The sequence below is a fragment of the Jaculus jaculus genome, chromosome 2 (assembly GCF_020740685.1).
Source record: "Jaculus jaculus isolate mJacJac1 chromosome 2, mJacJac1.mat.Y.cur, whole genome shotgun sequence".
Taxonomy (NCBI): Eukaryota; Metazoa; Chordata; class Mammalia; order Rodentia; family Dipodidae; genus Jaculus; species Jaculus jaculus.
Window position 1 is genome coordinate 165,418,837 of NC_059103.1, and position 66,137 is coordinate 165,484,973.

At 42.7% G+C, this 66,137-nt stretch overlaps 1 protein-coding gene and 1 pseudogene across 3 annotated transcripts; one reads left to right on the forward strand and one right to left on the reverse strand.

Moving 5' to 3' along the window:
• Positions 1–10,488: 10,488 nt before the first annotated feature.
• Tp53inp1 (tumor protein p53 inducible nuclear protein 1) lies at positions 10,489–36,355 on the reverse strand. 3 transcript variants are annotated; one of them, XM_045143188.1, is made up of 5 exons: positions 36,254–36,355; positions 24,859–25,112; positions 23,417–23,777; positions 17,540–17,577; positions 15,259–15,390 (listed from the first exon to the last, which is right to left on the reverse strand). In XM_045143188.1, the coding sequence occupies exons 2-4, from the start codon at positions 24,968–24,970 to the stop codon at positions 17,556–17,558; spliced, it is 495 nt and encodes a 164-aa protein (XP_044999123.1). In that variant the 5' UTR covers positions 24,971–25,112; positions 36,254–36,355; the 3' UTR covers positions 15,259–15,390; positions 17,540–17,555. The 3 variants fall into 3 exon arrangements, with proteins under 3 accessions (XP_044999121.1, XP_044999122.1, XP_044999123.1); XM_045143186.1 differs by lacking the exon at positions 17,540–17,577 and having other exon boundaries at positions 10,489–15,390; XM_045143187.1 differs by lacking the exons at positions 17,540–17,577; positions 36,254–36,355 and adding an exon at positions 26,405–26,465 and having other exon boundaries at positions 10,489–15,390.
• On the forward strand, positions 28,509–29,979 carry LOC101600041 (annotated as a pseudogene).
• Positions 36,356–66,137: the final 29,782 nt, after the last annotated feature.

Here is a 66,137-nt window from a genome sequence, read left to right on the forward strand (position 1 = left end):
TGAAAGAACAAGAAAAGCAACAGGACATCAGCCCACAGGAGATACGTTGGACAGAATGTTGTGACCACTGAGTCTTAGGTCAGTTTAAGTCAGGTTTGTTTTTTTCTGGCAAATAAGTTTTGATGCCAAGTTCAGGGAGTATCTTTTAGCTTTAAAAGCTTTTCACACTCTAGAATTGTAAGTAAAGAATTATGGAATTAAGTTTTTGAAAGCAAGTTTTTATGTAGTAAAAGAAACATCAATTCCTAGAAACTTTTTAAACATTTGTTTTTATTTTTACACATCTATTTATTAAACAAGAACTTCTTCATGACAATTTAATACAATATTTATTAGCAATTAGTGCTGAGAAAATTATTACCCTCTACACACAAAAATACAGATTTGAATAGTATGAAATCAAGGCAAGTACCATAAAAAATTGATTCTTCAAAAGAAAGAAAGGGGATTGAGGGCAGTGAGGCTTTGTCTGCTATTGGGGACACATCAGCAAAGCAAATGCTTTGAGGCCCCCAAACCACTCCACATGCACAGGGTCAAACCTGAGAGCCAGTGGGAGCTGAGGGAGGCCTAACCTGTGGTGGGGCACATCAGTCTGAGAGACCAAGATGGGAATTCTGCCCTTAGAAAACAGAATGAACTAAGGTGTGCCCCCTGGTTTTCATCCTGGAATGCTCCCACACATCTATATCCCAGCACTTTGGAGGAAGAGACTGGAGGATTGTCACAAGGTCAAGGCTGACCAGGGCTATGTACCAAGACCCTGTCTAAGAGAAACAGAAGAGAGAGAGAGAAAGAGGAAACATCTGAGACTACCCAAGTGTGAAACTATGAACATTGTCTCCAAATGTACCTCTAGGTGAACAAAGTGCCAATGGCTGATCCTAACACACTTGTCAGCTACCTGACTGGCCTGCCTTTATTAACACAGTATTACATGCTCTGACTCTTCAGAACAAAAATAATGAGCTACAATTTCCTACCTTCACTCAACAGTGGCTCAGCTAGTTTGACCAAACACAACTCAGTGCTGAAGGACGGGGAAAACCAAAGGGTCTACTAGGCCACCCTGTGCCTTGCTGTCATCTTGTGCCTCACAGCAGGGCACCTATGGCATTCTGGCCACCCACAAGCCCATCAAGGGCCTCCTTATCCTACCTGAAGTGGAAGTTGAGGTCCCAGCTGGGCTGAGGAACACCGGGCCCACACCCTCGCCAGCAGCAGGCCACAGGGCAGGTGCACTCCACCATGTAAGTAGGGAGTCAGAGCACAGCTTATCCTCTTATAAAACATGGGACCACTTGCTGGGTGTGGTAGCTCACGCTTTTAATCCCATCACTTGGGAGGCAGAAGTAGGAGGATCTAGAGTGAGACCCTACCTTGAAAACACACACACACACACACACACACACACACACACACACACACTTTCTTCTGTTTGAGGTAGGGTCTTACTAGTCCAGGCTGATCTGGAATTCACTATATAGTCTCAGGGTGGCCTTGAACTCATGGCAATACTCTTACCTCTGCCTCCCAAGTGCTGGGATTAAAGGTGTGTGCCACCATGCCTGTCCTAGATACATTTGTTAAATGCTCTTGAGGAATTAGGTAGTGACTCCCAAGATTTTTCAATCAGAATTCCATCTATCCTTGGAGTGATTTATGCCCTCCTATCGAGTAAAGGTTCTCATCAGTATGGAAACTAGCTTAGCCATAGCGAAATGATATCATTTATAAAGATTTTGTCCTGTCAGGCATGGTGGTGTACACCTTTAATCCCAGCACCACGGAGGCAGAGGTGGGAGAACTGCAGTGAGTTCGAGACCACCCTGAAAGAACACAGTGAATTCCAGGTCAGCTGGAAATCAAAAAATTAAGAAAAAAAAAAAAAACCAAGATTTTGTCCTATGTATCAACTGAGGTTATTCATAACACGGCTTTGATATATTATAGTTTGTGTATATATATGCATTTGCATATGCATATACACACAAAAAAAGCACAGGTGCCATATATTATGCACATATTATACATATATAATATATGCCAATATGTTAATATATTTTGACGTGTGAATGTAATATATACTTTATATGTTAAATGGTAACATATGTATTATAGATCTCACTGGTTTTACTGGAAGCCAAAGGGTCTTAGGCTGTAGACCAACATATATGTCCCAAGCTTTGCACACAAAAATGAATGCATAATGCTGACATGGACAGTGGATAATTAAGACAAAAATGACCCCAGTGTGGGCAGATGAAATGACAGGAGCCCAGCATGCATAAGCTTTGGGAATCAAAGAGTTGGGTTTCAACTTAACTATACCAGGAATTATCAAGTGCTGGAAAGCTATTCATCTTCTCCAAACCACAATTCTCTACAATTATTATCAGTAGTCAAGGGGGGGGGGGGAGAATGAATGCACAGTTAAAGGAACAAGAGTGAGCCAGGCATGGTGGCGCACACCTTTAATCCCAGCACTTGGGCGGCAGAGATAGGAGGATCACTTTAAGTTGAGGCCAGCTTGAGACTATATAGTAAATTTCAGGTCAGCCTGGGCTAGAGGGAGACACTACCCAAAGAGAGAGAGAGAGAAAGAGAGAGAGAGAGAGAGAGAGAGAGAGAGAGAGAGAGAGAGAGAGAGAGAAGGAAAATTTAAGTAAGAAACAAAAGTGAAAAACAAGAACTCAGGAGCCGTAGATTGTTGCTAGAAAATTTTCAGTGCCAGGGATGGGATACATTCCAGTGAGTTGTTGGCCAGGGATGTCCTTGATGCCCCCAAAACATTATAGGCCAGTGCCAAGGCCCTTGGTTTCCCACCAGGAATAGATGGTAAGACCCTATTGCTGAAGACTCAATATACTTGGGCTGCAAGGCCACTGAGAAATCCTGCTGGAACTGAGCTGATAACCTCCTCCATTTAGACCAGTTGACAGAAAGCTGGAAGAAGCCATTCTGCATGCAGTTCAATGGGAGAAAGAGAAAGCACCAGTGAAGATACTCAACAGTAGACACTGCAAGCCTGATATTTGGCCAGCCAGGCTAAATGAGCCAATGGATGCAATAGTGGCACGTCTGTCACAGTGGAAACCAACTGCCCTTTAATTGGACTGGAGGCCTGCTCCATGGGAAGGGAATACATCCCTGATACTGAAAACTTAGAACAGAGGTAGTCATGAGCCCTAGGGGTGTAACGTCTGCTGTTGTCTGGCTAAATGTATATACTATGCTCATCAAACTGCATATAGGAAGGGGAATCACGTGTCCACAGCTCAGGAGTGTTTAGAATGAGACTAGAACAAGTAACAGATCATGAGTTCACAAAGCCAAAGAGCGACAGTAGGACTTGAGAGCACTCAATGTCTTGGAAAAAGCTCAACAGAGATAGGAAGACTTGCGGAGAAACTGCCTCCTTTACCTGTGCCCACGGAGAGTGGGATTTCAGAAGGTGGTGGGGAGGTTGCTAGCCCTTCCCTGCCCTGACATTTGAGCTTTCCCTCCTGAGTAACAGACAGCCTACTTTAGCTAGAATAGACTGAATTTCCTCTCTTTAGCCCCCCGCTTGAAGCCAGTGAATTCATAATCTGAGCCCGTGTCGGTAGATTGTAAGCGGGCCAACATATGGAATCAGGTAGCAAGGCATTGAAGTATGGCGAGTTTGACAAATACTGAGTAGCTGAGGTAAGTAACAAGATGGCAGGGAATGGAAGCAACTAGGCATGGTTGAGCAAGTATCTCTATGGTAATGAGATGAGTCCTTAGGATATATGACTAGGAGTGCTATAGCTGGCTCATATGGTAGATCTATGTTTAGCTTCCTTGGGAACCTCCACACTGATTTCCACAATGGCTGGACCAGATTGCATTCCCACCAACAATGTAGAAGGGTTCCTCTTTTTCCACACCCTTGCCAGCATTTATGGTCATTGGTCTTTATGATGGTAGCCATTCTGACAGGAGTGAGATGGAATCTCGACGTAGTTTTAATCTGCATTTCCCTGATGACTAGGGATGTAGAACTTTTTTTTAGATGTTTATATGCCATCTGTATTTCTTTTTTGGAGAACTCTCTATTTAGTTCCATAGCCCCCCCCCCTTTTTTTTTTAACCTGGGTTGTTTGATATCTTATTATTTAGTTTTTTGAGTTCTTTGAGTTCTTGGTATATTTTGAATATTAATCCTGTGTTAGATATATAGCTGGCAATGATTTTCTCCCATTCTGTAGGTTGCCTCTTTGCTGTATAGACAGTGTCCTTTGCTGTACAAAAGCTTTGTAATTTCACGAGGCCCCAGTAGTTGATCTGTGGTTTTATTTCCTGAGCAACTGGGGTTTTATTCAGAAAGTCTTTGCCATGACCAATATGTTGAAGAGTTTCCCCTACTTTTTCCTCCAGCAGTTTGTTGCAGTCAGGTTCACATTGCTGGAAGAAATCACCCAACCAAGAGCAGCTTGGGATAAAAAGTTTATTTTGGCTTATAGGCTCAAGGGGAAGCTCCATGATGGAAGAGGAAAACAATGGCATGAGCAGAGGGTAGACATCACCCCATGGTCCACATAAAGTGGACAATAGCAACAGGAGAGTGTGCCAAACACTGGCACAGGGAAACTGGCTATAACCCCCATAAGCTTGCCCCCCCCCCAACAATATACTGCCTCCAGGAGGCATTAATTCCCAAATGTCCATCAGCTGGGAACCTAGCATTCAGAACACGTAAGTTTATAGGGGGCACCTGAAACAAGACCACAGTTTCAGCATTTATTAAGGTCTTTGATCCATTTGGACTTAATTCTTGTGCATGGAGAGAGATAAGGATCTATTTTCATCCTTTTACAGATACATATCTAGTTTTCCCAGCACCACTTGCTGAAGAGGCTCTTTTCTCCAGTGAGTATTTTTGGCATTTTTGTCGAAGATCAGGTGGCTATAGCTACCTGAACTTATGTCTGGGTCCTCCATTCAGTTCCACTGATCTACATGTCTGTTTTTGTGCCAGTACCATGCTGTTTTTGTTACTATGACTCTGTAATATAGGTTAAAATCAAGTACGGTGATAACACCAGCCTTATTTTTGTTGCTCAAAATTGTTTTAGAGCTGGGCATGGTGGCACATGCCTTTAATCCCAGCATTCAGGAGGTAGAGTTAGGAGGATCGCCGAGAGTTCAAGGCCACCCTGAGACTACATAGTGAATTCCAGGTCAGCCTGGGCCAGAGTGAGACCTTACCTCAAAAAAAAAAAAAAAATTGTTTCAGATATTTGAGGTTTTTTGTGCTTCCAAATTAATTTTATGATTGTTTTTTTCTATTCCCATGAAGAATGCCATTGGAAATTTTATTTCTGGTTTTCAAGGTAGGGTCTCACTCTAGCTCAGGCTGACCTGGAATTCACTATGTAGTCTCTGGGTGGCCTCAAATTCATGGCGATCCTCTTACCTCTGCCTCCCAAAAGTGCTGGGATCAAAGGTGTGCACCAGCATGCCTGGCTTGCTATTGGAATTTTGATGGGGATTGCATTAAATGTGCAGATTGCTTTTGGTAAGATTGCCACTTTCACAATATTGGTTCTTTCAATCCAAGAACAAGGGATGTCTTTCCATTTCCTAGTGTCTTCTGCAATTTCTGCTTGAGTGTTTTAATTTCTATTTCTATTGTAGTGATCCTTCACTTCCTTGGTTAGGTTTATTCCAAGGTATTTTATTTGTATTGAAGCAATTGTGAATGAGAGTGATTCTCTGATTTCATCCTCTTTGTGTTTGTTGTTAGCATATAGAAAGGCTACTGATTTCTGTGTGTTTATTTTGTATCCTACTACATTGCTATAAAGTGTTTTGTCGGCTCTAATAGTTTGCAGGTAGAGTCTTGAGGGTCCTTTATGTAGAGAATCATGTCATCTGCAAATAATAACTTGATCTCTTCCTTTCTAATTTGGATCTGTTTTATGAGTGTCTCTTGCCTTATTGCTATGGCTAGGACATCCAGTACTATATGAAATAAAAAGTGAGGACAGTGGACACCCTTGTCTTGTTCCTGATTTTAGTGGAAAAGCTTCAAGTTTTTCTCCATTTAGTATTAGGTTGGCTGTAGGTTTGTCATAAATAACCTGTATTATGTTCCTTCTATCCCCAGTTTCTGTAGGACTTTTATCATGAAGAGATGTTGGATTTTGTCAAATGCTTTTTCTGCATCTAGTGACATGATAATGTGATTTTCAACCTTCAGTCCATTTATTGATTTGCGCATGATGAACCATCCTTACATCTCTGGGATAAAACCTATTTGGTCAAGGTGCATGATCTTTCTGATATATTCTTGTATTCTGATGATGGCGGCTTCATAGAAGGAGTTTGGAAGGATTCCTTCCTTTTCTATTTTATGGAAAAGTTTGAGAAGCATTGGTGTCAGTTTTTCCATGAAGGTCTGGTAAAATTCACCAGTGAATCCATCTGGGTCTGGACTTTTTTTAATAACTGCTTGAATCTCCACACTTGTTATAAGTCTATTTAAGTCGATAATCTCATTTTGATTTAATTTTGGTTGGCCATATAAATCAAGGAAATCATCCATTTCTTTCAGATTTTCAAACAGTGGTGTATATGTTCTTATAGTATGTCCCTATGATTTTTGAATTTCTCTGGTATCTGTTATAATGGTGCCTTTTTCATCTCTAATTTCATTACTTTGTGTCTCTTCTCTCTTTCTTTTGGTCATATTTGCTAAGGGCTTATCAATCTTATTTATCCTTTCAAAGAACCAACTCTTTGTTTCATTGATTCCTTGGATTTTTTTGGGTTTTATTTCATTAATTTCTGCCCTAATGCTTATTTTCTTCCTGCTGATTTTTAAAAAATATTTTATTTGTTTGTTATTATTGAGAGAGAGAGGGAGAGAATGGGCACACTAGGGCCTCTAGCCACTGTAAATGAACCCCAGATGCATGTGCCACCATGTGCATCTGGCTTACATGGGGTCTAGAGAATCGAACCTGAGTCCTTAGGTTTCACAGGCATGTGCCTTAACCGCTAAGCCATCTCTCCAGCCTGTCTACTGATTTTTTTTTTTTTTTTTTTGAGGTAGGGTCTCATTCTAGCCCAAGCTGACCTGGAATTTACTATATAGTCTCAGGGTGGCCTCGAACTCACTGTGATCTTCCTACCTCTGCCTCCTGAGTGCTTGGATTAAAGGTGTGTGCCACCACGCCTGGCTAGTGTCTACTGATTTTTTTATTTATTTTTATTTTTTTATTTTTAAACATATTTTTATTTATTTGAGAGTGGCAGAGAGAGAAAGAGGCAGATAGATAGAGACAGAATGGGCGCGCCAGGGCCTCCAGCCACTGCAACGAACTCCAGACGCGTGCGCCCCCTTGTGCATCTGGCTAACGTGGGTCCTGGGGAATCGAGCCTCGAACCGGGGTCCTTAGGCTTCACAGGCAAGCGCTTAACCGCTAAGCCATCTCTCCAGCCCTGTCTACTGATTTTTAAGGTGAAGCATTAAGTTGTTTACTTTCTAATTTTTTTTTTCTACAGGTAGGGTCTCACTCTAGCTCAGGCTGACCTGGAATTCATTATGTAGTCTCAGGGTGGCCTTGAACTCATAAAGAGATCCTCCTATCTTTGCCTCCCAAGTGCTGGGATTAAAGGCATGCACCATGACATGTGGCTTCTAATTTCTTTTCTCTTTTTTTTTATTGGTTTTTCGAGGTAAAGTCTCACTCTAGCCCAGGCTGACCTGGAATTCACTCTGTAGTCTCAGGGTGACCTTGAACTCACAGTGATCCACCTACTTCTGCCTCCCAAATGCTGGGATTAAAGGTGTGAGTCATCATGTCTGGCTAATTTCTTAATATAGGCACTTATAAAGCTATGAATTTCCCTCTTAGGACTGCTTTCATTGTGTCCCAAAGGTTTTGGTATGTTGTGTTCTTATTATCATTTGATTCTATGAATTTTTTTTAAAATTTTTTTGTTCATTTTTATTTATTTATTTGAGAGTGACAGAGAGAGAAAGAGGCAGATAGAGAGAGAGAATGGGCACACCAGGGCTTCCAGCCACTGCAAAGGAACTCCAGACACGTGTGCCCCTTTGTGTATCTGGCTAACGTGGGTCCTGGAGAATCGAGCCTTGAACCAGGGTCCTTAGGCTTCACAGGCAAGCGCTTAACTGCTAAGCCATCTCTCCAGCCACTATGAATTTTTTTTTTATTTCTTTCCTCTACCAACTGAATTATATCCCCAGCCCTCCACACGCACCTTTATTTGTTTGAGACAGCGTCACGTAACCCAGGCTGGCCTTAAACTCCCTATCCTCCTGCGTCCACATTCCAAGTGCTGGGATTACAGATATGCATGCTCAGCCTGGCCTGGCAGAACTGGCATTCTTGGTAAGATCCCCAGATGATTTGTATGAGTGTTGAAGCTCCCTAAACACCAAGCTAGAGGTCTTAGTTTGTTGGTCTGTGTTTGGGTCCAAACTGGCATTGACTTGCTATGTAGCTAAAGGTGGCCTTGAACTCTGATTCTCCTGCCTCCACTACCCAAGTGCTGGGATTATAGGCATGCACCATGCTGGAAGGAGTCTTCACAGAAGACAGCAGACATACACACACAAAGACTGTCAAACAGTGGCACTTGGGATTGTGGGTCCTCTGTGTCTAAAGGCCCTGACCCCAAGTGTGTATACTTCCTGCAGCACCAGGCAGCACAAGCAGATACAGGTCCTCCTGCCTTCATCAACTCAAGGTGGAAATGGATAAGATGCACAGGTTAGAAAGACTCCTCTTTACCCTGTCCCTTTCTTTCTTAGCTAGGAGATTCAGAGATAATAAATTCCATCTTGTGATTGGCTATAGTCACTCATGTGGGAGTTTCTTGGGGCTTCTGTTAAATATTTTGAATGTTCACTGGCTACCTCAAGCCAAACTCCACAATATGAGCCATTAATGGCACCAGAGAAGACCCCATTGTCCTCAATTGTTTTTAAGATTGTGCCTCCATTTATTGAGCAGAAAATTCATTAAGAATTCATCAGATTACCTTCAAAAAGGCTGAGAAACTTTTGAATACTATATTTGTTTAAAAGATTAGAAGCTATGTATGGTGGTATACCCCTGTAGCTCCAGCAACTGAAGTCCCAGTAAGGAAGATCAGGCATTCACAACTATAGCAGCAAGTCTGAGGACAGTCTGGACCATATGAGACAGTGCCTCAAAAAAAAAAATTTTTTTTTTTAAAGCTTATGGAGCCAGGTGTGGTGGCATATGACTTTAATACCAGCAGCTGAGAGACAGAGATAGGAGGATCATGAGTATTTGGGGTCACCCTGAGACTACCTAGTAAAATTCCAGGTCATCCTGGACTACAGCAAAACCCTACCTTGAAAAAACAAACCAAAAAAAAAAAAAAAAAAAAGCTGATAGGTGGGGAGATGCTCAGTGGTTAAAGCACTTGCTTGCAAGCCTACTGACCTCAGTTTAATCCTTCCCCAGCAACTATGTAAAGTCAGATGTAAAGTGGCACATGAACCTGCGATCCCAACACACTTATGACAATGGGAGGTACAGCTGAGAGTCTGAAAGCCTCTCTCTCATAAATAAATACACAAAATATTATTTAAAAAAGGGGGGGCTAGAGAGATGGATTAGCGGTTAAGTGCTTGCCTGTGAAGCCTAAGGACCCCGGTTCGAGGCTCGGTTCCCCAGGTCCCACGTTAGCCAGATGCACAAGGGGGTGCACACGTCTGGAGTTCGTTTGCAGAGGCTGGAAGCCCTGGCGCGCCCATTCTCTCTCTCTCTCCCTCTATCTGTCTTTCTCTCTGTGTCTGTCGCTCTCAAATAAATAAATAATTAATTAAAAATTAAAAAAAAAAAAAGAACAAGAAGAAAATCCCAGCAACTAGAAGGTAGAGGCAGGAGGATGATCAGGAGTTTGTTAGCCTTGATGAGTTTAAGGTTAGTCTGAGTTATAAGCCTAGACCCTGTCTCAAAAAACTAACCATCCCCCTCAAAAAAACAAAAACAAAAACAAAATGTTGGATGGAGAAGTACTAGTTGGGGAAATCATCTTAAAATTCTTGTTCACTTACGTAATTGCTTTGTTTTGATTTTTTTTTTTTTTTAAGCTCAGGCTGGCCTTGCATTTAACAATCCCCTTCCTCAGACTCTTGTGTACACTACCATGCCTAGTTCTACAAGCTTTTAGGAAAGTATTTCAAGAGTATATCAAACATATTTTTACACAAACAAAACTATGCAACATGTATTCTAAGTAAGTTGTACCTGCTTTCAAGAAGACCATCAAAATAAAAGAACCTGGGCCTAGAAAGATTGCCAGAAGCACAAAGTGGCACATGCATCTGGAGTTTATCTGCAGTGGCTGGAGGTCCTGGCATGCCCATATTCACTCACTTACTCTCTCCCTTCTACATCTTTCTGCCTGAAAATAAATAAATATTAGAAAAAAAAAGACAAAAGAATCTGATAGATGTGAAGTTAAAGGACATTTTATTTACTGACAGATTTAAAAAACCATTAAATCCAGGCAGTGCAAAATGCACCACAGAACCCAATACAAAGAACTGGTATTAATACACAATGTTTAAGCGATGCTACACTTATTTTTGGCAAAGTGCTGTGCTGTTCACTCTGTATAAAACTGACCATGTATGAACCAATCAGTATAAAAAATTTATTAAAAAAATTTAGATAGTGGCTCAAGAAAACAAGCTGCCATTTGTGCATAGATTGATGTACAATATAAAACCTAACCAAGTGTCCCTTTTGCGTTGTCAAGTTGATGAACAAAGAAAAAAGCTGTGTCCATATAACACATTAGGAAGGCACGTAGTACAACCTACAATACTTTTTAGTCCCATTGCTCACGCCTGCCCTCAAAAGGCAAATGTGTTCACAATTACTTGAAGAGGATACAAAGCCACTTTTTAAAAAATAACACACAATTATTGACTAAAGTTTAAAACTTTTGGAGGAAAACACAATCAAAAAGAAAAGAAAAGCACTCACACTCGAGGTCCCAAAATACACACCTGTAACCTTGCCAAGCACTGGTTTGGTTTTTACACAAGCCGGCCTAGAAAACAAACAGTACTAAAACTCCAAGGGTTTAACAATTAAAAACATTTTGTTAATATCACAAGGAAACTTTTCAATGATACACAGAACATTATCCACTTAAGCTGCCATCTGAGTAGTAACTTCTCCTCCACGTAAAGGACACTGTTGCCAGTGAGAAAAGATGCCTTTGTCCCTGTGCTCTCTGGTACCTTTGTCCACCCAGACCATTCTTACTCGTGTCACATTTCAAGTGAAACTGGTCCCTGGAAAGACAGACACCACTGTTTCATAGATCTGCTAAACAGAATACTTTATGGAAAAGGTTCAGCATTAAAATAAGCAGGTAGGGTTGCCATTTATAGCACATCAACATGGCAGATGGCAGCAAGGCCACCCAGGAAAAAAGCCCAACCTTACAAAGAGTTTCAACAGTATCCATGGGCCTTACAAAATAAGAGGAAAATTTCAAAGCAACACCACAAACATGCACAAGTATATCCCAGCACAAGGAGTGGTCCCTTAGTCCTTAGCTGATGCTAACTTTCCCCACTAATCTACTTAAGTATATTTGAATGTCTATCATGCTGGAATCCTTCATTAAAAAAAAAAATTTCTAACTCAAAGAAAATGAGGATAATACATATACTTCCTTGCTATTTTATTCTGAAGAGTGTACAGACAGGAAAATTCTTCAAAAAAAAGAAAAGGAAGAGAAATAGCAAGAAAATTTTCAACAAAAGCAACAGATTACAAACCAGTGTACTATACAGATTTGAGAGCAAAAACAATAGGCAAGGGTGTACAGCCCTCTCAAGTTTTCAGTAAACTATCTTCTAGCTAGGATCAAAGAAGTGATACAACAGAGAAGGTATGTAAACAGGAACAATCTTCATGGAAATCGGGAAAATATACAGAAAGTTAATCGGAGGTGGTGGTGGTGGGGATTCCCTGCAATGAGAAGTTAATTACTTTGCATCTCTGCAAAGAATTCCCTACCTTCCCAACCATACAACCACACGCGATAAATAATAGATGGCTAATCAATTTACAGTGCAGAACATAACTCAACTCAGGAAGAAGTAATGAACAAAGAACATACATTCTAAAAAGTTTGATGAGCAAAAACAGCGCTGAGGAAGGTGGTGCATTGTAAAAGCTCAGAAACTTATTTCTGAAGCAGTGCTTGTGCGCACCATGGACTCCAGACTTCTTCCAAGTCACATTCTGTGTTTTCAGTTTAGAAATTATAGAAGCTCAGGAACTTATTTCTGAAGCAGTGTTTGTGTGCACCATGGACTCCAGACTTTTTCCAAGTCACATTCTGTGCTTTCAGTTTAGAAATTGTCAGAGGTACTAAATTCAGAGGGGTCTTATTGCTTGTTTGCTTTCTTACAGTGCTTGGGTGTGAACCCAGGACTTTGCACAAGCTAAGCATGTTCTCTACCCTGAACTCCATCTCTGGGGATTTTATTTCCTACTACTTGTATTTTCATGTAAAATACAGTAAAGTACATTGTAAACCAACCAGTAATTACAACAGCAAAAAATAGTAATCAACCCACAAAATACATTTTGGCCATGTTTTTAAAAATCCTTAGCTTGTCAACATGGTCTGTGTCATCAGACTTGTGTCTTACACATAGTAGGGGACTAACAAACATACAGAGAACTTTAGCTGAATCAGGTAACTTTTCTTCAATTAGACAGAAACCTATGATACTAACAGAAACCATAGCAAGCTATCAAAGGTGGTGTGGTAATCCTAACCTTGTAGAAATAATCCCAATGACTAAAATTTTTTTTGAACAAAGAGCTAGGCCCAGATAAGGCAAACAAAAAGTCCAATAACTGACAGAGATGTAAATGTATTTAAAGGTATCAAGAAATATAAAGAAAAAGTTTGAAAAACAAAACATTGCAGTTTAATAAACAAATCAGTTCCCACTGCCAAATTCCCATGGCTGAACTTCTAGCTTGTGAGATACAACTAATGCTATGTAACAAAAAAGGTCCCATGGATTCAGAAGCATATGTTCAGATAATATTTAAATGGTCTTTTTTTTTTTTTCAAGTTGTCAACATATGGCCCTATTACAGACAAGGTACAACAGACACACCTTCATGAAAACCTCATCTCCCAACTCTGGCAAACACAAATAGTTAACAGATAGCTTCTAACTCAAGTTTGATGAAATTTTATAGACTTGGCCCCTACTTAGAAAACAATAAATAAAAGGAGAAGTCAATATGAAAGGAGGATAAGGGAAAAATGAGAATCTATGTTCTTGTTCTAGAGAGACATCCTGGCACTTAATGTCAGCCAGCCATTAGGAGATCAGCCTGCAACATCTAACTGCATAGGTGATCTCTTCCACTTCTAAATGGCCCAGCTTAGTCCAAGGAGAACATACAGGTCTTCCTTAAAGTCTCCAGAGTTCTGAGCCTCAAGCTGCCATAGGCTTACTGAAAAAAATGTAATACTCTGCTTAACTACAGCTGCTTTGCTTTTTACTTGAAAGCGTGCCATAAGGGTGTTTATTTAATTAGGTTGCAGAGGAGACAGAAACTGTTTGATGATGCAGACAATGCTACGATTCTGTCAATGTGCTCTAAGCTATAAATATACTTAATTTCCCAGGAAGTTGGTGCAAGTGTGGATGGCTCAGCAAAATCCATCACAACTTCTAACCAAAAAAAAAAAAGAAAGAAAAGAAAGAAAGAAAAAAAAATTAAGTGGCTGGAGTTAAGAAAACAGACTTTCCTGTGTGTCAAGTTAACTGGCCTACATGAGTTAAACCCTGCACCCTGGCCTCATTAGCACCAACACTGTGAAGAATAATTATGGCAAAGAAACTGCCACAGCCTCCCCACCACTAGATTCAGTAGAAAGGCCCTTGGAAGTTCACACAAGGTTCAGTTCTAGACAGCCCCACACCCAATTAGTATACAATCCTCACAACTGTGAGGAAGGTTAATATTCCCCTGTTGTGGAGGAAATAGAGGCCAAAGTGGTTAAAGATTCTGTAACGTTAAAATATGAAAACTCAAGGAAGTCAACATATGACTCTTCACTTGTACTGTGAACAGACATCATAAGATGTCTCCTAACCCCCTTGTTTGGCCCTTGGCAGGTCAGGCTCCACGTGAGACAATTTTCCCTAGATAGAGTAGATAGTATGAAGTCACTCAAGTGTCTGGTCAAGCCCTTCTGAATTTCCAACTCAGGTGAAGAGAGAAGTAGGCAGAGCTGGCAGGAAGAAACTCTAATAATTTAAATACTGGTCTATGGATTACTTATAGACATATATTTTTCCAAATATAATCTCACAGGTCTTCATTTTTTTCCTCTGTAGGTGAGACAAATGCATTTGTCTATGACAGCTGTAATATTTGTACCATGTCATGGAGTCACATCAGAATTACTGAATGCACTGTTCACTAAAGCTTAAGGTACCTGAATTCCACAATGACCTGCATGTCTATATGGAAAGCACACAGAAATATATCAAGTTTCCTTTCAAACAAAAGTTCAGCCATTAATCCCATTATATCCATTGCAACTATCACCTGTTAATGCTAGTGTTAGTGTATAAAAATGTTCTCATTATATACAGAAAAGACTATCAAGTATTGGTCAATAAAGTGTATGGCTGACCCTGAGAATAAATTTTTGCTTACTCAAAAGATACATTAAATAATACAAAATAAATGAAATTGAAAGATGCCTATTCTTGTACTTGGGGTAAAAAAAAAGTCTTTAAGATGCTAACTCATGTGTACTTCACTAGATTTAAAGACATCCCCAAACACCAACACTGCAATTGTACTGATATGTTTCCAAAAATATTCTGAAAAAATTTACAAAAAAGTAAATGTTAGGAGCAAGGCATTATGTGATACACAGCATAGAAGTCTGGTTTTAAAGATAAGTGTCTAAACACACTGATAAACTAAGTGATTGGTCATCAACTGCCTGTAAGGAAACAGAATTTTCATTGTATGTACACACATATCCATATATATATGCATAAACCCAGAGAAACCAACCAGCAACACTTGAAATTCTTAGTAATTATACTGCCGTGGGCAGGGCTGGTGAACCACCCAGCCACTGTGCTTGACTTGCCGAGAGTGGCAATCCCTGGCAAGATTTTGGCGACGAAGATTGTTTCTGTTCAGAGACTGTCTTTCACTGTGCTCTTTTATCCACTGGGAAGGACGGAAGCTCTTGGGTTGTTCCAGGAAACTTGCATGAGCAGTAAGAGCAGCAACATAGCAGCGGACGTGCTGCCCCATTTCGCTTTGGGCTTCCACTCTGAAATGGACGAAATAATGGAGTACTGTTTATTAAGGAGCTGAAAAAATTACTGGGTAATTTGGTTTGCCACACTATTTGTTTATAGTTGGATGAACAGTGTCTTGGCTGACAGACAGGCTTACATTTTTTGTGATACACTGGTTAACAGTAGTGGAAGAAAGAAACCAACTTTTTTTGTTTTTGTTTTTGATAGGTTCTCACTAGGAGCCAGGCTGGCTGTGAATTCAAAATTCATCCTGCCTTAACCTCTTGAGTGCTGGGATTATAAGGTGTGCCACAGAATCTGGCGGAGAAGTCAACTTTTTATTTTGGTGTTCTGAGGTAAGGTCTCACTCTATTTCAGCTGACCTGGATTTCACCACATAGTCTCAGGTTGGCCTTGAACTTACAGCAATCCTCCTACCTCTGCCTCCTGAGTGCTGGGATTAAAGGTGTGTGCCACCATGCCCAGTAGAAGTCAACTTTTAATACTAATATACCATATAGTCCACAGACAGCTAAACAGACTATGTGCTGAAAATACGCTTTTACTTTAAGTAACTTTTTTGGGAGGAGAACTGACATCTATTGCTTTTGTTTTAGTTTTTCAGAGTGTCTTGTAGCCCAAGCTGCCTTTCAACTACTGATCCTCCTGCTTTAGCCTCCCAAGTGCTAGTATTATAGGAATGAGTCACCATGCCTGGCTTGTGGCCAAATATATGTGTGTGTGTGTGTATGTGTGTGTGTGTATTCTTTTTTTGCAGAGGGATGAAACTGGGTCTTATGTAGCTTAAGCTGGCCTTCAACTCACCATGTAGTCAAGGATGACCTAGGACTTCTAATCCTCCTAGTGCTCGGAGCATAAGGATGTACCATCACACCTGGTTTACGCCATGCCGAGAATCCAACCCAAGGTCTAGTGAATGCAAGGCAAGCATTCTATCAACTGAGCTACAACCCCCTCACCACAATCTTAAAAAGTGTTTTTGTTCCAAATTTTAACAATCAGAACTATTACCTACAAGTAAAATGCCCCAGGAAATGTGTTTTAAATCTATACTTCACAGATATGCACAGGCAAATTAACAACTTTTTTTAAAGGAAGAAGACACTGCTTATTACAGAAAACAATTCTAAGTTTTTAATTTAAATTGAGAAGGACATATTTTGGAATGGCATTTACCTAGCAATGTTTAAAAACCCTTAAAGAATATGTAATATTAGAATCTTAGAATATAGTTGTAGGATTATTATTTTCTATATTAAAACTAATCACTGGGGCTGGAAAGAGGGCTCATCAGTTAAAGATGCTTGCTTGCAAAGCTCACCAACAAGGGATTCAATTCCCAAGCCACCCATGTAAGCTAGATGCACAATGTGGCACATGCATCTGGTGTTGCAGAAGCAAAAGACCCCGGTGCACCTACAAACATAAACAAGCACGTGCAAATTTTTAAAAAGCTAACCAAGTGGGACTGATTTAAACTATATTAACACAGAAAGTTAATTTTTCTTTGCATTGCTGGGGATTGAACCCAGGCCTCATGCACAATTGGCAAGTGCTCAACTACTGAACTCAAGTTTAACTGGGTCTTATGTATCCAGGCTGACACTGAACTTGCTATGTAGCACAGAATGGCCTTGAACTTCTGATCCTCCTGGGTCCACCACCTAAGTGTTGGGTATACAGGGTTGTACCACAAAGCTTGATTTATGTAATACTGAGGATCAAACTCAGAGCTTTGTACATGCTGGGCAATTACTCTATTGAGTTGTATTTCCTCTACCAACAGAGCTGTATCTCCAGCCAAAGGTTTAAGATTTTTTACTAGTTAATTTATGTAGGAAGAACAGTTAATATTCTGCCTACAATTACTTAAAGATACCACTATCATCTTTATACGCATACACACACATACACCTTAAAACAGATTGTACTAAGAAAAGAGGGGCTAGGGTGCAGAGTTCAGTAATAAGCACTTGCCTAGTATACCCAGGCCCTGGGGATTGATCCCTAGCACTGAAGAGAGGATGGTGAGGAGAGGAAAGGAACACATTGAAAGTTAATGTAAAGAAAGTAGTTTTTCAAAGGTGGGCATTTGAGTTCCTAGCATCCCTGTACAGACTACTAAAACAGATAATCCAGTCTCAACGTAAATATACTTACTCTGTGCCCGTGAGTCTTATAAGCAGCTTTTCCTGGCCCTACAAATGTTAAATGGTGAACTATTAAATTACTAGTAAGATTTAAAATGCTATTTTAATTTTACTGTTAGGATGTGGTCAATTTTTCTTTATCAAAATTGATTTACTATGGGTCATTAAAGACCTGTACATATTACTTAAGCATATGGTAGCTCATAAACCTTCATAAGCAATACATATAAAGGCTAAGATGCAATAAAAGCACACTCTGAAGCCCACTATAAGTATTCAGCATCTTAACTTTTAAGTGGTTTACAGTAATATCCCCAAGGATAGAAAGAATGAAGGCAACATAATATTTGAAAGTCATAATTTATTTAGCTGGGCCATAATGGTGCACGCCTTTAGTTGCCAGCTAAGGCAGGAGGATTGCAGTGAGTTCAAGGCCACCCTAGGGCTACCAAGTGAGTTTCAATCTGGGATAGAGTGAGATCCTGCCTTGCAAAAGAAAAAAAAAAAAAAGAAAGAAAGAAAGAAAGAAAATGGGACATGCTTTGGGGCTGGAGAGAGATGGCTCAGCAGTTAAGGCACTTGACTACAAAGCCTAATAGCCTCCAAGTATCCACATAAAACGAGATGCAAAAAGAAGTGCACGCATCTGGAGTTTGTTTGCAGTGGCTGGAGGCCCTGGTGTGCCCATATTCTTATTCATTCTCTCTCTGCTTGCAAATAAATAAAATACTTTTAACAAGGAATGGGACATGCTTTATTGTTTGCTCAGAAAACATGGATACTTACTATATAAATAACCACTTAATTTTGGTAACACCTGACTTTATCTTGATTAGAGTGCTCCCAGGTGTTTTTTTTAAGGCAAGTCCAACAGACTGTCCTTTTTTTTCATGAGAGTGAGAGAGAGAAAAGAAGAAGGGGGCGGGGCCTCTAGCCACTGCAGTCGAACTCCAGACGCTTGTGCCCCCTTATGCACATGTGTGACCTTGCATTACCTTGTGTGTCTGGCTTATGTGGGGCCTGGAGAGTTGAACATAGGTCCTTAGGCTTCACAGGCAAGTGCCGTAAGCACTAACGAAGCCATCTCTCCAGCCCTTTTATATATTTATTTATTTTCGTTTTTTTGAGGTAGGGTCTCACTCTGTTCCAGGCTGACCTGGAATTCACTATGGAGTGTCAGGGTGGCCTCAAACTCACAGCAATCCTCCTACCTCTGCCTCCTGAGTGCTGGGATTAAAGGCGTGTGCCACCACGCCCAGCTTAATTTTTTTTTATTTATTCATTTATTTAGAGAGAAAAAGAGGCAGATAGACTGAGGACACCAGGGCCTTTAGCCACTACAAATGAATTCCAGATGCAAATACCACTTTGTGCATCTGGTTTTATGTAGGTACCAGGGAACTGAACCTGGATCCTCTGACTTTATTGGCTAAGGCCTCTTAACTAGAGATTATGGGCTTGTGCTACCAAAGCTGGCTCAAAGTGGGCTTTAAAAAAATATTATTTGAGAGAGAAAGAGGCAGAGAGAGAAGGAATTGGCATGCCAGGGCCTCTTGCCACTGCAAACAAACTCCAGATACATGCACCACATTGTGCATCTGGCTTTATGTGGCTACTAAGGAACCCCAAAGTGTTTTTTTGTTTAAAGACTCAGTGGTTAAGGTGCTTTCCTGTGAAGTAAAGACCCAGGTTTGATTCCCCGGAACCCATGTAAGCCAGATGCATGAGGTGATGCATGTATCTGAGGTTCATTTGCTGGCTGGAGGTCCTTGCATACCCATTCTCTCTCTACCTCTTTCTCTTTCTCAAATAAATAAATAAAAATAAAAAAATATTTTTAAAAAGAAAATTATTTATAGTACAAGGAATGAAAAACAAGGAACAAGTCCAACATTCTCATGGCATCAATCTGCAAACACTGAGTTCCTGGATTCAGTGTCCAACCCTAGATTGGATAGACTTGATGCAATATTCTGGGCTCTCATGGGGAAAAGCAGAATGTGACTCAGGGCACAGATTAAGTGAAAATTTGTGGAAGCAGCCAGGTGTGATGGTGCCCGCCTTTAGTCCCAGCACTTGGGAGGCAGAGGTAGGAGGACTGCTGTGAATTTGAGGTCACCCTGAGACTCCACAGTGAATTTCAGGTCAGCTTGGGCTACAGTGAGACTCTACCTCGAAAAACCAAAAAATAAAATAAAAAATTGCTGAAGCAAAACGGTGTACATCATTGCTTAAACAAGCAAGTTATAAAATAGTTCATTCAGGATATGCCCACTTGGGTTCAAAGTGTGGGTGGATATAGTGCAGGTATGAGCCCATATAGTAAACACAATCTGGACAGACAGCTCCTATTGTAATAGCATTTGCCTTTGGGTCAGGAGGATGATATTTCAAAGTTTAGAATTTCTACATATTTGCAATGCCCAGTCACTACTTCTGTGATAAGTTATAAACGCACATACAAACATTTACTTTAAGTACTGGCGAAAAGCAAATATTCAGTGCGGGAGTAATGGCTTAGTGGTTAAAGAAGCTTGCTTTAAAAATCTGATGGCCCTGGATTTGACTCCCCAGTACCTATGTAAAGCCAGATGCACAAAATGGTGTATGAGTCTGGAGTTCATTTGTAGTGGCAGTATGGCTCTAGTACACCCATAGTCACACTTCTGTTTTTCTCTCTCTCAAATAATAAATTTTTTTTAAGTAAATATAAAAGAAAGGACCAAACATGGTGGTGCATGCCTTTAATCCCAGTACTTGGAAGACAAAGGTAGGAGGATCAAAGCCACCCTGAGACTATTTAGTGAATTCCAGGTCAGCCTCAGCTATAGCAAGACCCTACCTAGAAAAACCAAAAAGGGTGGGGGTGCTGGAGAGATGGCTCAGCAGTTAAGGTACTTGCCTACAAAGCCTAAGGACCCAGGTTCAATTCTGCAGTATCTACATAAAGCTAGATGTACACAAGATAGCTCATGTATCTGGAGTTTGTTTGTACAGGCTAGAGGCCCACACATGCTTATTTTCTCTCTATCTGCTCCTTTTTCTCACTCTTTCTTTTTAAATATTTCTGTTTGTATTTTGTATTTCATTTATTTGAGAAACAGGGAGAGAGAGATAGAGAGAGAGAATGGTATGTGGGTCCTGGGGAATTGAACCTGGGTCCTTTGGCTTTGCAGGCAAACGTCTTCAACTGCTTTTAAGCTATCTCTGTTGCCCACCCCATCACTCTCTTTCAAATAAAGTAAATACACAAATGTCAGTTGATTTTTTTTTAAATGTCAGTTAATTTAAAATGACCAATAATCATGCTAAATTCTTGAGTGGGTTACTCAAAGGTAAAAGCAGAATCTATAGGGAGGAATTTTTTAAAAACCAAAGAAATTTATTTAAAGCAACTATTATAAGCAATCAACTCAACACTACCCCCCAAAAGAACTGTACTTTAAATCTTTGTTGGAATGCCTAAAATAATAAATTTTGACAAAGTTATGGGGCTAAACAAAATGCCATTTAAAAAAATGTGTTTTTATTTTTATTTATTCATTTGAGAGCAACAGACAGAGAAAGAAAGGCAGATAGAGACAGAGAAAGAGAATGGGCGTGCCAGGGCCTTCAGCCACTGCAAACAAACTCCAGACACATGTACCACCTTGTGCATCTGGCTGACATGGGTCGTGGGGAATCAAACCGAGGTCCTTTGGCTTTGCAGGCAAGCACCTTAACCACTAAGCCATCTCTCCAGCCCCAAAGTGCCATTTTATTTATTTATTTATTTATTTATTTATTTACTTGAAAGAGAGAGTGAAAGAGGCAGATAAGAGAATGGGCACACCAGGGCTTCTAGCCACTGCAAATAAACTCAAGATGCATGCGCTACCTTGTGCATCTGGCTTACATGGGTCCTGGGGAATCGAACCAAGGTCCTTTGGCTTTGTAGGCAAGTGCCTTAACTGCTAAGCCATCTCTCTAGCCCCAAAGTGCCATTTTATTATTTATTTACTTGAGAGAGAAAGAGGCAGATAGACAATGGGTGCACCAGGGCTTCTAGCCACTGCAAACAAACTCGAGATGCGTGTGCCACCTTGTGCATCTGGGGAATTGAACCTGGATCCTTAGGCTTTGCAGCCAAGCGCCTTAACCCTAAGGCATTTCTTCAGCCCCTAAAGTATCATTTTCTACTAAATACTTTACCCAGTTTACAGCATGATGCCATGAGACTTTATAACTGTTTTGTTGTTGTTGTTCTGGAGTAAGGGAAAGGAAATGTATTCAGCCTTACAGAAGTGTCTATAATAAAGAGACTTAGAGTGCAGCCACTGGAAAAGTTAGAGTTGCCTGTGGCTTATTTATATCTTACAAACAGGAAACAAGCTATATAGAATGATCTTGGTGAGGCCATAGCCTCAAAAAACCCTTAATAGATAAAATTGGGTAACAGTTCTGAATCAGTCCAGAGGCTCCAAGTTTATCTGAACCCTTGTCTACAAGAAGAAGTAAGTCAGTGTCAACATTCACAGTGTTTTAAGGGCATTTTCCATTGGTGTGAATGATAGACTGGATGGACTCTGAAGTGATTACAATAATGACAGGTAAGACTTTATTTTTGTGGGTGAGAATAATCTCAAGACACTTTCTCTGTACATGTTCTCTTTATGAAGGCCATGAATGTCTGAACTGTTGATGTGGAACATAGTAGTCTTCACTGACTTCTCTTTCATGAGCTCATGGATCCCCCTTCCCCAACATGCCATTCAAACACAGCCTCCAGACCAGCTGTGATGGCCATATAGCAAAACATTGTGGTATGGAATATTTCCTCTGCACACAGCTCTTTGAAAAAATATTTTGGTAAAACTGCCTTTGACTTTATACTTAAGATTTTCAAAGTTAAATACCTTTTCTGGTGATCTAGCTAGTACATGGAATGAGTTTTAAGGCACACTATTCTAGTATAAATTGATATCCCAAATAAGCAGGTCTATAATATATCAGAATTATAGTCTAATATACTCATCAAACCATTATTTCCCTTTTGTAGCAGAACTTTGTAAATGTGACAAGTCTTTATTATATAATTGAAGCCATGTCACAACTAACCTTACAAAAACTCTAGGCCTGTCATGGTGGCACACACCTTTAATCCCAGCACTTGGGAGGCAGAGGTAGGAGAATCACTATGGGTCAGCCTGGAACTATAGAGTAATTACCAAGTCAGCCTGGGCTAGAGTGAGATCATGCCTTGAAAAACAAAACAAAATCTTTAAAATGGGGGGCTGGAGAAATGGCTTAGTGGTTAAGGCACTTGCCAGCAAAGCCTAAGGACCCAGGTTCAATTAGGCAGTACCCAGAGAAAGCCAGATGCACAGTGTGCATGTGTCTGGAGTTCATTTGCAGTAGAGGCCCTGACATACCCATTATCTATCTGCTTCTCTCCCAATCTCTCTCCTCTCAAATCAATCAATAAATAGAATTTTAGAGCCGGGCGTGGTGGCGCACGCCTTTAATCCCAGCACTCGGGAGGCAGAGGTAGGAGGATCACCGTGAGTTCGAGGCCACCCTGAGAGTCTACATAGTGAATTTCAGGTCAGCCTGGACTACAGTGAGACCCTACCTCAAAAAACCAAAAAAAAAAAAGATCTAGCCACTGCATATGAACTCCAGATGCATACACCACCTTGTGGGATATGGGGAACTGTACCTGGATCCTTAGGCTTCTCAGGCAAGTGCCTTAAATGCTAAGCCATCTCTCCAGTCCATATTTTTATCTTTCTATGATAAAATTATTTTTGCATATTCTAAAAACATATTTAACTGTGTAGAGTAAGCAAAATACATGCTTAGCAGACTACTTGTTGAAAGAGAGAGAAAAAAAAAGCCTGCATCCTACCTGGGAGTACTTGAGTTATGAAGTTCATCAGTCTCACAGCTGGCCTCACTGAGACCAGGGCAGGAGTTATGCACAGCATAGACTGACATGCTGGGATGTTCAATGAGAAGGTTTTCCATAGGACTTGTTTCCACCTTGATAGTGGTTAATCCACCTGCAGTGAAACATGGGGGAGGGGTGATAAACCAGCTCTCCTCCATCGGACAGGATTCAAACTGGAGGAAGCAAGAATCACTTGTATCAGCCAAGCACTCCAGGGAAGCAGGTAAACAAGAGAAGACTGAAGTGTGCTCTGTAGGTGACTCCTCACTGATATCGTCGTCTTCCTCCTCTTCCTCTGCTGAGAAACCAGTGCAAGTGTCTAGATTGTGGTCCACAATGCAGTTTACATGGGAGGATGATCATCACATTGAGCCATCAGTCATGGTAGAGCCACCCATCAGAGTTCACAGCAGAGAAAAAGGAGAGACAATTGTTAATTGATGCATACATTCTTGTCTTAGTGCCAGGAAAATCATTTATATTTTCCTGTAATAATTATAAATAACTTTAGCCTCCATGTGGATTGAAATTAGGGAAGGTTATTCACTCTGGCTTGGAAGGAATGGCTTTGGAACTGCTTCTATTCTGCTGAATAAACATAACACGCTAGATATAGTGGCACACTCCATTCATCCCATACTCAGGAGGTTGACGTAGGAGGATCATCATGGGCCAGAGGGGAGCTTGTCAGCGTGAGTGAGACCCTACCTTGAAACACTAAATAAAAATGTACTTCACTATAGGGACTACTATTGTCTAATACTTGCAATTAAAGTGCCTCTGACTGGATCAGACTCGAGATATTGCAAAACTGGAAAGTCTGATGTTAAATCAATTTCACTTACTGATCACCTGGGAAAGAATGTTTGCTGAACTTTTTAAAGACAAATTCTTGTTTATTTGGGCTGGAAAGATGACTTAGTGGTTAAGTGCTTGCCTGTGAAGCCTAAGGACCCTGGTTTGAGGCTTGATTCCCCAGGACCCATGCTAGCCAGATGCACAAGGGGGCACATGCATCTGGAGTTCATTTGCAGTGGCTGGAGGCCGTGGCGCGCCCATTCTCTCTCTCCACCCCTTTCTCTGTCTGTTGTTCTCAAATAAATAAATAAAAATAAACAAAAAAATTAAAAAAATTCTTGTTTATTTACTTTTAATGCTTAAAGCCAGTTACTGGTTTACTTATGCAAAAAATATGACCTCCCAGTGTTCCTACTTTTAAACCAGATATGCTGGTGCATGCCTGTAATCCCAGCACTTAGATGGTGGAGGCAGAAGGTTGAGGAGTTCATGGTTAACCTCAGCTGCCTAACATGTTTGAGGCTACCTAAGAACCTGTCTCCAAAAACAAAAATAAGAGTTTCCACTTTTATTGTGATGGCTAAGTGCCAAGTATACCTTACCTATGAAGTCAACCAGAATCCATTCATCATCTTCTTTCTCATTAAATTCTGGTTCTTGGTTGGAAGAAGTATTGACTTCACCTACAAACATTTTATTCAGCCTCTGAAACATTGTTAAGGCAAGATTGAGACTTTGGCTGGATGTCTTTATAGCTGAGTTTTCAAAATCCTGTCTTCAGTTGGTTTGATGGCAGGGACAGGAGATTAAAGTGCACAGGGTGTTTATTCAACTTTACGTGAGAAGAGTCATTTCCCTAAAATAAATAAGGAAAAGAAAGTTATTATTTCTTTTTGTCTGATTTTTGGGAGTTGTTTGCTTGCTTATTACTGTTTTTTTGTTGTTGCTCTTTTGTTTGCCTTTTTTTCCTAAACAGCAGGAGCAAGAGAGAAAAAGAGAGGGAAAGAACTGGCACACCAGGGCCTCAGCGGCTATAACTGAATGCCAGACACTTGCCCCACCTAGTGGGCATATGCAACCTTGTACTTGCCTCACCTTTGTGCGTCTGGCTTACCTGGGATCTGGAGAAAGATCAAACATGGGTCCTTAGACTTTGAAGGAAAGCACCTTTAACCTTTAAGCCATCTCTCCAGCACTGCTTTTTTTTCTTTGTTTGTTTGGTTTTTCGATGTATGCTCTCGCTCTAGCCCAGGCTGACCTGGAATTTACTATGTAGACTCAGGGTGGTCTTGAACTCACAGCAATCCTCCTACCTCTGCTTCCCAAGTGCTGGAATTAAAGGCGTGTGCCACCATGCCTGGCTGAGCCCTGCTTTTTTGGAGATATGGCCTCATGTAGCTAAGGCTGGCCTTGACTCCTGGTCCTCTTGCTCCCACCTCCCAAGCTGGGAGCCACTGCTGATCCACTAGTACTAATAAAACCTCATAAACCAAGTATCTAAATTAGAAGTATTTAAAGGTGTTAAATAAAAATTAACAAGGCTTTTTTCATATCTGTGCTTTAGTAAGAGATAAACATGAATGATTTTTTTTTCAAATTGCAGTTTTCTGTAAGTAGAAAGGCAAAAATTACATGTTAACAGCCATGCTATACTGCACAGAAGTCTTCAAATGAACTGACAGCAGTGCCTGGTGACTACCATGTAAGCCCTCATTCTCTTATTTTATACTTCCTGCACATGACCTTAAACCTGACAAATTAAAATCTATAAGCACGGCATACTTTAACCTTTTAAGCAATTCCTATCCCTGATACAGAAAAATTGCACTGTAGAAAACTGAGTCATGTAGGAACTAGAGCTAGCAGACATGTCTCTGGTAGCTCAGCAGGTGGGTGCTACAGTCCATATGCCTAGGGCTCAAATCCTGGCTCTCCACTTACTTTAAGATTTAGGAAGTTACCTAAGTCTCTACTCCCAGGGGTTCTGGTAAGTTCTAAGTAAGGAATTCCGGCTGGTTTCATGTGATTATAGAGTTCCAGATCTAAACTTTCATTTCTACCTCGTTATCCAACAGCATCTTAAACTGAGCACATATCAAAAAGAATTCTTGGGCTGAAGAAATGGTTTAGTGGTTAAAAAGCATTTACCTGTGAAGCCTAATGACCCAGGTTTGATTCCTCAGTTACCCATGTAAGCTAGATGCAGAAGGGGGCACATGCATCTGGAGTTCGTTTGCAGTGTCTAGAGGCTCTGGCGTGCCCATTCTCTCCCTCTTTCTCTATCAAAATAAATAAAGCGAATTAAAAAATAATAATTCTTGCAAGGTCTAGTGGCACATGCCTTTATTTCCAGCACTTGGAAGGCAGAGGTAGGAGGCTCACCTTGAGTTTGAGGCTACCCTGAGACAATACAATGAATTCCAGGTCAGCCTGGGCAAGAGTGAGACCCTACCTTGGAAAAAAAAAAAAAAAGAATTCTTGGGCTTAATGGTTACGGCTCTTCCCTGTGAAGCCTAAGAACTCATATTCTAATTTCCAGGTCCCACAGAAGCCAGATGCAGTGATGTAAGCACACAACGTCACACATGCACACAAGAGGGTGTACACACCTGGAGTTCATTTACAGCAGCTGAAGGTCCTGGTGCACCCATTCTCTCTCAAAATTTTAAGAATTCTTAATTTTTCCCTGAGAAATTATTTATATACATACACTCATTCTACTTTAGGCCAACTGTTGTCTATACTAAACAAAGTTCCTGGTCCTATACTCTTGTTGAGTGAGATAATGAAGGTTTTGTTTTAATATATGTGTGTGTGTGTGTTTGTGCGTGTACATTTTTTTTTTCGAGGTAACATCTCACTCTATCCCAGGCTGACCTGGAATTCACTATGGAGTTTCAGGGTGGCCTTGAACTCACAGCGATCCTCCTACCTCTGCCTCTCAAATGCTGGGATTGAAAGTGTGAGCCACCATGCCCGGCTTGCAGGTAATATTTTTAGCAAGTTACTTGGCATAAAGTTTTCTAACGAGGACTATTATTACTCTACAAATAGTAAGCACCTACTATGAATCAGGCCTACTGTGGAACACAGGGGAGATGGACATGAACAGGCTCTCACAGCAAGTGAAAAGGTCTAGCTCAGTGAATGGCATGGCAGAAAGATACATTAACAGCTCTTAAGACTTCCTTAGGTACATGCCTCCAATAAATGACTTTAACCATACTTGTCTGGAATCTGGAATGGGAGAAATATCTGCATGAGTGAGAATGTAACACCTTCAAGGAAGATCAGGAACCAGGGCTGGGGTGAAAAGGCCCAAGTGAGGTCAGGGGAAGAGACTGAGTAAAGGAAAGGTGGAGGGACAGCTAATCAAAATCTAAGAGGATATAAAGAAATCATATAGAAGCCTAATTTTTTGGACAATGGAACACTCAGGAGCTATAGATTGTTGCTAGAAAATTTTCAGTGCCAGGGATGGGATATTTCCAGTGAATTGTTGGCCAGGGAGATCCCTGATGCTCCCAAAACATTATAGGCCATTGCCAAGGCCCTTGATTTCCCACCAGGAATAGATGGTAAGACCCTATTGCTGAAGACTCCATATACTTGGACTGTAAGGCCACTGAGAAATCTTGCTGGAACTGAGCTGATAACCTCCTCCATGTAGACCAGCTGGCAGAAAGCTGGAAGAAGCCATTCTGCATGCAGTCCAATGGGAGAGAGAAATCACCAGTGAAGATACTCAACAGTAGACACTGCAAGCCTTATAATTGGCCAGCCAGGCCAAATAAGCCAACGGGTGCAATAGTGGCACGTCTGTTATGGGGGAAACCAACTGCCCTCTCATTGGACTGGAGGCGCACCATGGGAAGGGAATACATCCCTGATACTGAAAACTTAAAACAGGGGTAGTCATAAGCCCTAGAGGTATAACGTCTGCTGTTGTCAGGCCAAATGTATATACTATGCTCATCAAACTGCCCAGTAAGCACTTCTGTTAATGTTCACACCCTTATATTAATGCTACTCTCACTTTGGGTAGAGAATCTTCTCTTTTCAGATGGCACTGACCTTGGGACGACTCAGAAGGTATCATGATGATGAAAAGAAATGACCACAGTGCTCAGTACTACAATATCTGTATCACACCTTCCAAGGCTCAGGGTCTAATGCAGAAGAGGTGGCGGAAAGAATGTAAGAGCCAGCCTGTCACTGCACGCTCTCACACCATCGTGCTCTCTTGGCCAACATGGCGGGCGTGGAGGAGGCAGCGGCAGCTGCCTCCGGAACCACCTGAATGGCGACCTGGATCGGGATGACAGGGATGAGGGAGCGTCCAGCATGGCCGAGGAAGCGGCCAAGAAGAAGAGATGGAAGAAGAGTAAAGGGGCTGTCTCAGCACAACAGGAACCTGATAAAGAATCAGGAGCCTTGGTGGATGAGGTAACAAACAGTTGGAAAGACAAGCATTGGAAGAGAAGGAAAGAGATGATAATGATGATGATGAAGATGGAGATGGTGATGTACATGGAGCAGCTGGAAAAAAAGAAGAAAAAATGGGAGGACCAAAAGTTCAAACAGAACCTCCCTTGGTTCCAATATGTGACATGTATCCTAATGGCATATTTCCCAAAGGACAGGAGTGTGAAAACCCACCCACACAAGATGGGTGAACAGCTGCTTGGAGAACTACAAGTGAAGAAAAGAAAGCACTAGATCAGGCTAGCGAAGAGATTTGGAATGATTTTCGAGAAGCTGCAGAACCACATCGACAAGTTAGGAAATATGTCATGAGCTATGTCATGTCATGAGATCAAGCCTGGGATGACGATGATGGAAATCTGGTAAAAGGAATATGGTTTTTGAAAAGTTGGAAGACTGTTCATGCAAACTGATAAAAGACGACGGATTAAATGCAGGCCTGGCATTTCCTACTGGATGTTCTCTCAATAATTGTGCTGCCCATTATACTCTTAATGCCGGTGACACAACAGTATTACAGAATGATGACATTTGTAAGATAGACTTTGGAACACATATAAGTGGTAGAATAATTGACTGTGCTTTTACTGTTACTTTTAATCCCAAATACAATACATTATTAAAAGCTGTAAAGGATGCCACTAATACTGGAATAAAGTGTGCTGGGATTGAGGTTCGTCTCTGTGATGTTGGTGAAGCCATTCAAGAAGTTATGGAATCCTATGAAGTAGAAACAGATGGGAAAACATATCAAGTGAAACCAATCCGTAATCTAAATGGGCATTTAATTGAACCATACAGAATACATGCTGGGAAAACAGTACCCATTGTGAAAGCAGGAGAGCCAACAAGAATGGAGGAAGGCGAATTGTATGCTATTGAGACATCTGGAAGTACAGGAAAAGGCGCTGTTCATGATGACATGGAGTGCTCACATTATATGAAAAATTTTGATGTTGGGCATGTGCCAATAAGGCTTCCAAGAACAAAACACGTATTAAATGTCATCAATGAAAACTTTGGCACCCTTGCCTTTTGCCACAGATGGCTGGATCACTTGGGGGAAAGTAAATACTTAATGGCTCTGAAGAATCGGTGTGACTTGGGCATTATGGATCCATATCCACCACTATGTGACATTAAAGGATCATATACAGTGCAATTTGAACATACCATTCTATTGTGTCCAACTTGTAAAGAAGTTGTCAGCAGAGGAGATGACTATTAATCTTAGTCCAAAGCCATCTCAACATTTTTATTTTCTAAGCATTGTTGGAGTACATTATATCAGAATTTGCAACCTGTTGTCTGTTTTAACAGTGGACCTGTGTAATACCTTTATCCATGTCCAAAGGAGTTTGATCAGAGGCAAACTGTCTAAATGTAATTAACCAAGGAAAAAGCTTTCAAGATTTTTAAATATTAACTGTTTATTCCCTGTCTTAAGAAATGCTGTAAAGCTCAATTTAGTTAGGAATGACATTTTGTTTTGAAGACCTAAGAGATGCTTTTTGGATATTTATATTGCCATATTCTTACTTAAGTGCTTTGAATGACTATATACACACCGTTCTGCACCTGTGCCCTCTGGTATTGCTTTTTAACCTTCCTGGACTCCATTTCTTTCTTTCTTTCTTTTCTTTCTTTTTTTGGTTTTTCGAGGTAAGGTTTCACTCTAGCCCAGGCTGGCCTGGGATTCACTATGGAGTCTCAGGGTGGCCTCGAACTCACGGTGATCCTCCTAACTCTGCCTCCCAAGTGCTGGGATTAAAGGTGTGTGCCACCACGCCCAGCTTCTGGGCTCCATTTTCTAAAAAATAAAGACATTTTCAGATCTGAGAGCTATTAAAAAAAAAAAAAAAAAAGAATGTAAGAGCCAAAGGAAGGGTAGGATTCCTTACAACGTGCTCCCCCCAGACACAAAATGGCCTGGATATTCATGACCTCACAGTGCCTGACACTACCTACAAAGCCATCATATTAGGAGGAAAAGATGATGGCATCAAAATAAAAGAGAGACTGATTGAGAGGGGGAGGAGACATGATGGAGAATGGAGTTTCAAAGGGGAAAGTGGGGGGAGGAAGGGCATTACCATGGGATATTGTCTACAATCATGGAAGTTCTTAATAAAAAAAAATTACATTGAAAAAAAAAGAACAAGCTGGAGAGATGGCTTAGCGGTTAAGAGCTTGCCTGTGAAGCCTAAGGACCCCGGTTCGAGGCTCGGTTCCCCAGGTCCCACGTTAGCCAGATGCACAAGGGGGCGCACGCGTCTGGAGTTCGTTTCCAGAGGCTGGAAGCCCTGGCGTGCCCATTCTCTCTCTCCCTCTATCTGTCTTTCTGTATCTGTCGCTCTCAAATAAATAAATAAATAAAAATTAAAAAAAAAAAAAAAGAACCAGGGCTGCAAAGATGACTTAGCTATTAATGTGCTTGCCTGCAAAGCCAAAGGACCCAGGTTCTATTTCCCAGGACTCATGTAAGCCAGATACACAAGGTGGTGCATGCATCTGGAGTTCATTTGCAACAGCCAGATGCCCTAGTGTGCCCATTCTCTCTACCTGCCTCTTTCCCTCTCTCTCAAATAAATAAAAAACAAAATATTTTTTTAAAAAATAATAAAAATGAACCAGTCAGCAGGTCACAAGAGCAGAACCAGATCATGTAGGACCTTATATAGCATAAGTTAAAGGGAGAGATGTCTCAGTAGTTAAAGATGTTTGCTTGCAAGGCCTAACGGCTTGGGTTCAATTTTCCATTACCCACGTAAAGCCAGATACACAAGATGACGCATGTGTCTAGAGTTCGTCTACAGTGGCTAGAGGCCCTGGTGTGTCCATTCTCCCCCCTCCCCCCCCCTCTCTCTATATATATATACCTCTTTCTTTCTGGCAAATAAATAAATAAATATTTTTTGTTTAGTTTTATTTATTTATTTATTTGAGAGCGAGCGAGCGAGAGAGAGAGAAAGATGGAAAAAGAGAGAGCGAAAGAGCGAATGGGCACACCAGGGCCTCCAGCCACTGCAAACGAACTCCAGATGCATGCACCCCCTTGTGCATCTGGCTAACGTGGGTCCTGGGGAATCGAGCTTCGAACCGGGGTCCGTAGGCCTCATAGGCAAGTGCTTAACCACTAAGCCCAATATTTTTCCAGCCCAATAAATATTTTTTAAAAATTGTTTATTTAAAAAAATATTTATTCATTTCAGACTCTCTGTGTGTGTGTGTGTGTGTATAAGAAAGAGAGAGAGAGAGAGAGAGAGAGAGAAAATGTGTGAGCACAGGCATACAAGGGCCTCCTGCCACTGCAAACAAACTCTAGACACGTGTGCTGCTTGGTGTGTCTGGCTTTACATGGGGAACCAAACCTAGGCTATCAGTCTTTACACTTGAATGCCTTTAACCACTGAGCAACCTTCTACCCCCTCCCCCGCCCAGCCCCGCTTTTGGTGGAGACAGGGTCTCATTGTGCCTGGAACTCAGTGATTCTCCTATCTCAGCTTCGTAAGTGCTAGAATTACAAGCATGAGACCCTTGCCCAATTCACTTTCAAAATAATCATCTTCCGCTTTGAAAGCAGCAGAGATGTGCAGCTGATGAAACTCCTGGTTCCATCCTTGTTTGTAAACTATACTAACAATTATCTGGCACATTACTACAAGAGTAAAACATCTCAACATTAGGATACATGTAGCCATAATTTATCTTCCTCAGTCATTAACTATTAAAAGTGGGTAAACAGGAAATATTACTTGCACAACCAGTTTTTCTAAATATTCTAGAAAACAACATGGTCCAATCATGAAGGATGCAACTCCAGAAGAACTGAAATTCACCTCTTTATTTCATGTAAGAGAAACTGGAAATTTGCCTAGATTGCGTATTCCAAAGGATGAAAAAATTTAAATATTTGCACAGCTCTCACCATGTTTGTGTGGCAGTGCTGCTCTAGAAAATTCTAAAATCTTAAGGGCCTGTCCTCCTCTCAATTACCCAGACAGTGCCCCTGCATGACAGTCACTACTACTTTAGACCTTGGCGACTGCCCAGGGATGGAGACTCAGGCAGGGCTTGTTCTCTGTGGAGAGAAAAAGCAAAGCAGGGCTTCAGACTTCCCCACGTGGTAGTCACAATTCTAGGACAAAGATAAACCTACAATGAAATATGCTGAGAAACATGCATCTCAAGAGGCCAATTTTACAAATCTAGCTTTGGAATTTAGCAAAGAGGGCAAAGGCAGGCTGAGCCAGGAAGCAGGGCTCTAGCGTGAAGCACAGGCCAGCTAGACTTAGCCTCACCTCAGCTGCTCAGGGATGGGCAAAGAAACAAAGTATCAGCCTAAATTGCTGGTCAAGGCAGCTTTACCCATTCCTGCTTGGCTCAAAATACTTTCATCCTCCATTTAAATGGAAAAACAAATGTGTCTTTTTGTTTATAAAATGAACAAAAACCACATTTTAGGAAGTTTAGAAAAAATAAGGAAGATAGGTATTATACCATCACCTTGTTGCAATCAGCATACTGGTGCATTTTCTTCTGCTTTTTTTTTTTTAATATAGGTGTATCTTTGTTACTTAACATTTTATTGTCATGTTTTTCATTATTTATTGTAGAAATTCTTTGTGGGAAAAAGAAGAAATGCTTTGTGGTCAGAGAAATTATGAGTTTAATACTTATGAAAGAGTATTCTAATTGAGAATTTAGAATAGAGTTGCTAGCTCAGAGGATTTTGTTACATAACTTATTTCTTTCTTATTTATTTATTTATTTATTTTATGAGTGGGCACACCAGTGCCTCTTGCCACTGCAAACAAACTCCAGACACATGAAGTGCCTGCCACTTTGCATGTCAGCCTTTATGTGGATACCAGGTAATTGAACCCAGGCCCATAGGCTTTGCAAGCCATCTCCACAGCCCCATATTCCCTCAGTTTTGAGATACATAGTTCAGCAAAAGAGTTTTGTATAGTACCGAAAGGCTGGCCTTGGAGACTGCCTGTTCTGCTTGAAATCTTGGCCTTTTGGCTGCAACATGTGGCAATTCAGGATATTGAGGGAACTTGGCACACCCATTTGCTCATCTTTAAAATGGGCATGATGTGAAAATTAAGAGTATTATGCTTAGAATTAAGCCTGGTAAATAATAACATTCAGTAAATTCATTTCAAGCCACTTGTGTAACTGAGGGAGTCATTTAGCATCTTTGGGTCTGTGTTTTGTTTTGTTTTGTTCGAGGTAGGGTCTCACTCTGGCTCAGGCTGACCTGGAATTCACTATGTAGTCTCAGGGTGGCCTTGAACTCATGGTGATCCTCCTACCTCTGCCTCCCGAGTGCTGGGATTAAAGGCGTGCGCCACCACACCCGGCTGTGTTTGTTTTATCTATCAAGGGGGGCTGGAGAGATGATGACTCAGAATAACCATGCTTGCCTGCAAAGCCTGCTAGTCTGAGCCCAATTCCCTAGCACCCACATTAAGCTGGACGGTCATTTGTTTGCAGTGGCAAGAGACCTTGGCATGCCCATCCATACACATCCATACACACAAACACACACACACACACACAAATTTAAAAAAGCCCACATAGTAACTAGAGCTACAATGTGCTAATGCTTATGATATGTAACAGGCAGTTCAGATACTTATTTGTTCTATAATGAGGAAACTGAGGGTCAAAAATTAATTTGCTCACAAGTGAGAGTCAGCAGTAGGGCATGAATCTCCCAATCCAAACCCTTGCTTTCCCCTGCACATCATCTCTTAGGCTCTTTAGACTTAGCTCTAGTTCCATGAACTTCAGAGAGCTACAATTTCTAGTTGGTTTTGGCTGCCAGTAGGCGGCTCCAAAAAAACATTTTAAAATCTAAAACACTTAAAATCACCCACAACTTTGATGACTGCAGCTGTGACTTCTTGACAGTTTCGAAAATAGCTAGCTGGCTAAACATACCTTCATTGAAAAGCAGCTTTAAAATTATCTTTCTCAACCAGGTGTCCCAATATGAGGAAGGCCTCCCTAGAGCTCCAGTTCAGCCTTGGCTGTGAGACCCTGTGCACCCCCCACCCCTCCCCAAAAACCCTTCCTCTTCACATCCACCTTCTTTCACTAGTTTAGAAAAATAAAGATAAAAGTAATTACTTTTCTTTTCCCCCTAGAGACTGTGGCTGGCTTAGAGTTGGCCTTGAACTCCTGATCTTCCCTCTTCGACCTCCCAAGTGCTAGGATTATAAGTGTGAGCAACCAAACCTGGCTGTGGTTCAAGTAATTTAAAATCAATTTTGAACTGTAGAAAACCCAAGCCAAGAAAGTTGTCTTTGCTTGTCCCACCTCTACTCAGTCTATTCAGATAATTTACAAGAAAGTCTATTCCTCTATAGGGTCCGCCACTGCCCTCCCTTGACGCAGAGGACAAAGACAGCAGTTAAGTAGTAATTCACTGCCTGTGAACCTTGAGTTTGAAAGCAAGGCCATTCCCAAGAGAAATAAACTCCGGGGCATAAGAGAACAAAAGACAGAATGAGAAGACAAAAGAACCTTGGTCTCTAACTGGGTAGGACCTGGTTCCAGGGCAGGGGCCAGTGAAAATTTATGCTGGCAATTTAGAATCCTAGTGGTTTAAATGTAAGTGCTTCCTGGTAGTTTTCACACCTCAAATGAAAAGCATTACAATTACCAAGCAGATTTCAAGATCTCAAGGCTTTGTAATGATCTCTGTTCAACGATCGATCCAAGGGGTCAACTCTCCCCCACCTCAGTTCTCAAAACTACTTTGCTTTCAGAAAGGGCCCTTTAAACCAAGAATGCCCAAGTCCTCAGGAGTTACAGGTGGTCAAGGGCTCCTCCTTAGTCTACTCTGAAACTGGAATTTCATACTGCAGCAACGCATCAAGAAAACAGAAAGAACATCATGTACAGTTTCCTCTGCAAACAATAAACACCATTTCCTTTTCAATCGGCTGTGTTGATCTTAAAAAAAAAACAACATGATCTTTCGGTGCCTGAGTTACTGAGAGGACCAACTTATCAAGCTCTCCTCAGAGTCTACAGCACATAACAGGAATCGTGAGGAGGACGGGAGCTGGCGCTCTTTCCACAGGTGCAAGCTCCTGGCCGAGGAGGTAAGGAGTGGTCCAGGGACCGGCTACCACAGGGTGGGACCCTTGGGCAGGGGCGGGTCTCCGGGTTAACGGGGCCCGGTTTCCTGTGCCGATGCCGGGAGGCACTGAGTGGACGTGGGCAGCGGGTCCCAACAATGCAGCCCGCGGGCGCCGCTCCTCGGGCCAAGGGCCGGAGCCCGGAGAGGCGAGGAAGACGAGGAGAAAGACGGGAAAACAGGCCGCGCCCGGGGAAGGGAGGAGGCAGGGAGCGAATACCCAAACCGCCGCCCAGCGCCGGGGCTCGTCCGGGCCGTGGGGCCGCCGTCGCCTCCGCCTCTGCTCGCGGCCGGGAGGAAGCGGGAGGCCCGGGCAGGGCGCGCGGCCCGGCCGGCCCGCTGGGATCCGCACTTACGGGGGCCGAGCGGCCGCGGGATGCACGGCCGGGGAGCGGCGGGGCTGCTGAGGTAGCTGCGGCGGGCCGGGCTGCGTCTCGCGCGGTTCGCGGACGGACGGACGGACGGACGGCGCGCGCGCGCGGGGCCGGCTCCCAGCCCTCCTGTGGCCGCCCTGGCCGCCGCCGGCCCGTGCAGGTCCTTTTGTTGTTATGCAGCTCTGGGAACAGCTGATCGGCCGCGGCGCCCACGCCCCGCCCACGCCCCGCCCCGCCCCCCGGCCGCGCCAGCCCCGGCTCCACCAATCAGTGGCGCGCGCAGCCCGGGGCCGCCCTGCGAGAGGTTGTCACTAACGCACGTGACCGGGGCGGGGGGGGGGGGGGTTGCCCAGGCGGTGGCCGCTGCCCTGGAAGGAACAAGCCCGGGCAACAAAGCGGGAGCCGGGAGCGCGGGGCGGGCGAGCGGGAGGAGGAGGAGGGTGCTGAGCCGGGCGGCCTAGGCTCAGCGGGGCCGGCGGGAGAGAGAGAACGGGGAGCGGCGCTAAGGAGCCCGGGGAGGCTGAGGGGGAGAGGCCAGCCTCCGCGGCCCCTGGGACTGAGCAAGGGGCGGGCCGGGGAAACACCCAAGAGTGACTGGGAGCTTTGGATCCCAGCTCGCGGGAGGCCGAGGTAGGCGCGTCGCCCCGTGAGTTCGAGGCCACCCTGAGATTACATAGTGAAGCCAGGCCAGCCTGGGCCAGACTGAGACCCTACCTCGGAAAGCAAACAAACAAACAAAAAAAGTGGTGACTGGGGCAAAGGGATCCTGTTCTCCCGTTCTGTGAAGGAAGGAATTTGGACCCCAAATGGAAGGGGACCGCTCCCGCTTTGTAGGAAAAAGACTGCGCTCCTTCCCCGCATCTGCGGTGACAACTTACTCTGGGAGCGCACTGGCCCTGTCCCTAGAGTTCTGCCCTCTCCCAAGGCCTGAAGGCCAAGAGATCAGGAGCCTGAAAGGCTCTCAGCTTCAACGGGACATAAGAACCCTGCCCCAAGAAAAGGCTGGGCTGCGGCTGCTTCCCATCTCCGTTCTCGTAAGACATGGGGTTATGACTTCTACTTTGTTTACATGCTTACAAAATGTGGACACTGACACGGACCCCACCTACTCATCAGATAGAAGAAACCTGACAGGGAACTTGTAAAGAGTTCTAAATGAAAGCTCTGCTGCACACGTGTAGGTAGATTACCTGCTCAAGGCAAGGAAGTCATGCCCATGTCCTCCGGTTGTTTGGATCATGTCTGGAGTGAGACTTAATCCTCTGGCCTTGGTGACATATACAGCAACCCTCAAGAGGTCTCCCCGTCATGCATTACAGTATTTGAAAGACTCGTCCTCCGACCCTCCCATGAAGCCTGTGGTCAATCTAACAATACTAGTTTTAAATAGTGGAGTGGAGTGGAGAGGACCTCACACACGCTATAGGTAAGCACCTTACCACTAAGCTATATCCTCAGCCAGTGGTAGATTTAATTTTTTTGAAAATCAGGGAGACCTATTTATTTTTTCTAGCTTCCTAAGATTTAGTACAGCTGAGGTAACCTGTGAAAGCACACAATACCTTGTTATAACATAAATGTGGCGTAGATGTTTCCAGAGATGCCCTCCACCTCCCCCAGATTGGTTCTGGAACATTCCAGGACTACCGTGTCAAAACATTAAGAAATCCTGAGAGTTTCTGCTTTATACTTTGGAGAAAGACAAGGACCATGGTAAGAGGCCCATTGTGCTGTGAGGAAGGCCAAGCTAACCATGTGGAGAGGTCACATAGCAGAAGATGCCATTCCCTAATATGTTCAGCTGAGGTACCAGACCGGAGTGGAAATGCCCTCCCAGCAATTCCAGCCTTAGCAGACCACCATGTGACATGTGGAGATAGCAGCTGGCATTGAGCCTTGCCAAAATGGCAGAATCAAGAACAAATCATTGCTTTTTTTGTTTGTTTTGTTTTACTGTTTTGTGTGTTTGTTTCAGGTAGCACAGGTTGTTCTCAAACTCACTATGTAGCCAAGGCTAGCCTTGAGCTACTGATCCTCCTGCCTATACCTCCAAGAGCTGGGATCACAGGCATGTGTCAACATATGCAGTGAGTAATTGTTTAGACAGATTTAAAAACTATTTTAAAATTCATTATTAACAGAACCACAGAAACAAAAGCACTAAATGTTGGAGGGTTTTGTTTTGCTGGGTTCAGAGTAAACTCAGACCTTTTTATCATGCTGGACAATGAGTCTACCTCCATAACCTTGACCTTTGTTGTAGTTTTAAAAACTATAATAGGGGCTGAAGGGATGGCTTAGTGGTTAAGGCGCTTGCTGCAAAGCCAAAGGACCCAGGTTTGATTCCCCAGGACCCACGTTAGCCAGAAGTACAAGGGGGTGCATGTGTCTGGAGTTCATTTGCAGTGGCTGGAGGCTCTGGGCCCATTCTCTCACTCTTTCTCTGTCAAGTAAATAAATAAATAAAAATATATTAAAAAAAACTACACTAAACAGCTAAAATAAAAAGCAAAAGAGCCAGTTGCATAGGGAGTGGTAGGAGACTCAGGAGTTCAAGGTCATCTTTGGCTATATTGCAAATTCAAGGCTAGCTTGGGCTACATAAAGATAAAATCAAAACCAAAAACAACAACAAAATAAAAACAAAAAGGTCCATCACATATTAATCATATATAAGTCCACAAAGTAGTTTCTGTGGTTGAAACCAGCTTCCCCCCACCCTCCCTGCCAATCAGGCTAGGGGTTAGAGTAGTTGTTTGGTATGTTCCAGGTCCTGGGTTCAATCTACAATCATACAAAAATAAAAAATAAAAACTTATCTCAGGAATCATTTGCTTTCTGTTTACTCTTGCTTATCAATTATCTTACCACTTGATACTTATTTATCCCCTTGATATATGAAGAGGATAGGGGAGGGGAGTAGACAGATTATTTAAATCTATCCCCATGAGGAAGGAGTATTTTATCACTAACATTGTTTAGAACTGTGGGAGCATGAGAATAATAAAAAGAAAACTGAAGCCAGGCATGGTGGCACATGCCTTTAATCCCATCACTTGGGAAGCAGAGGTAGGTAGATCACCATGAGTTTGAGGCAACCCTGAGACTACATAGTGAATTCTAGTCAGTCTGAGCTAGAAGGAGACCCTACCTCAAAAAACCAAAGGAAAAAAAAAATGACTTTGAGTCTGTTTTTTAAATTGTTTTAAAATTCTTCACTAACAACAGAACAATAGCAAAACCAAACCAAACCAAAACAACCACCACAAACCCTTCATTGCCTAGTGCCCTCATCTGGGGTGGATCCCTCCCACTGTCTCCCTCCTTGGAATTCCACTGGTTTGCATGCATACAAGCAGTAAGACACATTATCCCCACCTCACAGAGCTGTCTGCACACACCAGACTCAAATCCACAACAGTAGACTAGCCTCTCCATGTGCTGGCTGACAAAGACCTGGTCCTTTCCTGCTTAGGCAGTGAATGAAACCATCCTTTAATTCATAGGATAATTCTAAGTGTTGCTATAGTACCCAGCTTCAGGCTGGCCCCCTGCTGTGAGGTGACCCTTTCCCCATCTGTCAGAGTCCCCTTGTCTTATTTTCCATGGAGCTCAACACACTCCCTTATCTACACAAACAAAAAGGCTCAAGTTTTGTTTGAAGGCTCACAGGGCAGGACACATTTATGCCATTATCCAGACACAATGCAAGTAAGGCCCCTGCCTCATGCTTCCAAAACCAGGCTGTGGTCATCACCTTTCCAGTTGCGCTGAGGCTGCTAAAGACAGTTGTTTCCTACCAAGCCACCAAGGACAACCCCTATCAGAACACAAAGCAACAAGCTCAGCCTGTACTGTAGAAAATCCCAAAGTCCACTTAGGTCATTTTCAATCTCTCCATTAACAAATAGGTCCAGTAGAGTTTCAAACAGACACACAGCATAATGTCTGCTGTCTAGGGGGAAAAAAAAAAGTTTCAGATTGCATTTAAGGAGATTAATCACTTGGAATTCCAATGAACTCAATTATACTAAAAGAAGAAGGAGTTAACTGGAACAGAAAGTCTGGAACAGAAAGCAGCAACAGATTCAGTAAACTAGCTGGGTGTGGTGGTGCATGCCTTTGATTCCTGCACTTGGGAGGCAGAGGTAGGAGGGTCTCCTGTGAGTTTGAGGCCACTCTGAGAATACATAGTGAATTCCAGGTGAGCCTGAGCCAGATTGAGACCCTACCTCCTTGGAAGGTGGGGGGAGAAAGAAAGAAAAAGAGATTCAGTGGACTCTGGTTTTGGTTTATTTATGAGACAGGGTCTTACTTTGTTGCTTTAACTGGCCTAGAACTTGTGGCAATCCTTCTGCTTATGCCCCCCACATGCTGGTATTACAGATGGAACTCAACTTTATGAATTAAAAACAGAGGGCTGGAGAAATGGCTCAGTGGTTAAGGAGCTTGCCTGCAAAGCCAAAGGACACAGGTTTTCTATTCCCAGTATCCATGTAAAGCAAGATACACAAGGTGGCACACGTGTCTGGAGTTCATTTGCAGTGCCTAGGAGGCTCTGGCCCACCTATATTGTCTCTTTCTCTCTCTCTCTGCCTCTCCCTCTCTCAATTAAATAAATAAGGAAATAAATAAAATATTTAAAAAAACAAACAGAAAATAGCTGGATCGCTGTGAGCTCAAGGCTACATAATGAATTCCAGGTCAGCCTGAGCTAGAGTGAGACCCTGGGGGTGGAGGGGGATCTAAGTGGGCTGTCAGTTACTGCCTCAGGAAATCATGAAGTCAGGAATTACCTCAGAGCCATAAACACTCTAACTTGTCAAGACTGTGTAGCCACGGGACTGGGAGGGACTGGGAACGAAGCTCAACGATAGAGTTTTGCTTAGCATGTATGAAGCTATGGATTCCATCCTTAGCATCCCCTGGGGGGGGGGGGAGTGGTGCGGGGAGGGGCAGAGAAGACTGCAATCTTTGTTTTGTTGACATATCATCTTCTCATTTATTGTTTTGTTTTCAGCTTGGTGCTCGGGTGGAACCAAGGGCCTTGTGCATATGAAGCATAAGCTCTACCACTGAGCTACATCTCTAGCTCATGGTTAGAAAACTCTTTCCACATGGTGATTAGAAATAAAATCTTGGGAGGTCAAGGAAGAAGGGTAGTGAGTTTTAGGCTAGTTTGGGCTATGTAGTAAGACCATTTCTCAAAAAAAAAAAAAAAAAAATCCTTTAAAATGCAAAGGGTTGATGTGCTGGCAGACCCACCAGAAAGGAGCAGGGAGGTGACCTTACCTTACCCAGCAGCCATTGCAGGGGAGAAGAACCTTCAAGAGCTATGAAGTTCAAGTTGGGTGTGAGGGCACACACCTGCAGTCCCAGTACTCAGGAGGCTGCGGCAGGAGAATTGCCGTAAGTTCTTGATTGGCCTGGGCCACAGAGTAAGACCCTTTTTCAAAAACCAATCTAAACAAACAAAACCAGTAGAGCCTATAGTGGGATGTGATTGGTCAGTGAGAGCCCCACACCTGTGGTGCTCTCTCCAGCTTCTGTCAGGTCCCAGCTTCAAAAGCATATTAGTTTTCTGGGTGAATGCATAGGCAAGAAACTACTTATTTAGAGTTACATTAAAAGTCACACTTAGAGCAGAAAGGAAAGAAGAAAACGGCATCATCCCTAAATGGATGTGGTTTAAAATTTCTAAATATATGCTGTAGAATGTCTCTTTTTCAGTGCAAGGAGCTATGAGGCTTGAAGAGTCTCTCAGCCTTGTGTGAGGAAGGGCTTGTCGGCTAGCTAATCTAGCCTAATTGATGAGCTCCAGGTTCAGTGAGAGACTTGGTCTCAAAAATTAAGGCAGAGGACTGGGGAAATGGCTCAGCAGATAAGGCATGTGCCTGCAAAGCCTAACGACCAGAGTTCAATTTCCCAATACCCATGTAAAGCCAGATGCACAATGGTACATACATCTGGAGTTCCTTTGTAGTAGCTGGAGGCCCAGACATGCCCATTCTCTATTCTCTGTCTCTCTGCTTGCAAATAAATAAAAATGGGGCTGCAGAGATGGTTAAGATGCTTGCTACAAAACCTAACCACCCGAGTGCAAGTTCAGTTCTCCAGTACCCATGAAAAAGCCAGATGCACAAAGTGGCACACGCGTCTGGAGTCCATTTGCAGTGGCTGGAAGACCTGGCACACCCATTCTCTCTGTCTCTCTTCTATCTCTCTTTGCTTGCAACTAAATAAATAATATTTTTAAAAAATTTAGGTAGAAAGGACTCATCTCATTTCCTTAGAAGTACATGCTCAACCATGTTTATTGCTGCTCAATTTATAATAGCTGGGAAATGGAACCAGCCTAGATGTCCCTCAACAGATGAGTGGATAATGAAGATGTGGTACATTTATACAATGGAGTTCTACTCAGCGGTAAAGAAAAATGAAGTTATGAAATTTGCAGAAAAATGGATGGACCTGGAAAGTATTATACTAAGTCAGGTAACCCAGGCCCAGAAAGCCAAGCGCCACATGTTCTCTCTCATATGGGGATCCTAGCTACAGATGACTGGGCTTCTGTGTGAGAATGAAAATACTTAGTAGCAGAGGCCAGTAAGTTGAAAAGGAGACATAAAGGGTGGAGAAAGGAAGGGAGGAGGATACTTAATAGGTTGATATTGTATATATGTAATTACAATGATTGTAATGGGGAGGTAATATGATGGAGAATGGAATTTCAAACGGGAAAGTGTGGGGGTGGGGAGGGAGGGAATTACCATGGGATATATTTTATAATCATGGAAAATGTTAATAAAAATTAAAAAAAAAAAATTTAGGTAGACTAGGACTTCCGGTTAAGATGGCGGCGTAGGTACCCCGCCAAAGCAGCCTAGGGGGGGGAAAAAGACCAAAAAAACTCAGCAAAATACACACTTTTACTAAAAAGTGAGGTGTATAGGAAATTGAGGCGGCAGCGGAGAAGTAGAAGAGTTCCAGAGCATCCAGAGCCTGCACAGGCGGGAAAAGCGGCTCCGGCAGCTCGGCCAACCGCCGCGGCTGCAGCGCACCAGAAAGCCGCCCGACTCAGCTCGAGCCGCAGGAAAAGCCAGGTGCTGGAGCTTCCCTCACACTGCGCTCTCCGCAACTCGGGAAACGTGAGGGGAGAGCGGCAGTGAGCAACAAGAGGAGCAGACCGCGAGGTAAAAGAATGCTAGAGAAATTCAAAAAATCATAGGGACATACTATAAAAGCATATACTCCACAAAGTATGAAAATCTGAAAGAAATGGATGATTTCCTTGATCTATATGACCTACCTAAATTAAATCAAAATGAGATTAATCACTTAAATAGACCTATAACAAACATGGAGATCCGAACAGTTATCAATAATCTCCCAACTAAAAAAAGCCCAGGCCTGGACGGATTCACTGCTGAATTTTACCAGACTTTTAAGGAAGAGCTAACACCATTGCTTCTTAAGCTTTTCCAGGAAATAGAAAAAGAAGGAATTCTACCAAACTCCTTCTATGAGGCCAGCATCACCCCGATACCAAAACCAGGCAAAGATAGAACAAAAAAAGAAAATTACAGACTAATCTCCCTCATGAACATAGATGCAAAAATTCTCAACAAAATATTGGCAAACAGAATACAAGAATATATCAAAAAGATCATTCACCCTGACCAAGTAGGCTTTATCCCAGAGATGCAGGGATGGTTCAACATATGCAAATCTATAAATGTAATACATTACATAAACGGGTTGAAGGACAAAAATCACATGATCATCTCATTATACACAGAGAAAGCATTTGACAAAATCCAGCATCCCTTCATGATAAAAGTCCTACGGAGACTGGGAATAGAAGGAACAAATCTCAATATAATAAAGGCTATTTATGACAAGCCTACAGCCAACATATTACTAAATGGGGAAAAACTGGAAGCTTTTCCACTAAAATCAGGAACAAGACAAGGGTGTCCACTGTCCCCACTTTTATTTAATATAGTTTTGGAAGTCTTAGCCATAGCAATAAGGCAAGAGACACACATAAAAGGGATACAAATTGGAAAGGAAGAAATCAAGTTATCATTATTTGCAGATGACATGATTCTATACATAAAGGACCCTATAGACTCTACTAGCAAGCTGTTAGAGCTGATCAAAACATACAGCAATGTAGCAGGATACAAAATAAATACACAGAAATCAGTAGCCTTCATATATGCTAACAACAAACACACAGAGGATGAAATCAGAGAATCACTCCCATTCACAATTGCATCAAAAAAAATAAAGTACCTTGGAATAAACCTAACCAAGAAAGTAAAGAATCTCTACAATGAGAACTTTAAAACACTCAAGCGAGAAATTGCAGAAGACACTAGAAAGTGTAGAAACATCCCTTGTTCCTGGATTGGAAGAATCAATATTGTGAAAATGGCAATCTTACCTAAAGCAATCTACACATTTAATGAAATCCCTATCAAAATTCCAAAGGCTTTCTTCATGGAAATAGAAAAAACAATCCAAAAATTCATTTGGAATCACAAAAAACCCCGAATATCTAAAATAATACTGAGCAACAAAAAAGAGGCTGGTGGTATCACCATACCTGATTTTAACCTATACTACAGAGCCATAGTAACAAAAACAGCATGGTACTGGCACAAAAACAGACATGTAGATCAGTGGAACAGAATAGACGACCCAGATGTAAGCCCAAGTAGCTATAGCCACCTGATATTCGATAAAAATGCCAAAAATACTCATTGGAGAAGAGACAGCCTCTTCAGCAAATGGTGTTTTGAAAACTGGATATATATCTGCAGAAGGATGAAAATAGATTCTTGTCTCTCACCATGCACAAGAATTAAGTCCAAATGGATTAAAGACCTTAACATCAGACCTGAAACTCTGAAACTGCTAGAGGAAAAAGTAGGGGAAACCCTTCAACATATTGGTCTTGGCAAAGACTTTCTGAATACAACCCCAATTGCTCAGGCAATAAAACCACAGATTAACCACTGGGACCTAATGAAATTACAAAGATTTTGCACCGCAAAGGACACAGTGAAAAAAGCAAAGAGGCAACCTACAGAATGGGAAAAAATCTTCGCCAGCTATATATCTGATAAAGGATTAATATCTAGGATATACAAAGAACTCAAAAAGTTAAATAATAAGGAATCAAACAAGCCAATCAAAAAATGGGCTATGGCATTCTCTCTCTCTCCCTCTATCTGTCTTTCTCCCTGTGTCTGTCACTCTCAAATAAATAAATAAATAAATGAACAAAAAATATTATAAAATAAAAAAAAAATAAAAAAAATGGGCTATGGAGCTAAATAGAGAGTTCTCAAAGGAAGAAATACGAATGGCATATAAGCATCTAAAAAAATGTTCTACGTCACTAGTCATCAGGGAAATGCAGATTAAAACTACATTGAGATTCCATCTCACTCCTGTCAGATTGGCCACCATCATGAAAACAAATGATCGTAAATGTTGGCGGGGATGTGGAAAAAAAGGAACCCTTCTGCACTGCTGGTGGGAATGCAATCTGGTCCAGCCATTGTGGAAAACAGTGTGGAGGTTCCTAAAACAGCTAGAGATTGATCTACCATATGACCCAGCTATAGCACTCCTAGGCATATATCCAAAGGACTCATCTCATTTCCTTAGAAGTACGTGCTCAACCATGTTTATTGCTGCTCAATTTATAATAGCTGGGAAATGGAACCAGCCTAGATGTCCCTCAACAGATGAGTGGATAATGAAGATGTGGCACATTTATACAATGAAGTTCTACTCAGCGGTAAAGAAAAATGAAGTTATGAAATTTGCAGAAAAATGGATGGACCTGGAAAGTATTATACTAAGTGAGGTAATCCAGACCCAGAAAGCCAAGCACCACATGTTCTCTCTCATATGTGGATCCTAGCTACAGATGACTGGGCTTCTGAGTGAGAATGAAAATACTTAGTAGCAGAGGCCAGTAAGGTAAAAAGGAGACATAAAGGGTAGAGAAAGGAAGGGGGGAGGATACTTAATAGGTTGATATTGTATATATGTAATTACAATGATTGTAATGGGGAGGTAATATGATGGAGAATGTAATTTCAAATGTGAAAGTGTGGGGGTGGGGAGGGAGGGAATTACCATGGGATATATTTTATAATCATGGAAAATGCTAATAAAAATTAAAAAAATAAAATAAAATAAAATAAATTTAGGTAGACTAGCCATCAGGGAAATGCAAATTAAAATTACTTTGAGATTCCATCTCACTCCTGTCAGATTGGCTGCCATCATGAAAATAAATGACAATGACTGCTATGGAGATGCAGAAAAAGAGGAACACTTCTACACTATTGGTGGTAATACAATCTGGTCTAGCCACTGTGGAAATCAGTGTGGAGGTTCCTGAGACAGCTAAAAATAGATCTACCATATGACCCAGCTATATCACTCCTAGGCATATATCCAAAGAACTCATCTCACTATCTTAGAGATACTTGCTCAACCATGTTTATTGCCACTCTTTTTACAGTAGCTAGGAATTGGAACCAGCCTAGGTGTCCCTCAACTGATGAGTGGATAATGAAGATGTGGCACATTTATACAATGGAGTTCTACTCAGTGGTAAAGAAAAGTGAAATTATGAAAGTTGCAGGAAAATAGATGGATCTGGAAAGGATTATACTTAATGAAGTAACCCAGGCCCAGGGAGCCAAACATCACATATTGTCTCTCATGTATGGATCCTAGCTACAAATGATTGGACTTCTATGTGAGTTGGGACAAAACTCAGAAACAGGCCAGTAAGCTAGACAGGGGATATAAAGGTGTGGTGGTTTGATTTAGGTGTCCCCCATAAACTTAGGTGATCTGAATGCTAGGTTCCCAGCTGATGGAGATTTGGGAATCAATGTCTCCTGGAGGGAGTGTATTGTTGGGGGCGGGCTTATGGGTATCATAGCCAGTTTCCCCATGCCAGTGTTTGGCAAACTCTCCTGTTGCTATTATCTACCTTATGTTGGCCAGGGGGTGATGTTCACCCTCGGCTCATGCCATTGTCTTCCCCTGCCATCATGGAGCTTCCCCCTGAGCCTGTAAGCCAAAATAAACCTCTTTTTCCCACAAGCTGTTCTTGGAAGGGTGATTGCTACCAGCAATGCGAACCTGACTGCAACAAAAAGGAATACAAAGGGAGGGTAGGAGGGAGGGAGGACTTAATAGGATGGTATTGTATATATGTAAGTAGAAGAAAAGATTAATGGGGGTGGAAAGGCCTAAGTGAGGTCTGGGAAGAGATTGAGTAAAGGAAAGGTGGAGGGACAGCTAATCAAAATCTAAGAGGATATAAAGAAACCATATGTAATCCTACTTTTTTGGACAATGGAACACTCAGGAGCCATAGATTGTTGCTAGAAAAATTTCAGTGCCAGGGATGGGATATCTTCCAGTGTGTTGTTGGCCAGGGAGGTCCCTGATGCCCCCAAAACATTATAGGCCATTGCCGAGGCCCTTGGTTTCCCACCAGGAATAGATGGTAAAACCCTATTGCTGAAGACTCCATATACTTGGGCTGCAAGGCCACTGAGAAATCCTGCTGGATCTGAGCTGATAACCTCCTCCATGTAGACCAGCTGACAGAAAGCTGGAAGAAGCCATTCTGCATGCAATTCAATGGGAGAAAGAGAAATCACCAGTGAAGATACTCATCACTGGACATTGCAAGCCGTGTATTTGGCCAGCCAAGCCAAATGAGCCAATGGGTGCAATAATCGCATGTCTGTTATGGGGGAAACCAACTGCCCTCTCATTGGACTGGAAGCCTGCTCCATGGGAGGGAATATATCCCTGATACTGAAAACTTAAAACAGGGGTAGTCATGAGCCCTAGGGGTATAACATCTGCTGTAGTCTGGCTAAATGTATATACTATGCTTATCAAACTACCCAGTAAGCACTTGTTTTAATGTTCATCCCCTTATATTAATGCTACTCTCACTTTTGGTAGAGAATCTTCTCTTTTCAGATGGCAGTGACCTTGGGACAGCTAAGAAGGTATCATGGTGATGAAAAGGAATGACCACAGTGCTCAGTACTGCAATATCTGTATCACACCTTCCAAGGCTCAGGGTCTAATGCGGAAGAAGTGGAGGAAAGAATGTAAGAGCCAAAGGAAGGGCAGGACTGCATACAACATGCTCCCTCCAGACACAAAATGGCCTGGATATCCATGGCCTCACAGTACCTGACACTACCTGCATAAGACCATCATAAGAAGAGGAAAAGATCATGACATCAAAAGTAAAAGAGAGACTGATTGAGATGGGGAGGGGGTATGATGGAGAATGGAGTTTCAAAGGGGTAAGTGGGGGGAGAGAGGGTATTACCATGGGGTATTTTTTGTACTCATGGAAGTTGTTAATTTAAAAAATCCAAATACTAAACAATAATTAAAAATTTAAAAAATTTAGCAAAAGAAAAAAATGTTGGGGCTGAAGCGATGGCTCAGCAGTTAAGCGCTTGCCTGTGAAGCCTGAGGACCCTGGTTTGAGGCTCGATTCCCCAGGACCCATGTTAGCCAGATGCACAAGGGGGCGCACGCATCTGGAGTTCGTTTGCAGTGGCTGGAGGCCCTGGTGCACCCATTCTCTCTCTCTATCTGCCTTTTTTCCTCTCTGTTTGTTGCTCTCAAATAAATAAATAAAAATAAACAAAAAATCAAAAGTTTATGAATAAGTCACATGGAAGCCTACTTTTTTGGACAATGGATCACACAGAAGCCATAGATTATTACTAGAAAATTTTCAGTGCCAGAGATTGGAAACCTTCCAGTGAGTTGTTGGCCAGAGAGTCCCTGATGCCCCCAAAACATTACAGGCCATTACCAAGGCTCTTTGTTTCCCACTAGGAATAGATGGTAAGACCCTATTGCTGAAGACCCCACATAGTTGGGCTGCAAGGTTACTGAAAAATCCTACCTGGGCTGAGCTGAAAACCTTTTCAGTGTAGACCAGCTGACAGAAAGCTGGAAAAAGTTACGCTGTATGCAGTTCAGTGTGAGAGAGAAAAATCACCCATGAAGATATTCAGCATTGAACACCTCAAGCTTTAAATTTGTCCAGCCAGGCAAAATTGTTGGGAGCCATTTGGCTGGCCTTGTATCCATAGCTCTGGGCAGTTTGGCAGCAAGACTTTAGCAAGACTTTAACATCTACATGTAAGCAAGATTATGTATATTCAGTGTTACTGATAAGAGCTGGCCATTCCTTAAGATTTATGTTTGTATTGCTGGGATCAAAGGATTTGTTTGTTTCCCAACCTTGGGATAATCTTTTGTACTGAGAAGTGGTCGAGTTGCAAAACTCTGTAACAGAAAGGTGCTGTTTTGATAGAAACTTGTGTGAAGCTCATGGACCATTTTTGTCCATGCACAAACTGTTTACTAGAAGATATAAAAAGGACTGCTGAGAAATAAACAGTGCTTCAATCCTTGCTTCAGTCATGGACTGGAGTCCTTGCTTTCATTCTTTCTCCTGACTTTCTTTAATCCTCACTCCCCATCAGGCTCAAACCCTTTCAGCCAGCAGGCTCTGGCACAAATGATCCAACAAGTTCAAGAGTGGCATATTTGGGGCTGGAGAGATGGCCTAGCGGTTAAGTGCTTGCCTGTGAAGCCTAAGGACCCCGGTTCGAGGCTTGGTTCCCCAGGTCCCACGTTAGCCAGATGCACAAGGGGGCGCACGCGTCTGGAGTTTGTTGGCAGAGGCTGGAAGCCCTGGCGCGCCCATTCTCTCTCTCTCCCTCTATCTGTCTTTCTCTCTGTGTCTGTCGCTCTCAAATAAATAAATTAAAAAATAAAAAAAAAAAGAGTGGCATATTTGTTATGGGGTAAACCAATCACTCTGTAATTGGACTGGAGGCCTGCTGTATGGAAGAGAATACATGCTTGATACTAAAAAACCTTTGCCAGGGGTAGTCATGAGACTTAGGAGTGTAATGTCTGCTGATATCTGGCTAAATGTACATACTATGGTCACTAAACTGCCCAGTAAGCACTTATCTTAATGTCCCCACCCATCTATTAATGCTACTCTCACCTTTTTTTGTTGTTGTTGGTTTTGTTTTTTTGAGGTAGGGTTTCACTCTGGTCCAGGCTGACCTGGAATTAACTATGTAGTCTCAGGGTGGCCTCGAACTCATGGTGATCCTCCTACCTCTCTGTCTCTCAAGTGCTGGGATTAAAGGTGTGTACCACCACGCCTGCAAATTCGCTCACTTTTGGTTAGAGAAGTTTCTCCTTCCAGATGGTAGTCACCTTGGGATGACTCAGAAGGCACCATGGTACTGAGAAGTAACAGAGGAGTGCTCAGCACTGAAATATCTCTATCACACCTTCCAATGCTCAGAGTCCATCACAGAAGAGGTGACAGAAAGAATGTAAGAGCCAAAGGAAGGGTAGGACTTCTTAAAACACACTTCTCCAGACACAAAATAGCCTGGGTATCCATGACCTCACAGTGCCTGACACTACCTTCACAAGACCATCATAATAGGAGGAAAAGATGATGACATCAAAATAAAAGAGTGACTGATTGAGAGCAGGAAGAGGTATGATGGAAAGTGGTGTTTCAAAGGGGAAATAGGGGGAGGGAGGGAATTACCATAGGTGCATATCTATATTTATGGAAATTGTCAATAAAAAAATAAATTTGGGGGCTGGAGAGATGGCTTAGCAGTTAAGCGCTTGCCTGTGAAGCCTAAGGACCATGGTTCAAGGCTCGATTCCCCAGGACCCACGTTAGCCAGATGCACAAAGGGGTGCATGCGTCTGTAGTTCGTTTACAGCGGCTGGAGGCCCTGGCATGCCCATTCTCTCTCTATCTGCCTCTTTCTCTCTCTGTCTGTCACTTTCAAATAAATAAATAAAAATAAACAAAAAAGTTAAAAAAAAATAAATTTGGGGCTGGAGGGATGGCTTAGCAGTTAAGGTGCTTGCCTGCACAAGCCAAAGGACCCAGATTTGATTCCCCAGGACCCATGTAAGCCAGATGCACAAGGTTGTACATGCATCTGGAGTTTGTTTGCAGTGGCTGAAGGCCCTGGTGCACCCATGCTTTCTCTCTATATACCTCTTTCTCTCTCTCTCTCATAAATAAAAATAAATTAATTAATTTAAATTAAAAAAATTAAGGTAGAGAGCCATTGAGAAAAACATTTGATATTGATCTTTGGCCTCCACACTTTACATAGGCATACATACTCACTTGCACATACATGTGCACTTCCTCACACACATGCACATGCATACTTCTCATATACATACACACACAGCAAAGATAAGTTTTGTTTTAAATGGCTAGGGTTTTCATAGCTTTGGCATTACCAGGCCGATACATTTTGATAATCAGAGGCAAAGTTTTTTTTTTTTTTAATTTCTATTCCAGGTAGTCTGCTTCTTTTTTTTTTTTTTTAACTCCCCTTTGATAGAGCAGTCATTTCTTCCCTTCACATCTCAGACACCATCCTACAAAAGCTGAATGTTAGTCACAGAGTGTTTCCTAGCATTCATTCATTCAAAAGTTATCTAATAAGCACTTATGCTATGCTAAGTGGCAGTGACATAGCAGTGAACCAAACAGGCCATCTTGGCCTTCAAGAACCTTCCATCTAAGAGGTGACAGAAAGAATGTAAGAGCCAAAGGAAGAATAGGACTCCTTACAATGTGTTCCTCCAGACACAAAATGGCCTGGATATCCATGACCTCACAGTGCCTGACACTACCTACACAAGACCCTCATAACAGGAGGAAAAGATCATGACATCAAAATCAAAGAGAGACTGGAGCTGGGTGTAGTGATGCACGCCTTTAATACCAGCACTTGGGAGGCAGAGGTAGGAGAATCACTGTGAGTTCGAGGCCACCCTGAGACTACCTAGTGAATTTCAGGTCGGCTTGAGCTAGAGTGAGACCCTACCTTTAAAAAAAAAATGAGAGAGAGAGAGAGAGAGAGAGAGACCAATTGAGAGGGAGAGGGGATATGATAGAGAGTGGAGTTTCAAAGGGAAAAAATGGTTTACAATTATGGAAGTTGTCAACAACAAAAAAAGAACCTTCCATCTAGTGAAGGGTATACGATAAGCAAATAAATATATAATGTAAGGGGTGCTTGAAGAAAAAAAAAAAGCTGGGTAAAGAGCTAGAGAAGTTGGTGGGAAGGTAAGATGGTCAGAGAGGCCCCTCTGGGCAGTAAAACCTACGGGTCCTGAGGTCTAGGTGGCAGGAAAATCAAGCACAAGGGCTTGAGGCAGAGGGCCCTTGGTGAGCTCATGCCAAATGCAGTAACTGAGAATTTGGTAGGACCTTGTATCTGATGGTTTTGTATCTGATGGTTACTTGACTAGACCCATCGTTCTGAAGACTAGCCATGGAACTTCAAATTCCTTCACAGTCTTTTGGGTTTTTCCATTTTCTGCAAGGCTCACACATTCCTGAAGTAATGTGTTTATCATTATGACATCATTATCTCTTTGTGTTAATCATTATAACATGGAAGCCAGTCTCAGACCTCTGAGAGCAGATCTCACAGAATGGACTTCAGGTAGTCAGTTCTGTTGCACCCTGGGGAAGAAGAAACATCGTTGCTGTCTTGTAAGGAAAAAGGAACAGGTAATCTCTGAGCTCTTGCTCTGGAATTACCTCCCAAGCAACTCAGTGTCCTATTTACTAAAGAGGGGCAGTAAAACCAGCTTGGAGCTGGGCGTGGTGGTGCACGCCTTTAAGCCCAGCATTTGGGAGGCTAGGGTAGGAGGATCATCATGAGTTCAAGGCCGCCCTGAGACTACATAGTGAATTCGAGGTGAGCCTAGGCTAGAGTGAGACCTTACTTAAAAACAAAACAAAACAAAAAAACCAGCTGGTGAGGAGAGAAAAGCGGAACAGTGTTCCGAATACAAAGAGTTCAATAAGCGAGTTCCCACCAGCTCTCAGAACCCTCTCGTTTTGAGTTTTCTCTCTGTCAGGCTTGGTAGTTGTGGTCAGCTTCATGTTGCTGGAAAGCAGCTTATGGAAGGAAGAGTTCATTTCGGGCTTACAGAATCCAGGTGAACATCATTAATGGCGGAAAAAGCTGGCTCCCTTCTAGAGATTCACAGTAGAGAGACACCATCAAACAGCCTGCAAACACCAAAAAGCACATTACAGTCCTTTGCTTTACCGCTGTACCAACTGAGCAATCATAAGGCCTTACTAAGAATTTCATTTTAGTTTGGAGAGATTGCCTAGTGGTTAAGGTGCTTGCCTGTGAAGCCTAATGACCCAGGTTTGATTCCCCAGTACCCAAATGCACACCGTGGTACATGCATCTGCAGTGTGCTTGTAGTGGCTAGAAGCCCCTGTGCACCCATTCACCCCCCTAATTTTTGGTCAAAAATAAGTAAATAAGGCTGGAGAGACAGCTTAGCAGTTAAGGTGCTTGTCTGCAAAGGCAAAGGACCCATGTTCAAATCCCTAGGACCTACATAAGTCAGATACACAAGGGGGTGCATGTGTCTGGAGTTTACTTGCAGCAGCTAGAGGCCTGGTGAAACCATTCTCTCTATTTTCCTCTTCCTCTCTCTTAAATAAATAAAATAACTAAATATTAAAAATAAAATTTGTGAAAATAAACACATGAATAAAAATAAATAAATAAATGAAACATTTTTAGAAATAAAAAAATAATAAAAATAGGGGAAAAAATAAATAGGGGGCTGGAGAGATGGCTTAGCAGTTAAGCACTTGCCTGTGAAGCCTAAGGATCCTGGTTTGAGGCTCGATCCCCCAGGACCTACGTTAAGCTAGATGCACAGGTGGTGCATGCATCTGGAGTACGTTTGCAGTGGCTGGAGGCCCTGGCACACCTATTCTCTCTCTCTATGTGCCTCTTTCTCTCTCTGTTTGCCGCTCTCAAATAAATAAATAAATAAAAATAAACAATAAATAAATAAATAGGGTTGGAGGAATGGCTTAGTGGTTAAGGCATTTTCCTGCAAAGCCAAAGGACCCAGGTTTGATTCTCCAGGACCCACATTAGCCAGATGCACAAGGGGGCACACACATACGTCTGGAGTTCATTTGCAATGGCTGGAGGCCCTCGTGTGCCCATTCTCTTTCTCTCTCTGTCTTTTTGCCAAATAAGTAAAAATAAAATAATAAATAAATAAATAAGAGGTACCCTCGTGCCTCCCTTGTGGTAGGATCTCTCTGTACCTCCTCCTCTTTCCTTCTCTTCATTTAATAAAGTCTCTCAGAAATTTTATTTCTTTTTTAAAATTTATTTTTTATTGACAACTTCCATAATTGTACACAATAACCCATGGTAATTCCCTCCGTTCCCCCACTTTCCTCTTTGAAACTCCACTCTCCATCATACCCCCTCCCCCTCTCAATCAGTCCCTCTTTTATTTTGATGTCATCATCTTTTCCTCCTATTATGATGGTGTTTTTTGTTGTTGTTGTTGTTTTTTGAGGTAGGGTCTCACTCTAGCCCAGGCTGACCTGGAATTCACTATAGAGTCTCAGGGTGGCCTCGAACTCACAGTGATCCTCCTACCTCTGCCTCCCGAGTGCTGGGATTAAAGGTGTGCACCACCACGCCCCGTTTATGATGGTCTTCTATAGGTAGTGTCAGGCACTGTGAGGTCATGGATATCCAGGCCATTTTGTGTCTGAGGGAGCACATTGTAAGAAGTCCTACCCTTCCTTTGGCAAGAATTTTATTTCTAATCACCATGTGGAGAAAATATTTTAAATAGTAAAGAATGCCGAGTATTGTGGCATACCTTAATCCCAGCATTTGGGAAGCAGAAGTAGGAGAATTGCCGTGAGTTCGAGGCAACCCTGAAACTACTGAGTGAATTCCAGGTCAGCCTGGGCTAGAGTGAGACCTTACCTTGAAAAACCAAAAATAAAGAAGCTGAATCAGTGAGCTCTAGGTTCAATGAGAGATCCTGCCTCAATAAATAAGGTAGAGAGCAGGGCTGGAGAGATTGCTTAGAGGTTAAAAGGTGCTTACTTGCATGCAAAGTCTGCCAGTCTGGATTCAGTTTCCCAGTACCATGTAAAACCAGATCACAAAAGTGATGCATGTGTCTGGTATTCACTTACAGTGGCAAAATGACCTAATATGCACACACACACACACACACACACACTTTTTTTTTTTTTTTGGATTCATGCTTTATCTTTTATTAATAAATTTATTACAGAGCAAGAAAGAGTGAGAGAGAGAGTGGGCATGCCAGGGCTTCTAGCCACTAAAAATGAGCTCTAAATACATGCCCCACCATGTGCATGTGGCTTATGTGGGTTCTGGGGAATTGAACCTAGGTTTTTAGGCTTTGCGGACAATTTCCTTAACTGCTAAGCCATTTCTCCAGCCCTGGATTCATCCTTTTAAAAACTAGTAATTTAGCTCATTTCCTTGGGAGATAAATGTCCTTAAATATTTCAAGTAAATGACACATGCTTATGTAATCACTATGTAACTGAGATCTTAAAAGTAAGGGGCACTGTGTATTCTCTCCTCACTGCTAGATCAGGGCCTGGCATCTTGCTTTGTTGGTTGCTGCACACACACACTTTTTAAAGACTTTAAAAAATAAGGTGAAGTCAAGCGTGGTAGTGCATGTCTTTAATCCTAGCACTCCAGAGGCAGAGGCAGGAGATTGCCATGAGTTCGAGGCCACCTGAGACTACATAGTGAATTCCAGGTCAGCCTGGAACAAAGTGAGACCCTACCACGAAAAAAAAAAAAAAAAAAAAAGGGTGGAGTACAATTGAGGAAGACACCTGTTTTTGACCTCTGGAACACACACACACACACACACACACACACACACACACCTCCTCTTCCTATATCCACACACAAAAATAAAGAAGAAAAAATTAAAGATGGCTGGGAAGATTGCTCAGCAGTTAAAAATTTAAAGTTTAAAAGTTTAATAGCACAGAGATAGTCTAAACCCATGTATGAGTTATATATATTTTTTCATTTATTTGTAAGCAGAGAGAGAGAGAAAGAGAGAGATGGACATTCTAGGGCACCCAGAGACTGCAAATGAAGTCCAGATGCATGAGCCATTGTGCATCTGGTTTTATATGGGTACTGGGGAACTGACCCCAGTTGTTAGGCTTTGCAGGCAAGTGCCTTAACTGCTGAGCCAATTCCCCAGCCCCAGTGTTTGGGATTTTGAGACAAAATCTAATCATATAACCTAGCTTGGCCTTGCACTCACAGCAATCCTCCTTCCTTAGCCTCCCAATGCTAGGATTACACATATGTACCACCATGCCCAACTCTAACCTGCGTTTTGTATCATCTGACTGTTGAAAGCCATACTTGGAAAGAAAACCTTCCCTGTCACACACTGACACACCTGCGTGACTTTACTGTCCAGATACAAGTGCAATAGAAACCAGTCAATTCTGGAAAGTTGACTGGGAAGCCACATTGTCCGTGACTCAGAGCAGGACTTAAGGTCAGAAGCAACCAAAAATGATGGTTAAGAGCACTAGGAATGGACCTCGGGCTTAAAGTCTCTTTCCCCCAGCTTCCTGATGTATAAAACAAGGATGACTGAAAAGGTCTTTTTAGAGCTAGAGGGATGGCTTAGCCGTTAAGGCGCTTGCCTGTGAAGCCTAAGGACCCAGGTTCCATTCCCCATTTACCCACATAAAGCCAAATACACAAGGTGGCATATGCATCTAGAGTTTGTTTGCAGTGGCTGGAGGCCCTGGCATGCCCATACTCTCTCTCTCAAATAAATATAAATAAAGTATTTTTATTTTACTTTTTGGTTTTTGAAGGTAAGGTTCCACTCTAGTCCAAGCTGACCTGAAATTTACCATGTAGTCCCAGGCTGGTCTTGAACTCACAGTGATCCTCCTACCTCTGTCTCTCAAGTGCTAGGATTAAAGATATGGGCCACCATGCCCAGCAAAATAAAATTTTTTTTTGATTTTTTTTAGCTTTTTAATTGACAACTTCCATAATTATAGACAATAAACCATGATCATTTTAAAATATTTTTTTAAAAGGCTTTTTTAGGTGGCTCTAAGGATTAGCTGAGGAAATAAATGTGAAGCATTTGATACAATGTTACAGTGCCAACTGCAGTATACATGTAACCTGAGTGTGCCTGGCTCTCTGACCCTGGGGCAGGTGCTAGATGAGAGTCAGAAAGAAAGGCATCTCCAGAAGACGAGCTTTGACCCAGCCCTGGGTGGCTCTGCGGGGCTCTAAGCAGTAGCCAGGAGGAGAAGCAGAAGGGGGCATAAGTGCCACATCACAGCACAGGGCTGCCACAGAGGACCAGCAATAGGACAAGGGAGCAGGAGGAAGGGTAATGTGTTCACATAGCAGGGTTGAGCACAAATGGAAATTTGCAAACCAGAGTAATTCTGGATTTCATCAAAAACATGACAGGAGGGTTGTGGAGATGACTCAGTGGTTAAAGATACTTGCTTGTAAAGCTTGATGACCTGGGTTCGATTCCCCACTACCCATGTAAAGCCAGATGCATAAAGTGGCGTGTGCATCTGGAGTTAGTTTGCAGCGGCAGGAGGCCTTGGCATTCTTTCTTTCTCTTTCTCTCTCTCTCCACAAAGAGTCAAATTAGCAAAGGAAACAAAAAAGGAAACAAAACAAAACAAAAAAAAGAACATAAGAGGGGCTAGGGAGATGGCTGAATGGATAAAGGCACTTGTTTGCTAAGCCTGCCAACTGGGGTTCAACTCCCCAATACTCACATAAAGCCAAAGATACAACAGGGTACATGCATCTGGAGTTCATTCACAACAGAAAGCAACCTTTGTGTGCCCATTCTCTCTCTCTTTCTTTGAAAATAAAAATTAAAAATATATAACAAAGGACCTGGAGAGATAGCTCAGCAGTCAAATGCACTTGCTGACAAAGCCTGATGGTCTGAGTTCAATGCCCCAGGACTTACATAGAGTCAGATGCCAGAGTGGTACATGCATCTGGAGTTTATTTGCAGTGGCAGAAGGACCTGGCGCACATTCCTCCCCCTCTTTCTCTCTCTCTGCTTGCAAATTTTATATATTACCAGCTTGGTGGTGTAGGTCTGTAATCCCAGCTACTCAGGATTGCAAATTCAAGGCTTGCCTTGGCAATTTAGTAAAACTCTGTGTCAAAAGAAAAAGTAAAGCCAGATGTGGTGGTGCATGCCTTTAATCCCAGCATTTGGGAGGCAGAGGTAGGAGAGTTGTTGTGAGTTCAAGGCCGTCCTAAGAGAGAACATAGTGAATTCCAGGTCAGCCTGGGCTAGAGAGAGACCCTTCCTCAAAAAACAAAAAAAAAAAAAAAACAAAAAAGAAGAAGAAGAAGAAGAAGAAGAAGAAGAAGGAGAAGAAGAAAGGGCTGGAGAGATGGCTTAGTGGTTAAGGCAAAGCCAAAGGACTCTGGTTCTATTCCCCCGGACCCATGTAAGCCAGATGCACAAGGTGGCACATGTGTCTGGAGTTCGTTTTCAGTGGCTGGAGGCCCCGGTGCACCCATTTTCTCTGCTTCTTTCTCTCTCTGTCTTTCTCAAATAAATAAATAAAAATAAACTAAAAAATATTTAAAAGAAAGAAAAAGCAAGTTGGGTGTGGTGGCATATGCCTCTAATCTCAGCACTCAGGAGACAGTAGACTGAGGTAGGAGGACAGCAGTGAGTTCGAGGCCAGCCTGGGACTATGGAGTGAGTTCTAGGTTAGTCTGGGCTAGAGTGAGACCCTACCTTCGGAGGCAGGGAAAGAAAAAGAGTAAACAAGGATTGGTGATAGAGCTTGCCTAGCATGCAGAAGGCCCTAGGTTCAATCTGCAGTACTTCAAGAGAAAAAAAAAAAAAAAAGCTGATGGGAAGTGAAGGGGTTCAGTAATCACTCAGGGTGCTGAGGAAACAGCCAGAGGAGAGCTGGGCTGCCCACAGGGAAGTGAGATGAGCTGACTCAGGAAGGGAAGGCTTTGGCAGGATGGCAGCAGTAAAGCGGGAGGAACTGTGAAGATGAGGATCAATTTCTTTCTTTTTTCATTTTGGCTTTTGAGGTAGGGTCTCACTCTAGCCCACGAGAGGATTTATTTTTGTATCTGGCTTTACATGGCTGCTGGGGAAATGAACTGAGGCCAGCAGGCTTTGCAAGCAGGTACCTTTTTTTAAAAAAAATCTTTAAAAATTTTTATTTATTTACTTGAAAGAGAGAGGCAGATAGATAGATAGAGAGGGGGCGGGGCAGAATGTCTGGGCTTCCCCCCAGTCTCTTTAGATACTCCAGTGAAAAAATGTCCACAGTTACTGAATCTTTGGATCTAAGTCTCCCGGAAGAGGTTGGGAGGGCTGGGGGAAAGTGTGACTTCCAGCTTCTTCATGGGATTTAAAGCCACAGGACTGGATGGAATGGGCCAGGGAAAGCTGATGGATGAAGAGACCAAATAGCTGGGACTCTGCTCTTTAGAAGAGGGGTAGGGATAGGCAGAATAGGAGCAGCCCGTGGAGGAGAAAATGTCTTCAGCCACGATGTCTGACTACTCCAGAGTATGACAGCCCGGTGAACTCTGGATCCCGTGAGATGGTCGTCAGTGGTGACCTTGACACACGAGTTTGAGGAACTGGTGGAATCCTGACTGGAAAAAGGCTAAAAAGAGAAAGAGAAATCACTAGAAGCAGAGACTGGGAGGTAAAGAAGGGGAAATAAAGTAATCACACTCATCTGCTAGGGCTGCTATACAAAGCACCATAGGACAGAACAGAAGCTGCTGGCTCACCATTTTGGAGTCTGGAAGTCTGTGATCAAGACACAGCAGGATATTTTTCAGCTGAGGTGTTACCAGGTCTTCTAGGTGGCTGGTCACCTCCCTGTGTACTCACACAACCAGTCAGGGACATCTTTGTTTTCACTAACATTATATATATATACACTAACCAACCATACTGGATTAGTGTTCACCCCAATGGCCTGATTCTAACTTACTACCTTTTCAAAGGCCCTGTCTCCAAATGCAGCCACATTTTGAAGTGCTAAGTGTTAGGCATGCAACGTGTGAATATCAAGGACGAGGACACAATTCAGTTCATATCATTAAATAATCCTTTTAAAGAAATTTTATGACAAGCATTGTGGACTTGTGACCCCAGCACTTGGGCAGTGGAGGCCTCTATCACTTTCTGGTTGCTGTGACCAAATACCTGACGACGAAGGAGGAACAAGAGCAAGATAGGTCTTTTCAGGCAGGGACAGAAGCCCAAGGAGAACAGGCCTACCCTGGCAGGACTCGAACCTGCTTCTGGGTTAGTCTCATCCAAGATGGCTACCAGCAATTCCTTAGCCACAGCTTCTTCAGTTTAGCCCAACTGTGGGCTGGCCCCTCCTGAGCCCGCCTTTGAGCTCACCAATCAAATAGGTCCCTCCCTTACACACATGACTCTGATGTTGAGGCTCATTCTTTTTCATTTCAAACTTTATTTACTTATTTGTAAGCAGAGAGAGAGGGGGATGGGGAGAATGGGCACACCAAGGCTTCTAGTCACTGCAAATGAACTCCAGATGTATGTGCCACACTGTGTGGCATTTCAGAGTGTTACATCATCACATGTATGTGCTTTGCATTGGTACTGGGGAATTACATACATCTGGATTAGCAGGCATTGCAAGCAGGTGCCTTTAACCACTGAGCCATCTCCTCAGCCCTTTGGGAGGAAGAGTTTACCTACCAGTTCCAGGCTGTGGGGAAGGCATGGTGGCAGAAACCTGACATGCTGGTCACATTCAGTCCACAGTGAGAAAGCATAGAGCTGGTCTTTGGCAAGCTTTCTCCTTTTTATACAGTTCAGGACCCCAGGCCTTGGTATGGCATTCCCAAAGTAAAAGGTAGCTTTTCTCACCTCAATTAACCTAATCAAGATAATCCTTCATAGGCAAACCCAAAGGCTTATTTCCTAGGTGATTCCAATCATGTTAATAATCAATATAAACCATCACAAGAGAGAGGATCAGGAGTTCAAAGCCAACCTCTGTTACATGGTGAGTTCAAGGCCAGCTTGGGCCACATGAGACTGTCTCAAAAACAGAAACAAAACCAGCCAAAAGGAAGGAAGAAAGGAATGGGGGAAGGGGAAGAGACCAGGAAAAAAAAAAAAAAAGGGAAGAAAAGAAAAACTATGGAAAGAAATTTTGCTGTGAAGGACACGGGGACATTTTTTCCTCCCCTTGGACTGATGTTGGGGAGGAAGGACACTTGGTATTGCTGCTGAGAGCAGTGAGATAGAGAAGCTGACACCGGCTGCAAGATGGATGGGGGTAATTGCAGGAGCAAAGCTTACCTGAGGTGTTGAATGACTACTTACTCAGGTCACATAGCCTGAGAGTCACTGGAGCCTCCACTTGACCTCAGGAAGTTTCATTCTGAAACCATTGAGTCCCGCCCCCTCCCCCCCCCCAGTGGCATTTCAATCCATCTTTGACAGTAGCAACAATCCGAACACTCTCCCAGGACCCAGAGGAGGAACGGGGTTCACAGATCAGATGACAGCTGCCCTGACGACCTACATAGCAGATAGACAAGGCTCACGGAGGTGAAGTAGGCCAGTGGGTTCATAGCCGGGGAAGAGGAGGATGAAAAGATGGGCCCTGTTTGCCTAACTGACAAACTAAAACATCTCAGGGAGTTGAAGATGGCTGAATATTTTGAATCGATGACCTAGAATTGGCCTATTTGTTGGAACTGAGCGTGGTCAACTTGGCCGTGAACTTGGCAGGTCACCATTAGCCATTTCAGAGTGTTACATCATCATATTTCCATATGCAGATCTTAACCTCGGTGCCAGCGAACACGTGGCTCTAAGTTCGTGCTTTCGCTTCTACAAACTTTCTTATCACGGCACTTACGTGAGGCAGCCCGAATGTTAAACAAATCTGTCAGTAGATAAACCTGGGTTTCACATTTTGTACAAATTTAACTGACACGTGGACAAATAAAATCCCTTAGTGACTGCACAGCATCCCTGTCACCAGGTGACAACACCGTCAACACTTCCTCCTGGACACGGGCTCAACTGAAAAGACAGGTCAAATTCCCAACCTTGATAAGCCCTGGTGTTTCTGTCATGGCAATTTCCACACCCGTATAGGGATCTGAAGGCAAACGTAGATATGACGGGGCACCTAGGTGGACGTGACAACGGCCCCAAGTTCACCCAGCGAGAACCACTCCGTGTCTGTTATACAGGTGGCTGTTGTGGAATGAATAAACAAGGAACTGAGTGAGCAGGTTTCACTACAAGAAGGGACGGATGCCATCCTTGGTACTCAGACAATGGCATTTCAGTGTTTTTAATCCAAATGGTAGTACACTAAATCCCTTGCACTGCCTCATATCTTCTCACCAATCTTGCTGTTACGTGCTCCATTTCATTACCCTCCACACTGTTTGTTTTGAAACCACCTGTGTCCTTCTCCCTCTCATGGAAACCACCTGTAGCAGCCAACCCCTGGGGCTGCTGCAAACATTTGTTTTTGATAACAGTGTACTTTGAATGTCTGTGGTTTCAGTTTCTATTTTTGTCCAGACTGTTGTAACTCTTCGATCTCTTCATGCCTTTTATGGGTAAGTTTGGTTTTTCCCAGGCATTTGTGTTCTGCCCAACATGTCAGCTACATAAACTGTGACAAGTCTATTGCAAAACCCCTCCATTCTTGTTACCCCCAGAAAAATGTCTTGTGAAAGACCAAAACTCAAATTGGGTATGGTGCCATATGTATGTAACCCTAGCTGTTGGGAGACTGAGGCAGGAGAATCTCAAGTTTGAGATTCTACATATAGTGAGTTACACGCAAGCCTGAGTGAGCTACATAGTGAAACATGAGACATGCCTCAAAATAAATAAAATCATAAGTAATTAGGAGGATCCAGTGAGTTCCATGTCAGTCTGGGCTAGAGTAAGATCCTGCCTCAAAGAAAAAACTAAGGAAAGAAAGAAAGAAAGGAAGGAAGGAAGAAAGAGGTCTGGAGAGATGGCTTAGTGGTTAAGGTGCTTGCCTGCAAAGCCAAAGAACCCAGGTTTGATTCCCCAGGACCCACATAAGCCAAATGCACAAGGGGGCACATGTGTCTGGTGTTTGTTTGCAGCAGCCAAAGGCCCTGGTGTGCCCATTCTTTCCCTCTCTGCCTATCTGCTTCTTTCTCTCTCTCTCAAACAAATAAATAAAAAATTATATTTAAAAAAGGAAGAAAAAAATCATAAACAAAAAAATTGTATATCAAACTCTAAGAGGCCAGAACACGGACATGTTTGACCTTATATTGGTTGATTAATTTCAGTTATCTTCAGATACTAGGAACTGCACCAAGAGAATATCCCTTTTCTGAATTAAAATATATATATATATATATTTGAGAGAGAGAGGGAAAGAGGCAGATAGAGAGAGAGAATGGGTGCAGCAGGGCCTTCAGCTGCTGCAAACAAATGCCAGAAGCATGCACCACCTTGTGCATCTGGCTTACATGGGTCCTGGGGAAAGTGCATTTTAAAAATTCATTCATTTATTAGAGACGGGGGGAGGGAGAGAAAGAAGGGGTACACCAGGACCACTAGCTACTGCACACGAACTCCAGATGCATGTGTCACTCACTATGTTTATCTGGATTATGTGGGACCTAGAGAATCAAACCTGGGTCTTTAGGCTTCATAGGCAAACCCCTTAACTGCGAAGCCATCTCTTGAGCCCTCACTTTTTTTTGTTGTTGTTGGTTAAGATGGACTATAACATAGCTCAGACTGGTCTTAAACTCTTTCTGTATCCAGATGACCTTGCACTTTTTTTTTTTTGTTGTTGTTGTTTTTTTGAGGTAGGGTCTCACCTTAGTCCAGGCTGACCTGGAATTCACTATGGAGTCTCAGGGTGGCCTCAAACTCACAGCAATCCTCCTACCTCTGCCTCCGGAGTGCTGGGATTAAAGGCGTGCGCCACCATGCCCGGCGACCTTGAACTTTTTATCTTCCTATCTCTATCTCCTAAGTGCTGGGATTACATGCACGCGGTTTTCTTTTCTGAAAAATTGGCTTCAATACAGACAAGCACAATGGTAAATCACTGGTTCCCAACCAGGAACTCCCCCTTTGTATTAGTCATGCTTCTCGCTGACATGTTTCCCATCACTTTCTCTCAAATTTCATTTTCTCTCCAAACTCCAGGCCTATGTCATTCAAAATTCCTTAGCCTCATCAAGTGTTCAGTCCTTCAACAAGCACTGATAGCATTTTGAAAATCAGAGCATTTGTCTAATATTTCCAACCAGGCCTCATGGCACAGGCCTGTAATCCTAGCTACTTGGGAGGCTGAGAGAGGAAGCTCACATGTCCAAGTACTGTCTGGACTACAGAGTGAGTTCAAGGCCAGTCTGAGTAACTTAGTGAGCCCCTATCTCAAAATAAAAAGTACAGTCGAGCATGGTGGTGCATGCCTTTAATCCCAGCACTCAGGAGGCAGAGTTAGGAGGATCACCGTGTGTTGGGGGGGGGGGGGGGACACAGGCTGGAGACGCAGCTCAGTGGTAGAGCGCTGTGTAGCATGTGCAAGGCCTGGAGCTGGTGCTCCTCACCTCCTCTCTGCTGCCTAGGAGACAGGAGCAATGCTTAGAGGTGCAACAGCTGCCTGGTGAGCAACACGTCAAAATCAGCAGGAGAGGAGAGGCTGGGCTTCCAAGGGCTCCAGACTCCTTCACACTTCTTACTGTGTGAGAAAAATGAACCTCAGATTACTTAAGCTACTGAAGTAAGAAATTTTGTTACTTGTATTTTGATATGACCCCCTAACTATCAGAGAAAAGGATCGAAAGGTGTATGACAGTCTGGAAAAATGACATTTAGCCGGGTGTGGTTGTGCATGCCTTTAATCCCAGCACTCAGAGGCTGAGGTAGGAGGAACAATGTGAGTTTGAGGCCAGCCTGAGATTAATTGCAGGTCAGCCTGGGCTAGAGCAAGACCCTACCTTGAAGGGGGGGGGGGAAAGGGAAAAGACATTTAACAAGATTGTGTGTGTGTGTGTTTTGAAACAGGGTCTCATTCTGCAACCTAGGTTGACCTGACTATGGATCCCAGTCTGGCCTTGAACTCACCAATACGCCTCTTGAGTGCTGGGATTACAGTGTGAGCCACCATGCCCAGTTTAACAAGAATTGTTGTCACAGGCCAGGCGTGGTGGCACACACTTTTAGTCCCAGCACTCAGGAGGCAGAGGTAGGAGGATCGCTGTGAGTTCAAGGCTACCCTGAGACTACATAATGAATTCCAGGTCAGCCTGAGCTAGAGTGAGACCCTACCTTGAAAAGAAAAAAAGAATTTCTGTCACAGGAAACTTTGTTACCTGGCTGTACAATCCTTGATTCTCCCACATATGGTTTTTTTTTTTTTAATTTTTGTTTGTTTTGTTTTTTCAAGGTAGGGTCTCACTCTAGCCCAGGCTGACCTGGAATTCACTATGTAGTCTCAGGGTGGCCTTGAACTCATGGCAATCCTCCTACCTCTTCCTCCCAAGTGCTGGGACTAACAGTGTGCCCTAGCTTTTTTTTTTTTTTTTTTTTTTTCCCACATACGTTTTTCAGTGACATCCAACTTGGGTGTCCAGTTGAAGAATGAGGACCTGCGTCTGGAGCTAGGAACACAGGAAGGAAAGAGGGAAGGACAACAGGCTAGGAGTCCTTGTGTAGATGGTGCCTGCCTCATGCTAACAGATGGGGTCCCCTGGTAACAGTTTGTCACAAAACCCAGGACAGACCCTGGAGGCTTCACACTTGAGGTCTGTACGACTTAGGC

Excerpts from the sequence above, each read along its gene's own strand:
- Tp53inp1 (XM_045143186.1), bottom strand. The coding sequence starts at position 24,970 with ATGTTTCAGAGGCTGAATAAAATGTTTGTAGGTGAAGTCAATACTTCT. Across the intron at positions 23,778-24,858 it reads GATTCTGGTTGACTTCATAG|ACACTTGCACTGGTTTCTCA; the intron begins GTAAGGTATACT and ends ACCACAATCTAG. Across the intron at positions 15,391-23,416 it reads CATAACTCAAGTACTCCCAG|AGTGGAAGCCCAAAGCGAAA; the intron begins GTAGGATGCAGG and ends CGTCCATTTCAG.